The sequence below is a fragment of the Cynocephalus volans genome, chromosome X, assembly GCF_027409185.1.
Source record: "Cynocephalus volans isolate mCynVol1 chromosome X, mCynVol1.pri, whole genome shotgun sequence".
In the NCBI taxonomy this organism is placed as follows: Eukaryota; Metazoa; Chordata; class Mammalia; order Dermoptera; family Cynocephalidae; genus Cynocephalus; species Cynocephalus volans.
Genome location: NC_084478.1, coordinates 33,540,014 through 33,612,102, shown reverse-complemented (window position 1 = coordinate 33,612,102; position 72,089 = coordinate 33,540,014). Strand labels below are relative to the sequence as shown.

Sequence of the window (72,089 nt, the reverse complement as noted above, 5' to 3'; positions counted from 1 at the left end):
ACTTCAGGAAATGTTTTGACAGTTTCTTATAAAGTCAAAGATACACTTACCACATTATCCAGCAATCTCACCTCTAGGAACTTACCCTACATAAATGAAAACTTGGGTCCACAGAAAACTGTACATGAATGTTTACAGCAGCTCAAATCATAATTGCAAAAAACTGCATACAATCCAAATGGCTTTCAATGGGTGAATGAATAACCAATTGTGGTATAGCCTTATAATGGAATACCACTAAGCAATAAGAAGGAACAAACTCATGATACACACAGCAGCATGGATGAATCTCAAAGTCACTGTGCTGAGTGAAAAAAGCCACTCTCAAAGACTACATATGGTATGATTCCATTTACATGACATTCTGGAAAAGGGAAAACTACAGTGATAGAAAACAGATAACTGGTTGCCCGGGATTGGGGGTAGGATGAGGGTGTGAGTACAAAGAGGCAGTCTAAGGGAGATCTGGGGGATGAGAGAATTTTTCTGTATCCAGTTTGTGGTGAAGGTTAAACAAATACATAAATTTGTTAAAACTCATAGAACTTTACACCAAAAACAAACAAAAAAAGAGTCAATTTTACTATATGTTAATTTCTAAAATACTCATAGACCTCTACACCAAAAAGGTCAATTTTACTGTATATTATTTAAAAGTGAAATAAAACAAAAAGAGAAAAAAACACAATAAGATATCACTACATACCCACTAGAATGACCAAAATTTAAAGAAGACTGGTGAGGATATAGACCAACTACAACTCTTGGCACTGCTAGTGGAATTGTAAAATGGTACAACTATGTTGGGAAAAGAACCTGGCTGTGTCTAAAAATGTCAAACACAGACCTACCATACAAACCAGTCATTCCACCTACCCGAAAGAATTGAAAACATATGTCCACACAAACATAAATGTTCACGGTAGCTTTATTTGTAATAGCCTAAAACTGTGAATAATCCAAATGTCCATCAACAGGTGAACAGTTAGATTGCATATATCCATACAGTGGAATAATACTCAGCAATTAAAACGAATGAACTATTGGTATATGCAGAAGTATGGATGAATCTCAAAATAATCATGCTGAGTGAAAGAAATAAGACCAAGAAGGGGGGAAAAAAAAGTAGTAGGGTTAAGAGCAGATTATATGCAGTCAGTGATGAAATTACTGAACTACTAGGTAGATCAAAAGAAACTATCCAGAATGAAGCATAGAGAGACCTAAAGGATGGAAAATACAGTACATCTAGAAAGGGTAAGAGACACAGAGGATACAATATGAAGAGGCCTAACACATATTTCACTGGACACCCAAAAGGAAAGGAAAGAGAGGATGGAGAAAAAGCAATATTTGAAGAGATAACTAAAGACATTAGTCTCTGGATTCAAGAAACCCAACTAATCCCAAGAAGGATAAATAAAAAGAAATTCACACTCAGACACATCAAAGTGAAACTGTGGGGGTGAGGGGAAGCCCATCAAGGGGAAAAAAATTGATTATCTTCCAAGGAGCAATAGTTAAATGAATAGCTGACTTCGCATTAGCAACAATGGAATCCAGAAAAAAATATAATGAAAATAACTGCCAACCTAGAATGCTATACCTAGAAAAAACATCATTCAAGAATAAAGATGACACAAAAAGATTTTCAGACAAACAACAACCGAGCAAATTTGCCACCAGTAGACCTGCAGTAAAGGAACTCTAAAGTGTATTCTTGTAGCAGAACAAAAATGATAACAGAGGAAAGACCAGAGATGCAGGAAAGAAGAGCAAAAAAATCAGTACAAATGTGGATAAAAACAAACAGTGACATATAATAAAAATAATAATGTCTCAGAGGGCTTAAAACACACAGAGATCCCTGTACTGGCCAGCCACCAACAAAACAAAACAAACAAACAAGCAAACAAAAAACTCATAAAACTCGCTAAGAATTAAAACATATGACAACAGTAGCGTTAAAGTCAGGAGGATTAGGGTGGTTAAGGTGCTTTATGGTTCTTGCATTTTCTCGGAGAAGTATAAAAGCACCGATTAACATTTGATTTTGATAAGTTAAGGAACCATGTTATAAGGTCCTTGGTTACCATTATTGAATTAGTAGAAGAAACTTCATTTACTTGCAGACTAACACAATGGAAAAAATGGAGTAATAAAAAACAATAAATCCAAAATAAAGCAAGTAAGTAGATAAAAGGTAAATATACATCTAAATTTATCAACAATCTTAGTATAACTCAAAGTGGGAAAACCCGATCTTATGTGCCTAATGATGTGATACAACATGAAGCACACAGCATAACTTATGAAATCTTCTTACCAAAAGAATTGAACTTGATTCTAATCAAGGCTTCAGATCTAACTACCCATTTACAGTAAATATGAGCAAAGAAGAACAAGTGAAATGACAGCATGAGAAAGCAACCAGCCAAATACAGTCCGTGAGACATTCCACATGACAAATACCTGTTTTCTCTGAAAAATCAATGGCATAAAACAAAGGCAGGGTGGGTGGATGAAGAACTCTAGAATAGAAGAGTCAATTGGGGAAATTTGAATATGGAATGGATAATATATGATATTAAGTAATTATTGTAAACATTTCTAGATCTGATGGTGGTATGATAGTTATATATTTAATGTCATCTGCTTGAGAAGCATACTTAAGTATTTATTGGTGAAACAACATAATATCTAGGACTTGCATTAAAACACTACAGCATTGAAAAAACGAGGTGGGAGAGAAACAGATGAAAGAATATAGGCAAAATGTTGATAATTACTGAATCAGGATAATGGGTAAACATGGGTCTATTATCTTATTCTGTCTGCTTTTGTTTGTGCCTGAAATACTTTGATGATAAAATGTGAAAAAATATACAGAGAGCAGGTTGCATAAATACCAAATATATCAAGGATAACATTAAAACAATTACAGTTAAAAGACTAAGATTGTTGTATTGATTTTTTAAAATTTGCCTATATATTGTTTTCAAGACATTAATCTAAAGCATGAGAATACCAAAAGGTTAAAAGCTGAAAGATGTTTTAAAAAGGAAAATGTTAAGAATGATATATTTATAAGCACATAAGTCCCCAAAATATATAGCATATGGAAATTGCAAAGGACCAAGAAATCCAAGACACCCTTGAAGAAGAACAACCAAATGGTGGACTTGCCCTAAGAAATACAAGAATTGTTTTTAAACTATAGTAATTCACAGGACTGGTACCCAGAATATATAATCCTTTCAACTCAATAATAAAAAGACAGATAACCCAAATTAAAAATAGGCAAAGGATTTTACAGGCATCTCTCCAAAGAAGATGTACAAATGGCCAACGAGCACATGAAAATATGCTCAATATCCTTAGTAATTAGGGAAATACAAATCAAAACCACAATGAGATGCCCCTTCACACACACTAGGATGGCCATAATCAAAATGACAAACGATAACAAGTGTTGGTGAGAATATGGAGAAGTTGGCGACTTCATCCTGCTGGTAGGAATGTAAAATTGTGCAGTTGCTTTGGAAAATAGTCTTGCAGTTGCTCAAAATATTAAACTTTAAGTTACCACATAATTCAGCAATTCTATCTGCAGGTATATAGCTAAGAAAAGTGAAAATATATGAGCACACGAAAACTTGTACATGAATGCTTATGGCAACATTATTCATAATAGCCAAAAGGTGGAATAACTCAAATGTCCATCAACTGATGGATGGATGAATGGATAAACAAAATGTGGTATATCCATACAATGGAATATTATCCAATCATAAAAAGGAACAAAGTACTAATACATACTACAACATGGATGACCCTTGAAAACGTTATGCTAAATGAAAAATTCCAGTCCAAAAGAGCACATATTGTATGATTCCATTTATTTGAAATAGCTCGAATAGCAAATCTATGGAGATTGAAAGTAGACTAGTGGTTGCTAGGGGCTGGGATGACGGGGGAAGTGGGAAGTGGCTGCTAAGGAGTATGAGATTTCTTTTGGGGGTGAAAAATATTCTAAACATAGATCATGTTGATAGTTGTACAACTCTGAATATACTAAAATTTGAATTGAACACTTTAAATGGGTGGATTTTATGGTATGTGAATTGTATCTCAATAAAAGATGTTTAAAATATATATAGTAATTCAAACAGTGTGGTACAGTTGCAGAGAAAGATAATGATGAGTGGAATAAGTCAGAAATCTTAGAAATACATCCATGTATGTAGGAATATTTTACATATCACAGAGCTGATTCTGCAAATCAGTGGGGGAAAGTATTGATTTTTCAATAAAAATTTAAACTGTGTCAAGTTAAAGTTGAAAAAACTTAAATTGGATGCCTTACACACTATATCCTAAAACAGATTCTATGGAGATTAAAGACTTAAGTGTGAAAAGTCAAACTAGAAGGTTTGACATCAGAGAATATCTTCATTACTGTAGGGAAAGGAAGGATTTCTTAAGACACAGAAAGCAGTAATCATAATGAATATATTTCAATGTTACTATGTTAAAATGACAAACTTCTCTGTTTATCAAAAGATACAATAGGTGGGTGGTGTAAAGACAATAGGAAGAGTAAAATGGCAAGCCATAGAGCAAGAGAAGATATTTGCAGGGATTTTTAAATTACATATAACTGACAAAGGATTAGTATCAAGAATATGAGGGTACTTCAAAAGTTCGTGGAAAAATAGAATTAAAAGATAATATGGATCTTTACAAGAACTTTTTGAAGTACCCTCATATATAAAGGATGTTTATGGATCAAGAAAAAGGCAAGCGATCCAATAGAAAACAGGCAAAAAAAAAATCTGTATAGGCATGATACAAAAAAGGTAACATGAATAATCAATAAATATATGAAAAGATATTCAGTATTATTTGTAATTTGGGATATGTTGATCAAATCCTCAATGTACTATTCTTTTACATGCACAAAATTGGCAAAACTTAAAGGTGTGAAAATATCATGCTTTGGTGGGAATGTGTAGCAATAGGAATTCTCATACATTGCTGCACATCCTCACCAAAATGTGATATTTTCCAATTTTGCTGGTGACAGTGTAAATTGGTCCTATTGCATGTTAAATTTGAATAAGATGAGAAAAGACATTTGGGGACAATAGCGATTTCTGCTACAATAATGCTTTCATTCTTGCTAGGTTAACGAGATTTATAAAATACAGGGAAAGGACTAGATGGGAAACTCTTATCCAGCATTATGTACTAAACATTAAGTTAAGACTTTTGCATGCTTTTTTATTTAAAGTTGAAGCAAAAGGGGTACCCAGAATGCTGTTATTCTATAAAAGGAAACAACTTTTTCTTTTTCATTTCATGTAATTTTAATTTCTGTAACTTGGAAGAAACACAGTAAAATTTATTTTTGTTTTCAGAATTTTGAAATTTGCTCTTCTGCCAGTTTTGTATAGATAGAAGGGTTTTTTGTTGGTTTTAATCGAATCATAATTGATTATACATATTTTGGGGGTTCGACCTTGACATATGTTGACCAAATCAGTATTATTAACATATATATTATTACAAATCATAATTATTCTTTATGCCCCTTGTCCAATTTCCCCCTTTCCCCTCTAATAATCCTAGATTTCTTCTCTCCTTCTGGAAGAATAATGGTTACTCTGTTGATTTGTTGCCTAGATGATCTGTCCAATGCTGAGAGGTGTGTTCGAGTCCCCCAATATTATCATAGAGCAGCTGCTTCTTCCGTCACTCTGGAATGGGCTTTGTGAAGAGAGACATCCTCTTCTATGAAAGGAAACTTGTTTCTTCTCTACTAGGGAGCAATAGCTCAGGAGTACTGTTGCTCCAGCAGGACAAGCTACTCATTTACAAACATTACAGCTCTCTTGCTTCTTTCTTCAAGAGGCATCAGTTTCAAACATTTAAATTTTTTCATACAGTAATGATCACATACTGGGGTGTGGAATTAAAGGGATTCTTTCTTCTTGGTGCTATTTTATGATGACAAGATAAATCCAGGAGATCTTATATGTGAATAATAGGAATGCCCAAAGAGGCTTCTGGCCAAGATGGCAGAATAGATGGTCCCCAGCATCACTCTCTCCCACAAATCAACCAATTTACAAATATTAAAAAGCAACAACAGCCAAGCTGGGGTCGCTAGTGCTCAGGGGAAGAGGAGAAGAGACCTATGGAGTTCATGTAGGCAGGAGAAGCCACGATGAGAGAAAGGACTGCTCCCACTATTTCAGGCCATGGCCACTTCAAGGCTGGAGCTGCAGAGCACACAGAGCAGGAGCTGGCAAAAGCCGCAGCTATGCCCTTCGGATGAAGTTGCTTGGAGGTGACAGGGAGAAGAGGGCCTTGGTGGCCCCCAGGCCAGCAAGACCACTAATAGGGTTCCCCTGGACCCACACAGGAGCGAGGAGCCAGAACAACTGAAAAAAGGAGCCACTCAGAGGCCAGTGAGTCATTGAAAGGGACTGGCACCTGGCCCATCCCATGGGAAGTGTTTGGAGTACAGGCAGTGGGGGAGATAGGCCACTGGAGGAACATTGGGGCACAGCATGGACAGCTGATCTGCCCCCAGTCAGCACAGGCCCTCTCAGTGGAGACTGGTCAGGAATACAGATCTGCAGGGGGTGCACTTTGCTGAAGAGACTCAAGCATAGACCAGAGTTTCCACACAACCCAGGTGTACCAGACCTCACAAGACCTTGAAGTACATATGAAGTCAACGATTAAACCCTGAGCTGCACAAAAAGGCTTCCCCGGGGAATCAGCAGCAAAGCAGCAATTTAGCTCAACCACAGAGCTCAAGTACTGGTTCCCACAGGAAGTTCCCCCATTTTAGAAGCAAGCAAAGGACAACAATTTAGTTCCAGTACAGAGTTTAAGTGGTGGGAACAGTGAATAATCCAACACAGAACTGAAAGTAAAAACAAAGTACACACAGATCAGAAACAAAGTTTTATATTAATTAGTAAAGGTCTAACACCACCAAAGAACACCTATAAAACCTAGAATGACTGGAAGACCCCTGGGCTTGCAAGCCTGGGCACTGGGGTCTGAGGGCCTCAGCCATGCCTCCCCAACATCCACAGCCAGCCCAGCAATGACCACCAAGCTGCTGCAGGAAATGCCCCAACCCCCAAGCCAGGGCAGTGGGGGACCGAGGTCCTCAGCCATGCCCCCCCAACATCCACAACCAGTCCAGTGACAACTACTAAGCCACTGCAGGAAGCACCCGGGGCTCCTGAGCCAGGGTGGTTGGGGGGGGTAGAGGGCTTCAGCCACCCTCCCCGGACATCTGCATCCAGCCCAGCAATGACTTAGCTGCCACTGGAAGCCCTCTGGTTTCCCGTGCTGGAATGAGGGGGGTGTCATGGGCCTCAATCACGCCCCCTCTTCCTCCTCTTCCCGCCCTATTCCCCTCCCCTTCCCCTCTCCCACTTCTCCCCAACTGCTCCGCAACAACATTTTAGAATGAGGCATGGGGCTGGGGAAGCCAAACCCAGCCACACCCAGGTAAAGAGCAGACCAAAACACCGTTTCCACACAGGTAGCCCACCATAGCCACCACAATTGCCATGGCTGCCACAAAAGCAGCTAGTCTCTATAGCAGCAGTCACAGCCACCATGCAGATGGCACACCAGACTGAACTGCATTGACACAAGGAGAGGCACCAGCAGAGACCAAAAAAAGAAGAGGTCCTCTCTTTCCACAAACCACACTCCAGAGTAACAGAAGAAGCATCTGATTTATGATAATAGGGGAGGACTTGATCACACCTGTCTCAGTACTGGACAGATCATCTAGGCTACAAAGCAACAGAGGAGCAGTTAATCTATCAGATGAAGGGAACAAATCTATGGTTACTAGAGGGGGCAGGGAGAGGGGCAATTGGATAAATGGCAGAAATAATAAGTATGATTTGTAACAAAGAATATGCTAATAAAAAATAAATTTAAAAAACAGGAATGCCCAAGGAAGCAAAATGCCAGTTGGAGAAGTAATAATTACACACCTAATGTAAGAAAATTCCCTTCAGCTGAAGAGAGACTCATCAGAAAGAAAGGAATCAACAAATAAATCCCAGTCGTGATTAAAAGCACACACACACACACACACACACACACACCCCTCTAGACAGATCCTAGTGAACTTTCTGAATTCCAAAGATAAAGAAAAAAATTACTTAAACTTCAGGAAACAAAGGAAGAGATAACATAACAAAAGAGAACCAGACTAGCATCAGACTTCTCATAACACTAAAGTTGGAAAACAATGAAACGACATCTATAAACTGTGAAAGAAAAGAGACTGTGACCAAAAGTTCATACATTTGTCAAGGCAACAGTAGATGTTTTGGGGTAGTCAAGGCCTCAGAAAGAATATACGCCCACGTGCCAGATATGAAGGAACAGGCATAAGGTGTACATTAATCAAATGACAATTTATTCAGAACAGAGATGTCAAATGGGGAAAGAAGAAATAGATGACAGACAGCAATAGCAATAAATCCTGCAGTGTACCAGATTATAATAACACTACCGAGAATTTGTAACATAAGTGATAAGAAAGGACTGTTGAAATAGAAAACACGTATCAGTCAAAGCAGAATTCAAGACCAAATATGTGAACGAGAACAAAAATAGATGTTCTGTAAAAGGTACAATCATGAAGAAAATCTGTCAAACGACTATGTAACAAAAATCTACAAGAGTCAAAAACATAAAGCAAAATTTGAAGTACAAGGAAACTGCATAAAACGCCCTTATGGTGGGAGATTTTAATATTTTTTGAAAAATTAAAAAATCAAGTGGTCAAAAAATAGCAAGGATATAGAGGATATGAAAAATATAATCAACTAGCTCAATTTTATCTATAAGTTTATACCTATAAATGGAAAAATATACATTATATTAATATGTCTGTGTTGTATTTCCAAAAAATGATTAATCATGCCTTGCCCAAAAAGAGAACTTCAAAAATTACAAGAAAATGTACAGGTTATACAGGCCATATTTCGAACCCAAACCAATAAAACTAGAGATCAACACTAAGGAGACTAATGAAAATTTTTACTACTTGAAAGTTAAACACCACTGTAAAGAAGAAATCAAAACTGGTATGTAAAACTACCTAGAGAGTTATGAAAAGAACAATCATATGCAATGGGACATAGCTAAAGTTGTATACCAGAGGAAATTATAGCTTTCAAGGATTTCCTTTAAAAAGAAATGAAAATAAATGAAGTATAAACATAAGACATTTTAATTGGATAACAAAATAAACCAGAAAAAATCAGAAAAGTAAAGACCTACTATTTACAAAGAGGCATCAGACCCAAAGGCTTTCACAACTGAGTTCTACATAATCTTTAAAAATCAGATAGTGCCTCTGGTTTTTAAATCATAAAAAAAAGTTGCCATGTTCATCTTCTAGAGCTAGTGTTATATTAATATTCAAACCTGATAACAACAGTACAAAATGAGAAAGCATCAGAATTATGAACATAGATACAAAAATGGTAAATGAATTGCTAGCCAATTTAAGCAACTGTATATTTAAAGAACAATAAAAATTGCCTAAGCAGGGCACTTTTATCCTAGAAATGTGACTGGGTTTAACTTTAGAAAATACATCAACATAATTCAATGTACTTTATTACATCAACAAACAAAAAGAGAAATCCAAGTAATTTTATCAATAGGTTGCTAAAAGACATTTTATCATTTAAGTCATTCCTAATAAAATCTCTAAGTAAAATAATAATGGAAGGAAACTATGTAATCTTGGTAAATGCTATTTTCCAAAACCAACATTATGTTAAATAGTTAAATACTGAAGTATTGTCATTAAAATCAGGAGTAAACAGAAATGCCTGCTATAATATACATTATTCGGCATTGTTTTAGAAGGCCCAGCTAATATGACACAAAAAGGAAATAATTGACACCTTTTTGTGACATGACTGCACGTATAGAAATCCAAAAGACTCCTAAAGCACAATTATAATTGGGAAGATAATGTGGTAGATTACAGGATACATGAAAAATATATAAAAATCAATAGCTTATCTCTATATTCTAGCAGTATATAGGTAGTTACAAAAAATATAATGCACTTACAAAAAGCATAGGACCTATATGAAGAAAGCAATAATATTTTGAGTGTAAAGCAAAACCAGAATAAATGGAGGAACATGGATGTGAAGACAATATGATGACAATATCAGTCTCAATTTAATGTTAAAAATCCATGCAATTTGAATCAAAAATCTTGACGAGTGTTTTAAGGGAAACTGGATAAAATGATTTTAATATTTCTATGAAAGAATAAAATGTCATGAAAATTATGAAAAAGAATAGATCTATAGAGGGTCTTGCCTTCTAGATGTTAAAGTTCACCATAAAGTACTGTAAGAAAAACAATATGGCAGCAGCACAAGAATAACAAATAGATCAATAAAACAGAACAGACTCAGAAATAAATCCAAGGCTATATATGAGCTTACCACATAAAATGTCATTTCAATGTCCATACTACCCAAAGTGATATACAAATTCAACGCAATCCCCATCAAAATTCCAAAGACATTTTTCTTAGAAATGGAAAGAACTATCAAGACATTTATATGGAACAATAAAAGACCACGAATAGCCAAAGCAATGCTCAGCAAAAAAAATAAAGCTGGAGGCATAACACTACCTGACTTTAAGCTATACTACAAAGCTATAATAACCAAAACAGTATGGTACTGGCATAAAAACAGACACACTGACCAATGGAATAGAATAGAGAATCCAGAAATCAACCCACACACTTACTGCCATCTGATCTTTGACAAAGGCACCAAGCCTATTCACTGGGGAAGGGACTGCCTCTTCAGCAAATGGTGCTGGGATAACTGGATATCCATATGCAGGAGAATGAAACTAGATCCATACCTCTCACCGTATACTAAAATCAACTCAAAATGGATTAAGGATTTAAATATACACCCTGAGACAATAAAACTTCTTAAAGAAAACATAGGAGAAACACTTCAGGAAATAGGACTGGGCACAGACTTCATGAATACGACCCCAAAAGCACGGGCAACCAAAGGAAAAATAAACAAATGGGATTATATCAAACTAAAAAGCTTCTTCACAGCAAAAGAAACAATTAAAAGAGTTAAAAGACAACCAACAGAGTGGGAGAAAATATTTGCAAAATATACATCTGACAAAGGATTAATATCCAGAATATATAAGGAACTCAAACAACTTTACAAGAAGAAAACAAGCAACCCAATTAAAAAATGGGCAAAAGAGCTAAGTAGGCATTTCTCTAAGGAAGATATACAAATGGCCAACAGACTTATGAAAAAATGCTCAACATCACTCAGCATCCGGGAAATGCAAATCAAAACCACATTGAGATACCATCTAACCCCAGTTAGGATGGCTAAAATCCAAAAGACTCTGAACGATAAATGCTGGCGAGGTTGCAGAGAAAAAGGAACTCTCATACATTGTTGGTGGGACTGCAAAATGGTGCAGCCTCTATGGAAAATGGTATGGAGGTTCCTCAAACAATTGCAAATAGATCTACCATACGACCCAGCCATCCCACTGTTGGGAATATACCCAGAGGAATGGAAATCATCAAGTCGAAGGTATAACTGTTCCCCAATGTTCATCGCAGCACTCTTTACAATAGCCAAGAGTTGGAACCAGCCCAAATGCCCATCATCAGATGAGTGGATACGGAAAATGTGGTACATCTACACAATGGAATACTACTCAGCTATAAAAACGAATGAAATACTGCCATTTGCAACAACATGGATGGACCTTGAGAGAATTATATTAAGTGAAACAAGTCAGGCACAGAAAGAGAAATACCACATGTTCTCACTTATTGGTGGGAGCTAAAAATTAATATATAAATTCACACACACACACACACACACACACACACACACACACACACACCGGGGGGGGGGAAGAAGATATAACAACTACAATTATTTGAAGTTGATACGACAAGCAAACAGAAAGGACATTGTTGGGGGGGGGGAGGGAGAAGGGAGGGAGGTTTTGGTGATGGGGAGCAATAATCAGCTACAATGTATATCGACAAAATAAAATTTAAAAAAAAAAAAAAGGAACTTTAGTATCTTTTAGCTGCTACGGTAACTATTATGAGTCTCCCTATTAAAATCCCTTTTTAAAGTTGAAAAAAAAAAATGTCATTTCAGTTCATGGGGGTAAAGGATGATTTACTTCATGAACAGTACTGCAATAATTAGCTCTCTAATTATTGTAAGAGAAAAGAGAAACTAGATCCTCTACCAAACAACATATACCAAAATAATTTTAATTGTATAAAAATCCAAACAAAATCAAAACTAAAAATATTGGAAGAAAACCTAGGCGTATATTTGTAGAACCTTGGAGGTGGAAAAGACCTTTAAAGCAGGATGAGAAACCTCAGGAATCATAAAGTAAAAAAAATAAACATTTGATCACACAAATATCAAAGATTTTTATATACCAAAAGATTCTATCAACAATAACAAGATAAATCATAGACTATAAAATGTGCAGCAAATGTATTAGAAAGTTAATAGACCTAATGAACAAAAGACTCGAAACAGAAAATGGGGCACAGGATTTGAACAAGCAGTTTATCAGAGAGAAAACTCAAAGGTCTACTAGATATATAAAAGTATTAAATTCCATCATTCAAAGAAAATTGAAACAATGGTGACATGTTCTTTTTTTTTTTTTTTTAATTATGAGATTGGCTATAACACCCATTGTTTATAAGGCCAAGGGGAACAGACCCTCCCATATATTATTGTGGAAGTGTGAATTGCTGCAACCTCTCAAAGCTCAACAGCTAACAAGTATCTCTTCAGCACCTCCTATGTGCCACTCCAGGTGAACAGCAATGAAAAAAACAGACACAAATCCCTGCACTCCTGAAATTTACATCCTACCAGGAGATAGTTTGGTAATATCTAGTAACAGTTTTAAAATGGCGCATAACTTTTCACTTGGCAATCACACCTTGGGAGAATACACTCTACAGAAATCAAAGCACAATTACGTTAAGGATTACATGCAAAAGGATAGTTATTCCAGCATTCTTATAGTGGCAGAAAACTGGAAACAACCTAAATGTCCATTAGAAGGGGAATGGTTGACTAAATTATGGTAGGTCAAATCTCTGGAAAGTTATTCAGCTATTAAAGAGAATGAGATAGAGCTTGGTCTACTGTCCCAGAGGGATGGACATGACACATTAAGTAACTTGTAGAAATGCATAATCTCACTTTGATCAGAAAATTTGAAATACCCCCAAGCCTCCTCTCTTTTTCTTTACCTATCTTTGTGCAGGTTTGTATGAGCATGAATGGAAGGTGTATAGTCTAACTATGATTACTTCAAGGAAATCAGCTTGGAGGAAGTATGGAGATGAGATCATTGTCTTTATACAATGGTACTTCAAAAAGTTTGTGGAAAAATAGAATTGAAAGATAATATGAATCTTTCCATGAACTTCCTGAAGTACCCTCATACTTGTATTGTACAACATTTGTTACAATAACATGTACTTTGCAATTGAAAAACTCTAAAGGAACTAAAACTCAGTCAAAGACATTTGTTTAAAGGATAGTAATATTCCAGGTAATGGGATTGAGGGTGGAAGGAAATTGTTTTTTCTTTTTTCTTTGTTTGGTGGGGGTGGAAGGCATTTTACCTACTTTTTTGTACATCTCTGAATTTTCCATATTCTTCCAAAAAACCCAAGGCGCCCATGTGGGAACAGGTAGGAGCTGCTGCTGGACTCCCAGCCCAGTCCAATCCCCACTGGCCAGAGAGGCCTGAACCTTCCACCCACAAGCACTGAGGTGGCCATGCCAAATTGGCAATCCCAGCAGGATCCTAGCCAGACAATAGTGTTGAATGAGTGGACCATGAAATCCCCTGCCACAATGACTAAACACCAAAGGAAAGACACCAGAAATATGAAAAATCAACAAAGTATGACACCACCAAAGGAAAAATAATAACTCTCAAGCTCTAGATCCTATAGAACAAGAAGCCCGTGAAATGACTGACAAGGAATTTCAAGCGATAATTCTAAGGAAACTAAATGAGATACAAGAAAACTCAGCTAGACAACATGATGAAACAAGGAAAAGTATACAAGACCTGAAAGAAGAAATCTACAAGGAAATGGATGCCCTGAAAAAGAATGTAGCAGACCTTGCGGAGCTGAAGCATTCAACAAAGTAAAAAACACAACACAGAGTGGAACCAGCAGGCTTATAGAAGCAGAAGAAAGAACTTCTGACCTTGAAGATGGGCTGTTTGAAATAACACAGGTGGACAAAAAGAAAAGGAAAAACAAAAACACTGAAGAAAATCTAAAAGAGATATCAGACAACCTTAAGTGCTCAAATATCCAAGTCAAGGGTATTCCAGAAGGGGGGGAAAAGGGAGATTGCATTGAAAACATGTTCAACAAAATAGTGGCAGAAAACTTCCCAGGTATAGGAAAAGACACAGATCTTCAGATTCAGGAAGCTCAAAGATCCCCAAACATATTCAACCCAAAAAGATCTTCTCCAAGACATGTTATAGTCAAATTGGCAAAACTCAAAGACAAGGAGAGAATCTTAAAAGCTTCAAGAGAGAAGCACCAAATCACATATAAGGGAGCCCCAATCAGACTAACATCAGACTTTTCATCACAAACCCTAAAAGCCAGAAAGGAATGGGAGGATATACTCAAAATACTAAAAGACAGAGATTGTCAGCCAAGAATACTCTACCCTGCAAGGCTATCCTTCCGAAATGAAGGGAAAATAGTATATTTCTCAGAGAAACAGAAACTGCAGGAGTTCACTACCACACAACCATCCTTATAAGAAATTCTCAAGGGAGTACTGGGTTTGGTACCTGAAAAATAACTACCACTGCCATAAAAACTCAAGAATAATCAAAACACACTGGTAAAAGAAAAATGCTAACAATGAAGAGAGAGAAAAAAGAAAGTTTACCACCCAAGAAACCAACAAATACAGAAGACAAACAGTAAATCAGAAAGAAAGGAACAAAAGACACTTAAGACATACACACAAAAACAAATAAAATGCTGGGAGTAAATCAACGCTTTTTGATAACAACTTGTAATGTAAAAGGATTAAATTCCCCACTCAAAAGACACAGACTGACTGACTGGATTAAACAGGTGCACCCAAGTATATGCTGCCTTCAAGAGACCCACCTCACCTAAAAAGACACACAGAAACTAAGAGTGAAAGGATGGAAAAAGATATAGCATGCAAATAGAAATGAAAAATGAGCCAGCGTAGCTATTCTCATATCTGATAAAATAGACTTTAAACTAAAAACCATAAAAAGAGATAAAGAGGGCCACTACATAATGATAAAAGGATTTATCCATCAAGAAGACATAACAATCATAAATATATATGCACCCAATGTCAGAGCAGACAGATTTATAAAGCAAACTCTATTAGACCTAAAGAAGGAAATAGACACTAATACCATAATAGCAGGGGACCTGAACACCACACAATCAATATTGGACAGATCATCTAGGCAAAGAATCAGCAGAGAAACACAAGATCTAAACAACACTCAAGACCAATTGGACTTGGCACATATCTACAGAACATTCCATCCAACAACCTCAGAATATTAATACTTCTCATCAGCACATGAATCATTCTCCAGGATAGATCACATGCTAGGTCACAAATCAAGTCTCAACAAATTCAAAAAAATTAGAATTATCCCATGTATCTTTTCAGATCACATTGAATTAAAATTAGAAATCAATAACAAATGAAATTCTGGAAACTATACAAACACATAGAAATTAAACAACATTCTAGTTAATGACATATGGGTTCAAGAAGAAATCAAGCACGAAATCAAAAAATTTATTGAAACTAATGAAAACAATGATACATCATACCACAACCTGTGGGATACTGCAAAAGCAGTACTAAGGGGGAAATTTATCACATTAAATGCTTACTTCAGAAGAATAGAAAGATGGCAAGTGAACAACCTAACACTTTACCCTAAAGAACTAGAAAAACAAGAACAATCCAAACCCAAAGTTAGCAACAGAAAGAAATCATTAAGATCTAGAGCAGAACTTAATGAAATTGAAACCCCCAAAATGATACAAAAGATCAATGAATCTATAAGTTGGTTTTTTGAAAAGATAAATAAAATTGACAAATCATTGGCATATCTAACTAAAAAAAGAAGAGAGAAGACCCAAATAACAAAAACTAGAAATGAAAATGGTGATATTCAACTGATACCTTAGAAATACAAGAAATCATTAGTGACTACTATAAACAACTATATGCCAACAAATTTGAAAATCTGGAGGAAACTGATAAATTTCTGGACACACACAAACTACCAAAACTGAGCCAAGAAGATATAGAAAATCTGCACAGACCAATAACAATAAAAGAGATTGAAGTTGTTATCAGAAAGCTCTCAACAAAGAAAAGCCCAGGACCAGATGGGTTCACTGCCGAATTCTCCCAAACCTTCAAAGAGGAATTGACACCGGTTCTCTACAAATTTTTCCAAAGGATTGAAACAGAGGCAATTCTCCCAAACTCATTCTATGAAGCAAACATTACCCTGATTCCAAAACCAGATAAAGATAGAATAAAAAATGAAAACTACAGGCCAATATCCTTCATAAAATATAGATGCAAAAATCCTCAATAAAGTACTAGCTAACAGAATACAGCAACACATACGCAAAATTATACACCATGATCAAGTGGGATTCATCCCAGGGATACAAGGTTGGTTCAACATACACAAATCAATAAATGTGATACACCATATCAATAAAATCAAAGACAAGGGCCATATGATCATGTCTTTAGATGCCGAAAAAGCATTTGACAAAATTCAACACTCATTCATGATAAAGATTCTCTCCAAGTTAGGTATAGACAGAAAGTATCTCAATATGATTAAAGCCATATATGATAAACCCACTACCAATATCATCCTGAATGGGGAAAAGCTGAAAGCTTTTCCTTTAAGAACAGGAACTCGACAAGGATGCCCACTCTCACCACTCCTATTCAACACAGTGTTGGAAGTACTAGCCAGAGCAATCAGAGAAGAGAAGAAGATAAAGGGCATCCAGATTGGAAAAGATGAAGTCAAACTGTTCCTGTTTGCAGATGACATGATCCTATATTGAACAGCCTAAAGCCTCTACAAAAATACTCTTGGAGTTGATAAATGATTTCAGCAAAGTTTCAGGATACAGAATCAACACACAAAAATCAGTAGCATTTCTATTCTACAATAGTGAACATGCAGAAAAAGAAATCAAGAAAGCTAGCCCATTTACAATAGCCACAAAAAAAATTAAATACTTAGGAAAAGAGTTAACCAATGATGTGAAAAATCTCTGTAATCAGAACTACAAACCACTGCTGAGAGAAATTAAAGAGGATACAAGAAGATGGAAAAATATCCCATGCTCTTGGACTGGAAGAATCAACATTGTGAAAATGTCCATACTGCCCAAAGCGATATACGAATTCAATGCAATCCCCATCAAAATTCCAATGACATTTTTCTCAGAAATGGAAAGAACTATCCAGACATTTATATGGAATAACAAAAGACCACACATAGCCAAAGCAATTCTGAGCAAAAAAAAATAAAGCTGGAGGCATAACTCTACCTGACTTTAAACTATACTACAAAGCTATAATTACCAAAACAGCATGGTACTGGCATAAAAACAGACGCACAGATCACTGGAATAGAACAGAGAATCCAGCTCTCTTCTTTCTCTGCTTCTGCCATCTTGCGGTGTGAGACCCCTGGGTCACTGTCACCACCACCAGATGTGTTCCTTAGACTTGGGACTTCCCAGCCTCAGAAACTGGAGCAACTGGAACAGGGCTATGCTGAATGTAGGAACTGCAAATATAGAACCTAGTGCCAGATAATAAAGATGGCTCCATCATTATTGAAACATGATGTTCCTGAATGCAGGTGAACCCGAGCAGAGAACATAGCAAGGTGATCCTGTGAAGCAATTCTTGCAGTCTCTGGATCCTGGCTTTGTCCTGGTAAGGATCTTAGGTGGTGAGAAACATCCTCGCTAAGCTGATTATGAATATAACCAGTGAATTCAGTGTTGGCACTTGAGACATACTTCTCCAAAGAACTAAGATATTGTCCTTTAACAAGGAGGCACAAATACAAATAAACTGTGGGACACATAGCGGGCAGACTTGAGGGAAAAGGCACCGCTGCTCACCTGGACCGTCCCTTCAGGAGCCGCAGCCGCTTGCAGTCAGTGACCGCATGACTCTGCATCTGCCCACGGAAGCGGCAGTGGCAGCAGCAGAGGAACCGGCGGCAGCAGAGCTAGCAGCAGCGGCAGCAGCAGAGGAACCAGCAGCAGCGGAGCCGATGGCAGCGGCAGCAACGGAGGAACCAGCAGCAGTGGCAGCAGTGGAGGAGCTGGCAGCAGCAGCGGCGGCGGCAGTGGCGCCCTCGACAGCAGCGGCAGAGGCAGAAGTGGCACCAGCGGTAGCGGCGGAGGAGGCAGCAGCAGAGGAGCCGACAGCGGCAGCCATGGGGGAAGCGGCACCAGCGGTAGTGGCAGCAGCGGCGGGAGCAGGGGAAGCGGCGGCAGCAGAGCCGGCGGCAATGGAGCCTGCGGCAGTGGTGCCGGGGGCAGCGGCGTGAGCAGTAGCACTGGCGTGAGCAGTGGCAGCGGCAGCAGTGGGGGAAGCGGCAGCGGCAGGAGCGACAGCATGCGGTACAGCCCCGTCACCCAGCGGCCTGGCAGAGTCCAAGCTGACCAGAGAGGTGGCTCCCCAGAAAGGCCCACACACACAAGGCACTAGTGGCCAACTGAGTAGTCACTGAGGTAGCCATACCAAATTGGCAACCACAGCAACATATTAGTCAGTCAATAGTGTCAAACCTGTGGACTCTGAAACCCCCTGCCACAATGAATAAACATCAAAGAAAAGATACCAGAAATACGAAAAATCAAGAAAGTACACCACCCAAAGATAATAAATCTCAAGCTCTAGATCCTATAGAACAAGAAGCCCTTGAAATGACTGACAAGGAATTTCGAGTGATAATTATAAGGAAACTGAATGAGATACAAGAAAACTCAGCTAGACATCATGATGAAACAAGGAAAAGTATACAAGACCTGAAAGAGGAAATGTACAAGGAAATCAATGCCCTGAAAAAAAAAATGTAGCAGAACTTGCTGAACTGAAGAAGTTATTCAGCAAAATAAAAAACACAACGGAGAGTTTAACCAGCAGGCTTGTGGAAGTTGAAGAGAGAACCTCTGAACTTGAAGATGGGCTGTTTGAAATAACACAAGAAGACAAAAAAAAAAAAAGAAAAAAGAATCAAAGGCATTGAAGAAAATCTGAGAGAGATATCAGACAACCTTAAGCACTCAAATATCCTTGTCATGGGTATTCCAGAAGGGGAGTAAAAAGGAGATTGCTTTGAAAACATATTCAACAAAATAGTGGCAGAAAACTTCCCAGGTATAGGAAAAATCACAGATCTTCTGATCCAGGAAGCTCAACAATCTCCAAACGTATTCAACCCAAAAAGGACTTCTCTAAGACATGTCATAGTCAAATTGGCAAAACTCAAAGACAAAGAGAGAATCTTAAAAGCTGCAAGAGAGAAGCGTCAAATCACCTATAAGGGAGCCCAATCAGGTTAACATCAGACTTTTCATCACAAACCCTAAAAGCCAGAAAGGAATGGGAGGATATATTCAAAATACTAAAAGACAGAGATTGTCAGCCAAGAATACTCTACCCTGCAAGGCTATCCTTCCGAAATGAAGGGCAAATAGTATATTTCTCAGACAAACAGAAACTGCGGGAGTTCACCACCACACGACCACCCTTACAAGAAATCCTCAAGGGAGTACTGGGTTTGGTTCCTGAAAAATAACTACCACTGCCATAAAAACCCAAGAAAAATCTAAACACACTAGTATAATAAAAATGGCATTCATGAAGAGAAAACAAACAAAAAGGCTATCTACAACCTAAGGAACCAACAAACACAGAAAACAAACAGTAAATCAGAAAGCAAGGAACAAAAGACACGTAAGACAACCAAACAACCAATAAAATGCTAGGAATAAATCAACACTTTTCAATAACAACTCTTAATGTAAAAGGCTTAAATTCCCCACTCAAAAGACACAGACTGGCTGACTGGATTAAAAAGGAGGAACCAACTATATGCTACCTTCAAGAGACCCACCTCACCCATAAAGACTCACACAGACTAAGAGTGAAAGGATGGAAAAAGATTTACCATGCAAACAGAAAAGAAAAACGAGCTGGAGTAGCTATTCTTATATCTGACAAAGTAGACTTTAAACTAAAAACCATAAAAAGAGACAATGAGGGACACTACATAATGATAAAAGGACTGATCCATCAAGAAGACATAACAATCATAAATATGTACGCACCCAATGTTGGAGCAGCCAGATTTATAAAACAAACTCTATTAGACCTAAAGAAGGAAATAGACACTAATACCATAATAGCAGGGGACCTGAACACCCCACTGTCAATATTAGACAGATCATCTAGGCAAAGAATCAGTAGAGAAACACAAGATCTAAACAATACTCTAGACCAGTTGGACATGGCAGATATCTACAGAACATTCCACCCAACAACCTCAGAATATTCATTCTTCTCAGCAGCACATGGATCATTCTCCAGGATAGATCACATGCTAGGTCATAAATCAAGTCTCAACAAATTCAAAAAAATTAGAATTATCCCATGTATTTTCTCAGACCATAATGGATTAAAACTAGAAATCAATAACACATGAAATTCTGGAAACTATACAAACACATGGAAATTAAACAGCATTCTACTTAAAGACATATGGGTCCAAGAAGAAATCAAGCAGGAAATCAAAAAATTTATTGAAACTAATGAAAACAATGATACATCATACCAAAACCTGTGGGATACTGCAAAAGCAGTATTAAGGGGGAAATTTATTGCATTAAATGCTCACCTCAGAAGAATGGAAAGATGGCAAGTGAACAACCTAACACTTCACCTTAAAGAACTAGAAAAACAAGAACAATCCAAACCTAATGTTAGCAGACAGAAAGAAATCATTAAGATCAGAGCAGAACTTAATGAAATTGAAACCCAAAAAACAATTCAAAAGATCAATGAATCAAAAAGTTGGTTTTTTGAAAAGATAAAGAAAATTGACAAACCATTAGCATGGCTAACTAAAAAAAGAAGAGAGAAGATTCAAATAACAAAAATTAGAAATGAAGAAGGTGATATTACAACTGATTCATCTGAAATACAAGGAATCATTCAAGACTACTATAAACAAGTATACACCAACAAATTTGAAAATCTGGAGGAAATGGATAAATTTCTGGACACACACAAGCTCCCAAAACTGAGCCTTGAAGATGTAGAAAATCTGAACAGACCAATAACAATAAAGGAGATTGAAGCTGATATCAGAAAGCTCCCAACAAAGAAAAGCCCAGGACCAGATGGATTCACAGCAGAATTTTACCAAACATTTAAAGAGGAATTGACACCGATTCTTTCCAAACTATTCCAAAAGATTGAAACAGACGCAAATCTCCCAAACTCATTCTATGAAGCAAACATCATCCTGATACCAAAACCTGGTAAAGATATAACCAAAAAAGAAAACTACAGGCCGATATCCTTGATGAATATAGATGCAAAAATCCTCACTAAAATACTAGCAAACAGAATACAGCAACACATACGTAAAATTATTCACCACGATCAAGTGGGATTCATCCCAGGGATGCAAGGTTGGTTCAACATACGCAAATCAATAAATGTGATACACCATATTAATAAAATCAAACACAAGGACCATATGATCATCTTTATAGATGCTGAAAAAGCATTTGACAAAATTCAACACTCATTCATGACAAAGACCCTCTATAAGTTAGGTATAGAGGGAAAGTATATGAACATAATCAAAGCCATATATGATAAATCCACTGCCAATAACAACCTGAATGGGGAAAAGCTGAAAGCTTTTCCTTTAAGAACAGGAACTAGACAAGGATGCCCACTCTCACCACTCCTATTCAACATAGTGTTGGAAGTACTAGCCAGAGCAATCAGAGAAGAGAAGGAAATAATGGGCATCCAGATTGGAAAAGAAGTAGTCAAACTGTCCCTGTTTGCAGATGACATGATCCTATATATCGAACAGCCTAAAGCCTCTACAAAAAACTCTTGGAGGTGATAAATGATTTCAGCACAGTAGCAGGATACAAAATCAACACACAAAAATCAGTAGCATTTCTTTTCTCCAATAGTGAACATGTAGAAAGCGAAATCAAGAAAGCCTGCCCATTTACAATAGCCACCAAGAAAATAAAATACTTAGGAATTGAGTTAACCAAGGAGGTGAAAAATCTCTATAATGAGAACTACAAACCACTGCTGAGAGAAATTAGAGAGGATACAAGAAGATGGAAAGATATCCCATGCTCTTGGATTGGAAGTATCAACAAAGTGAAAATGTCCATACTACCCAAAGTGATATACAAATTCAATGCAATCCCCATCAAAATTCCAATGACATTTTTCTCAGAAATGGGAAGAACTATCCAGACATTTATATGGAATAACAAAAGACCACTCATAGCCAAAGCAACGCTGAGCAAAAAAAAATAAAGCTGGAAGCATAACACTACCTGACTTTAAACTATACCAGAAAGCTATAATAACCAAAACAATATGGTACTGGCATAAAAACAGACACACTGATCAATGGAATAGAATAGAGAATCCAGAAATCAACCACCACACCTACAGCCATCTGATCTTTGACAAAGGCACCAAGCCTATTCACTGGGGAAGAGACTGCCTCTTTAGCAAATGGTGCTGGGAGACCTGGATATCCATATGCAGGAGAATGAAACTAGACCCATACCTTTCACCATACACTAAACTCAACTCAAAATGGATTAAAGAATTAAATATACATCCTGAAACAATAAAACTTCTTAAAGAAAACATAGGAGAAACACTTCAGGAAATAGGACTGGACACAGACTTCATGAATACGACCCCAAACGCACAGGCAACCAGAGGAAAAATAAACAAATGAGATTATATCGAACTAAAGAGCTTCTGCACAGCAAAAGAAACAATTAACAGAGTTAAAAGACAACCAACAGAGTGGGAGAAAATATTTGCAAAATATACATCTGACAAAGGATTAATATACAGAATAAAGGAACTCAAACAACTTTACAACAAAAAACAAGTAACCCAATTAAAAAATGGGCAAAGGAACTAAATAGGCATTTCTCAAAGGAAGATATATGAATGGTCAACAGACACATGAAAAAATGCTCAACATCACTCAGCATCCGGGAAATGCAAATCAAAACCACATTGAGATACCATCTCACCCCAGTTACGATGGCTGATATCCAAAAGACTGTGAATGATAAGTGCTGGCGAGGTTGCAGAGAAAAAGGAGCCCTCATACGCTGTTGGTGGGACTGCAAAATGGTGCCACCTCTATGGAAAATGGTATGGAGGTTTCTCAAATAATTGCAGATAGATCTACCACGTGACCCAGCTATCCCACTGCTGGGAATATACCCAGAGGAATGAAAATCATCAAGTCGAAGGTATACCTGTTCTCCAATGTTCATTACAGCACTATTTACGATAGCTAAATGTTGGAACCAGCCCAAATGTCCATCATCAGATGAGTGGATATGGAAACCGTGGTATACTACTAGTACACAATGGAATACTACTATGCTATAAAAAAGAAAGAAATACTGCCATTTGCAACAACATGGATGGATCTAGAGAAAATTATATTAAGTGAAACAAGTCAGGCACAGCAAGAGAAATACCACGTTCTCACTTATTTGTGGGAGCTAAAAATAAATAAATAAATACACAAATAAACTGGTGGGGGGGAAGAAGACACAACAATCACAATTTCTTGAAGTTTTTACAACAAGCAAACAGATATGAGGTTGTTGTGAGGGAGGGGGAAGAGGGGTTTCAATAATGGGCCACAATATTCAACCACATTGTATATTGATAAAATAGAAAAATTTTTTTAAATGTGCATAAAGAAATGTTTAAAGTCAACCGATAGATATAGAAATACACTTGATGTTTGAAAAGAAAATCACTGAATCCAGAATAGAATCAATGCCGTGGGTACACAACGATAAAAGATTTATGTGTATGGATTAAGATTGGAAGCGAACAAAGATAACACCTTTGATAAAGAAGGTGGCAATGTGGGTGAACATTTTCCAATTTTTGTTACAAAAGCATGGAATAAAAACAAGTTGCAAGATTTCCATGTTTGTGAAGAAAGTAAATTTTTCCTTTAAAAATTATGTTGTGGAAGGACAATTAAAGCATGCTGACTTGAGAAAAACAAGAACTAAACCTTTAAAAGTCTATCACAATCACCACTTCAAGAGGGAGCAGTAAAAAGCAATAGGGGGGAAATAGACACAAATATGCAAGGCTAAAGGGGAAAACCTCACCTCACATTTGACTGGTGTGCTAATGCCAGAGGGCAACTTAGAATTGGAATAACCTTTATTTTATTAGGATGATATAAGGGAACTCCCTCCCCATTCCCTGTGTCCCAGCCTGGCAGGGCTGGAGAGGATGCTCCATTTCTCCAGTGGACCAACTAGTCTCTCTGTGGCTTGTGGAGGAGTGGACAATGGGCCCCAGGACTTCCGAGTGACTGGCTGCACCAGCCAAGGCTTAGATAGGGAAAAAATAGATTGAAAGTAGATCCATCTCAGCCTCTGGGTCTCCCAATCCATCTTTACTCAACTGGTGGTTTCTTGTGTCTATTTTCAGTGTGATTAGAACCCAGAGTGGAGGACAGGTATGATTAGAACCTCCAACGCCCCAACAGATGGCTCTGCAATACCTCCCCTTATTTCGAAGAACCTCAGGCAAAGGAAATGGGTTCTGTATTTAAAGCTAAACACAAGCATAAAAGACAAACACAAACTGGCCTATCTTGGAAAGCAGAATGATATAGGTCTAGTTAACTATTCTATAATTCCAGTCAACATGTTTAGATATTTCTGTGGTAGTTCATTAGCTAAATGCCATCTAGAATTCCTAAGCAGGTTTTCAGCACCAAAGTATTCTAGTGGCTTTGCAATAACAGGTAGCTGTTAGCAGGTCACTACAATGCCAAATCTTTTGTGTTCACCAATACTAGCAAATCTAAGTAACACAGGAGACCAATTGAATAGGAAAAACCAAGTAGAGAAAAATAATTCTTGATTTTGACCTCAAACTTGAGGGACTAAGTATTTTCATCTCGGAAGTCAGAAAATGATTTAAAACACAAGTAGGTACATGTGCTATACCTATATACAACAGTGATGTGTTCCTTGGTGCTAGAAGTGCTGAACTACCAAAGGGGTCACACTACTTCCACCTTGTAGCAAGTTAGGAGTTTATTAACTGTGTGATTTAAGTCTCCTGATTTCCATGTGTGTGTGAGAGTGTGCATGTGCGTGTGCGTGTATGCCTTGTCTGTAGCCAATACTCCACTAGGGTAACTTAAAATAAAATAGGAATTTATTTACAATAGCAAAGATGTCAGAAATAACAGGAATACATAACAAATCCAAGAATTATTTTATGAAAAAGGCAAACAATGTATACATGAAACAAAAGATATAACAAATCCATAGGGCAAACTTAATTTTGACCTTTTCTAAACAGTTGCAGAATGTGGCAAAATGTTTTTTTGGATACTAATTCCTTAAGTAAGCCTGGGCCAATCAAACACACACACACACACACACACACACACACACACACACACACACACAGGGCCAATCACACACACACACACACACACAGGGCCAAACACACACACACACACACACACACACACACACACACACAAACACACACACCCACCCACCCACCCACCCACCCACCCACCCTCTTTTACTTGCTGAATCTTCCTTTGATTCTAGTATTTACCTTTGAGGAATGTAACTATGGGAGGCATTAAAAGATATACTTATTGACTAGCAGGCTCGCACTTTAAAAAGCGTAAACCGAAGGTTTACACTGAGTCCTATTTTACCTCCACTGCTTAGTTCTGGCTTTTTGTGATTTTCTCATCTATCACACAAAATGTTGCACCAGTAATCTTTTAAGTTCCTTAAGTGCTCTAAAAGTGTTTCTCAAACTTGAGCATGCACCAGAGTTACGTGGAGAACATGTTCAAACAGAATGCTGTATCCCACACCCAGTTTCCCCATTCAGTGGACTGGGGTGGGGCTGAGAATTCGTATCTTTAAGAAAGTCCCAGGTAATTATGATGCTGCCAGGCCACATTTTGAAAACCACTGCTCTGAAATATCATCCCTTTAAGATATTGATTGGTCGTGCTTTTCCTTACACGAATCCTACAGTTTGTGGGAAATAAAGGAAATTGTTAATACTGAGATACCCAGAGAAGTGTAAGTAGCACGTTATCTGACTGGTTGGGATCACAGACTGGTTAGATGTCATTTGTCAGGCATCCTGTTACAATTAAATTTTGCACCATGCTATGGCTCTGTTTCTAGATGGGTCCAGACAGTGACATTCACCATGTTCTCTTATCTTTATCTCAAGTTCTGATTATTTACTGTTTCAACTATTAGGCAAACCCTTGCTCCTCCAGCTGAAGAACTGCAGTCTCATCTTCAAAATCAAAGATGGTGTGATTCTCTCTCTTTTGACTCCTGGTAACTTTCACCTAACTTCTGATTTTTACTATGACAATGATCATTTTCTACTATGTTAGCATCTACTAGAGCCCTCCAAACTGGGCACAAAGGGGTAACTTGAGGGTAGGGCTTCTGCAGTGGAGGTGGTGACAGTCCCCACTGATTAAATGTGCTGTGAATTGATACTGAAATGAACTTTAAGTGCTCTCAAAAACCACTTTATGCATGGGTAATTTATCTCAAGGGAACTGAAGATGCTAATAAAACAAATCCTTTATGAAGATAAAAGAAAAAACTGAATTTCAAGGACATGCTCATCAAAGGACTCACCAATCACCTCTTAACTTCTCTGAAATATTACTTGCAAATTCACAGGACTGAAATATTATCAGTATTTGCATCCAAGTCACAAAATTCAAAGCAATCAAGCATTTTGCATTCCACTGCTGCATAAAAGGAATTAAGAAATGGGGGAATGAAAATAATCCACTGCTTTTGATGTTTATTAGGTTACAAAAACTGTACATTTTTTTTTTCTTAAGAAAAAGCATTAACTTAGTACTGGTATCAAATAGACTAAACATTAACAGGAAAATATTCTGATTTTTATTTTTGCACGTTATTCTCAAGTACACAATTACAATAATGTCACACATCCCTATATGATTTTCTTTTTATGTATTTTACTTTTTTTTACAAAGTGTACAGAGGGAGGGACATACAATATTTAATAGGATATTTCTACAGAACAATAATTTATATTATGTCCTTGTAAAAATCTGTACCTCTTTAAAACATTTAACTGAAACATCCATTTTATTTTAGCTTTGCTAATCAAAATTGTTTTAAGAATTAAAACTAGGTTGTAACTAATGTCAGTACATAACAGTGACTACAGTTTCATTTTCTTTATACAGACAAATACATTTTATCATATTGACTTGACCAAACCCTTAAATACCTTTTAAAGGTTTCAATATTGTGCTTTAAAAAGAAAAGAACTGTGTATGATTCCAGATTATGTAAGAGAAATATAAAGTATGTAAAGTGTTCTGTTCTTTATCTTTCAGTTTATTTAAAAAAATATAATTAAATGATCCAATCACTTATATTTTCTGTATTAATTTTACAGGACTTTTAAAATCAATAAATTTCCACTTTCACTTAAGTGTTTTATATCATTTCTAAGAAAAATAAAAATTAAGGGAGATTTTAAAGGTTCTCACAAAAAAACAGGCAGAGCTTTCAAGAATAGCAGGGCAAAGAATCACACAGTTGTATATCAATGTTTTTTTAAAAGCACGTTATGGGTGCTAAAAGGGTACAAGAATTCCAAGGGACTGGCTAGGAAAACCCATGCCTTGGCTTTAACTGGCATTCAGGTTGGAGTTCATACCAGCCTAAAGCACTTGATTTAGAACTAAACTAAATCAATCTAGCACTTCAGAGGCTTGCCTAACACCAAATATTTAGATTTCTAACCCTATAAATATAACTCTTGAATACAAACATCAATGGAAAAGAGAAAGATGAAAGGTAAAAACCTAACGGCACGAAGGGAATGGAGCACCATAATGAGGTGGCAAGGCAGCTATCGAGTGGGAAGAAAATTTCTAAATCTCCCATGACATGCCAGATACATATATGCCAATAGGCAATTTAAGGGACCCTCAAAACTGTTTTCTGTTCACCAAGATCCATCTTAACACAACCAAATTCTAATTAACCGAGTTCAGTTGACAAATTCATGACTGACTCAGACCTATTTGTTACAAAACGCCAACTCTCAAAGAAAAAAAAAACGTGAAAGATTTGGCATGTTCCAAATAAGGCCTCAGACTTTCCTTACGCACTTAAAACACACTTTTATCTTCTAATCAAAGCCAACTTGATGTTAACGTTTGCTATTACCTGTCTAAGAAATAACAGAGCAGGCTGAACTTGCCAAGCGTAAGTCAGAATTAGCACCCATTCTGGTCCACAGAGCCATTGCTTCCTCTCTGTCCCCTCACTGTGAGACACAGTTCTCTCTCTGGCTTCTCAGAGAGAACTGAAGGAGTCGCGTCAGGATACTCATTAGCTTTTCAGAAAAATATAAAGGCATGGAGCTGAAAGTGTATGAAAACATTCTATCTAGAAACATCTTAGCTTCTATTTTTCAGTTACTAAAGATATTTAAAAGAAAATACCTTTACTCTTTAAAAATACTAGTGTCCTTATTTTCCTTCTAATTCTTCACCTGAGTAGTCTCTCTGATGAGCATGACTTACAAAATGCTCTCATGCATCCCTGGATCTTCCATGTTACTGTAAATTTAATACTTTTCATTATAGATTTTAAACAACTACTACTTGGGGTTGTGTGTATAAATATGTAAAATAAGCAATACACACAGATACATGTTTATATATATGTGTATATATAATTCAGGGTACATTTACATATATAAAGTTGCAAAAGATCCTATGAGCCACAAGTTACCTCTAGGAGATTCCAAAATGCAGTCCTCAGTAAGTCTCATTTGCAGCACATAACCATTCCAAGACAAAGCAGCACAGACAGAATAATTAAAATACAACAGGATCAAGCAAAAATTTTCAGTAAGGTTTTCTAAAATTTGCTATGCTGACAAAAGTTGTAAATAGTCCAAAGAAAGCCAAAAGAAGTGCATTTTGTCTGAACAAAATGAAAAGACGAACCCAGCCACTGTTCTTTACTCAGTGATGCCAGGGACGCAAAAGCTCAAATGGAAACTTTCACTGTCGTGTGAAAATACTATAAATTTATTATAAATTTCCAGGTCTGAAAATATTAAGCAAGACAAGTAAATGACTTCCGTGTTATGATAATTAGACCTGACCATAAAATCTCCCATTCATAATAGTAGATGTCTCTGACAATTTCAATGTGAGAAATTCAAAGGGAAAAAAAAAAATGAGCCAACATGAATATTTTCAGTTACCAATCTAAAGTTACCTTAAGTTAAATGGTCTTAGAAGAGTACCATCAACGTAAGCAAGGTAAATGTTTAAATAAATATAAAACTTCTAAGATAGAAAAATTCAGTATAGAATCAGGGATTACTTCATTAAAAGCAACTAGCTTGTTGCGGCTTTTCCCCATTTATTAAACAAACTGAATAGAATTCAGAACACACTATTGAGCAAAATGTAAAAAAAAAAAAATCAACTAGAAGCAATAATTCTATTTGTACACAGCATAAATCAATATACAGTATTGTATGTGAACAAGACTTGATTGGCTTTAAAATGAATTTTCTGTTTCAAGGCCAAAATCTCTACAAATGTCTGTAGAAGTATTGTTAGGGCAGGCCAACTTCTTTATGATGTCGCATTATGTGCTGGTTCTTTTCTGAAGGTCTTCGGAACCCTTTCTTGCAGTACTCACACCGGTGGGGATAGTCTTTCGTATGAATGGAAATAACGTGCCGTTTAAAGCCTGAGGCATCTGTAGTGCTATACTCACAGTACTCACACTGATACACTTTCCTGCCACTGTGTGTCTTCATATGCTTTTTAAGCTCATTCTGTTGCCTAAATCCCTTTCTACATCTCTTACACCTAAATGGAAGATCCTTCGTGTGAACCGAGAGAATATGGCGACTTAGAACAAACGGATCTGCAATCTTAAAGTCACAATGTCTACACTGGTGCATTTTTTTACCCTTGTGGGCAGCCACGTGTTTCTTGAGTTCTGAAGGCCTGTGAAAGCCTTTATCACACATGTCACACTTATGGGGGTAGTCCTTCGTGTGAACTGAAATTATGTGTCGTTTCAAATCGCTTGAGTTCGAACTCTTGTGGTCGCAATGCAAACACTGGTGTGTTTTGCTTTCTTGGTGGATAAGAGCATGTTGCTGCACCTCTTTGGTATCCGAGAAAGTCAGAAGACAAATGTCACACTTGAATGGCATCTCTTTACTATGCTTAGTTTTCACATGCGTTTTCAAGTTAGAAGAGTCTGCAGACCTATATTCGCAGTACTGGCACTGGTACGGCTTCTCCCCAGTATGGATTCGCATGTGCTTTTTGAGTTCTGATGGGTGACGGAAACCTTTACCGCACTCCACACAAATATGAGGAAAGTTTTTGCTGTGGACCGCCAAAAGGTGGCGATTCAATAACCCTTGTTCAGCTGTCTCATATTCACAGAATTTACACTTGTGCATTTTGTTGGCTCCTTTTTCCTTATGCACCATTTTGTGAGTAAACAAAGCCCCAGCATGAGAGAAATGTTTCCCACACTCATCGCATTCAATGGCCTTTTCTGCTTTGCTGGTCAGCTTGTGGCTCTCCAGGTGGTTGTGTAAACTTATCTTCTTGTTGGTAGTGTAATCACAGTCAGTACAGCGGTACTTTTTCTTGGTAAGGTGTTCAGGATGGTTTTTCATGTGCCTTTTCAAAAAACCTCTTGACTTAAACTTCTTCCCACAAATCATGCAAGGATAGACAGTCAAGGGATGTCCATCAGGGCCAATAATTATTGCTAAGAAAGGAAAAGAAGGAAGCATGATCAAACCAAGTTCTGTTTTGGTTTAAGAATTTAAAGTTTCTGTTCTGAACAGTATTGGTCAAGGACTCCTAACTTAGGCTATTCACTGCTTAACATTCCTTTTACCATCGTGCAACATAAGAGACATAGCAACCTAGTCATAAAGAGAACCTGGTCTGGAAACTTCAGTAGGACTGTATCAACCTCACTCCCTCCAGTTTAAAAAAATTAATGAATAAATATGTAACTTCTATCAACTAGCAATTAAAGCCATATCAATTTAGAATTTGGTGGGAAATTATTCATAAAAATAAAGTTTCGTAATCAAAATTTCTTCTTTGGTTATTCCAAAAAACATAATTTATGTTAATTTACAGTAAAGCTTAATTATAGCCATAAAACTTTAATATGCACATTGGTATACAAGAATAGACAGGAATATGTCATATGAGCTGAAGTACTTATCCTGCTGCTCTGCAAATTATGCCAGCTTTATGCTGACATAATTAGATTCTTTAAATATATTTATTTTTTTAAAAGTTAATGCTTGTTAACATACTTGAGGGATTTCATTTCCACATAAAAATCATCTGAGTTTTGAATTTTTCCCATCTATATTTGAACCATTTCCTGTTTCTTTTTATCCAAGGAAATCATTCATGAATATCACTGAATTCTGAAAATTATATTTTCAAATTCAATACACAAAAGCTACATGTGGTCTAGGAGCTCAAATGCCATCATGACACCCCTGTGGATACATACTAGAGCTTATCTGAGAGCTCGCAGAGCACTCTGTGCCATGGAACTCGTGTGCCCTCACCTGTTTGGTACTGCCTGGAATCAGGTCTTCTCCTTTTCTTTGGTTTTTGTTTAGCCAGTCTGCCGAGGCCAGCAGACTCATCTATGTGCAAGAGGGCACTTGCAGTGCCATTCCGGTTTTCAATTCCATCAGAATTATTACCTAACAATGTGCATTAAAAAACAAAATTATACAGTATTATAAATTATAAGGAATTAGGAATTCTTTATTAACTACAACAATGACAAGTAAGCCATGATACTCATGAATGACAGAAACTCCCCATTCTAGGTAATAGATTTTACGAGCACATTTATTATAATGAGACCATAGAAAATGCCTAGCTTCCAAAGCTAAAACACATGTTCAGCATTTTGCCCCATGGACTCCCTTGTTGTCTCCCAAATTGTAAAGTCATGGGCCAGATATAATCAAGATGAAAAGTTTCAGCTTGAAAGCCTGTGTACTTCTTGTAGTATTTCTTTCTACGTAATATACACATGAAGGAAATTCCTGTTAAAAATAAAGACAAAAAGTAGACTTTATAATCTTCCTCTACTCTTGCTTAAGTCAAATAATCCTTATAGGGTACTGGTATTTCAGATTTCTGAAATCTAAAACCACAGAAACCATGTCTCAATCGTGAATTCATGTTCAAATATCAACTCAATCAATCCTAAGAGCTGCTATGTGACTTACCGTAAGCTGCCGCCCACGCGATCGGCATGAAGGTTTTGATTTCATTTTCGTCCATTTGTTGCTCATGCACGGCAGCGGCGGCTGCTGCTGCTGCAGCATCCTCCTCCCCTACGATCACTTCCATATAAACTTCATCAGCAATTTCAGCAACATCTGAGTAAAAAGTTATACAAACTTTTGTGGCCAGGTTTACAGTAATCACAGGAAAGAAACTTTTATTTGAATTCAGTTAATAGAGAAATAGAAAAGATGGTCCAAATATTACATGCTTAGAATAGAGCTTTCACACAGTAAGTAAGCACTCAATAAATATTTGTTGAATGAATCATTCATTTCTTGGCTTTCACCACAATCTGTTTCTTTTTTTTGGTTTGTTTTTTTGGCAGCTGGCCGGAATGGAGATCTATAATTTGGTTTTAAAGAAACATTCTAAGCATCCATAAAGAATCATTGATGTTTCCCTTGGAATATGACAGCATAATAATCTCTAAAATAATGTTACTTGTTTTCTTCATACACTGGCCATTAGAAAAAAAAGCTCCAGAAACTTAAAGTTTTCTCCCACAAAAAGGCCACCTACTTACTTAAATCTTCATCTTCTTGCTGAGAGTCATTGACAGTCATATAAACCATCTTTTCCCTGGGAACACGAATACTGCTGTTCTGATCAAGTAGTTCAACTCCATGATCATTTTCGGGCTCACTCTCCACAATGTCTACAGTCCCACCTATCAGGGAAGAGGACAGCTCCAAGAATTTATTTAAAAACTTCATTTCCACCTGTTTCTTCTCACATACCTTTTTACATATTTTTCTATTTTTACAATGAAATTCTTGATTAAAAGTTATCTTCAGAAAAGATTTCAAATGTTCTCAATCTAAATAACCTAAAAGTAATCGGTTGAAGAGTGTGGATCAGGATGTATAATGTGCTGAAGGCTCCCTCTTACCCAAGTCATCCTCTCCAGGGTCAGCTTTAAAAATGTACACTTTGATGACCTCAGGGCAAGTGCCATCCACTTTACAAGGATCAATTTCAGACTCTGCATCCATGGTAATTCCAGAGGAACCATCATGTTCTATTTTGCCAGCATCATCCACTAAAAAAGGCAGGAAATACATCACAAATAATAGCAGATCCTTAAACAAAATGTTACTGTTTTCAAAAGTCCTTTATAAAATTATAATCTCTAATTTGATTCACATAAAATTGGATGATTTACCCAGACAAGTAGAAGTTAAGACAGTAAATACATTTCTAAATACTTCTATAAATGGGATCAGATAGTAAAGCAAAAAATACTATACATAAAGAAAACTCCTGGTAGCCTAGAAAACTATAATTAACAAAAGAATATACTTAGCTTTTGCTAAGCCATAAGGTAAAAAAAAAAAACAAGCATTCCTACATTAAAGATTTTCTTTTAATACTTAAAGACCTCAAAAGAATGTCCTAGTAAAATCAAGAAATACATTCTTCATATAAATAAGCACTACTTCATGATCACTATTCTTGAATATCATTTGTTCTGATCTATTTCTATTAGAATAATACATTTAAAAACAATCAAAACATGATCGCCAGAAAGGTACACTGCAATGAAATGGCCAATGGAAATTCTAATTGAATCTGCTTAAACTTAAAACTACACACACATATAATATACATATACATATAATAAACACACACAACTTTAGTTCTTGACAGTGGCGAGTCTAGGTCCTTGCTGGCAAATACAGCAATACGTAAATTCAAACACATTCTCATATACCCATTGCCCTCCTTAATGAAGGTAGCCTGTGTTATGTTGAAAACAAAACACAATATAACAGGTACATGATTTCCAGCAGTAGAAACTCAGGGGACATATAGCAAACATTACATTTTTTAAAACTTTATAAAAATAGCCAAGGAAATAAGTGTGGTATTATGCGTAGGACTTGGAAGATAAAACACAAGAAAAATGATGTCTGGATTCGAATAAATAACAAAAATATAATCCCCATATAATGTAACCTTAGATTACACAGCACTTAGAGGCCTCGAATGCTATCTCTAGCACAACAGACATGTGGCAAAGGTTAATGAAAACTTAGCACCCAGTACAATTTAATCACAAAAGTCGGGTTTATCAATGCTGAGCCTATTAGAGAAACAATGAAAGAATGTTCTCTTACGTCTAGGCCCAGATGGCCTATCTGGCACAGCCTAAGACCAAGCAGAGGGGAGCAGGACTGAGGCCCGGAAAAGAAGGCTCATTTAGCTTGAGAGACTCAGGCAGGCACAGTCAGTCTTCAATACCCTCAACAAACCTTTCCATTTCCCCTTTTTATTTTCCCTTTTGGTTCCCCTTCTGGTGTTCCACTGCTGAATACATTTGTCTTCCTTTTGGTGGGATTTATGTTTCATTCGATTTAGCAAACAGTGAATCACAACTGTATATTAGACTCTAGGCTAGATATAAGAGATACAAATATTAAAAAGTCATGGACTCCAGAAGTTCACAAATAAACAGATGCCAATTTTCAAATGTAATAATAATAATAGAACTACCATTTATCAAGTGATTGTGGTAAGCACCATTTAATACTTACAACAACACTGTGAGGAAGGTGGAACAGTACAGTCTGTATTTTACAACAAAGCAAACTAGAGTTTACAGAGATTGAATAACTTACTTGGAGTTGCACCGGGTCCTGAGGCAGGAGTTGGGGGAAGCTGAACTCAGCCGCAACCAGGTAAAGAGCATACCAAAAACACCATTTCCACGTGGGTAGCCCACCATAGCCACCACAATTGCCATGGCTGCCGCAAAAGCCGCTAGTCACTTACAGCAGTAGTCACAGCCACCACGCAGATGGTGCGCCAGACTCTCAACTGCACCAATACAAGGAGAGTCACCAGCGGAGACCAAAAAAAATAATAATAATAATGAGAGAGATCCTCTCTCTCCACAAAGCACACTCCAGAGTAACAGAAGAAGTATCTACTATATAATAACAGTGGGGGACCTGAACATACCTCTCTCAGTACTGGACAGATCATCTAGACAACAAATCAACAGAGAAACAGTTAATCTATTAAAAGGAGAGAATAAATCTATGGTTATTAGAGGGGAAGGGGTATTGGATAAGGGGCACAAAGAATAAGTATGATTTATAATAATGAATATGCTAATAAAAAATATTAAAAAATAGAATTGTGATTTTTGAAAAGTCAGTAAATAGTATAACTAAAGATGCTTTCTTTTAGTGGAAATCAGATGAATGTGCTCATGACTCAGGCAGGCACAGTCAGTATTGTAACCAAGGCTAGATGGTGGTGGTTCTGACCACTGTAACATTTTAAATTCGTAGCTCTCTTGTGTAATTTACACCCATTATACCAAGACCAAACTCAGATTTTGACATCTTTGATATGATACCTCTGTAAAGTTCTGTCATACTCTCCATCAGATCCAAAAATTATATGTATCTAATCAAGATGAATCTAGTATTTCAAAATCCAACATTCAAAAGCAGAAATATAGTGATAATTTATCAACTTGGCTTCTGACTTATTGAGAATCAAGACCATCTACATCCCAAATAAATTACTTGCAGAAAACTGCTTGCAAACAGCATATGCAGACCTTTCTTATTTGTCTTTTACAAACATAAAAATTATAAAATTTAATTAGCTGACTTCAAATGCAAGGTGCAAGAATCACAAACTCTGAGCCACTGAAAGTAGTTGTTGTGGCCTATTTCTGACACTGTAACATCGTTAAACAGCAAACTACATTTTAATATAGATTCGGTTTCAAAACTAAACATGTCACTTAAAAATACACTTGTTGATAAATTATACTTTTCCTTAATTGAAAGTAAATTAAAATAAAGGTCACATGGGAAAAAAGCAAAACCTTGTTTATATACATTATAAGATATTAAAGCTGAACTCGCTAATGCAATCTTTAATGATAAATTGACACGCAATATGAAAGAGGATTAGAGAGTCAGAAATAAATGGCAAACATCGCACTGTGCACTGATAGCTACCACAGAAACACTGATAGCTACCATGGAAACAAAGGAAGGGATACCTCTCTCAGGCCAAGAGAAAGAGAAGGGTACTTATTTTAGGTAAAGGATACAGCAGGGACAAACATAGGGAGACATGAAATGGCACGATGGTAAGGGAGCGCATCCTTCAATATTGCTGGAATGTGAGGGTAAAGTGTGGCACAGGGAATGGTGGGAAATGTGTAAATACTTAGCTAAAGCCAGGTCACGAAGGGTCTCGTGCACCAGGCAGTGGGGCTCAGTCAGACTTGATCCTAGTAGGTTGGAGTTTTCTCAATCTGGTCAGGCGTCGAAATCTCTCACGGAACTTAAAAACACGGGCTCTGACCCAGCAGCTCTACAGAATCAGAATCTGCGGGGGTGGGGCCAGGGCCCGATAAATATAGACAGATTTAGAGGTACCCCACCCCTAGGATTCTGACCAGTGGTTTGAGAACATCTGCTGAAAGTGATAAGAGATTTTTAAGCAGAGCAGTGACAAGGTCAGATGCCCATTTTTGCTATACTATCCTGCTGGCCTTGGAAAGGTAGATCCAAAGGGATCAACAAATGAAGCAGGGAAACCATTTGTGAGTCTACTGCAATACTGCAGGTGATATACGATGAGGCCTTGAATCAGGACACAGGCAGTACGGATGAGGAAGAGGGCTAGACTTGAGGCTTATCTTGGGACTAAAATGAGTAGGGCTTGGAGCCCAACTGAAAACTGAACATGACAGAGGAGCCAAGGTTAACTCTTAAGGTTTTTGATTTAGGTGACTGAGTGACTGAAGTAAGAAATGTAAGAGAAATGAAGAAAAGGATCTCTCTCTTCCTGCATGCTTAATTAAGTTCTCAAAGATAACATCCACAAAAGCCCTAAGAACCAGTGCTTGTCCCTACCACTCTGTGTTCACAGCACCCTTTGCTTGCTTCTCTCAGAGTACACGATTCACCGTGGTGTCACTATGTGGTTTTTCCCTCCACTATTCCCACTGATAAAGCAAAATCTATATTTTCATTACTCAGTCTTTTATGACAGAGTCTGATGATAGTAGACACTTAGAATACTGACGAATCAATGACTCAATGAATGACAGATGTGAAGCCAGCTACTGAACATTCAAGTCTGAAAACTGAAGGCTGACACAGATTTGCGAACCATCAATGCTGTGTTAACTAAGTCTTGCAATCACACAGTGAGAATATGCAGTATGAAGAAAGAGTGGGCTGAAGCTACAGTCCTGAGGAATGCTATAGTTTAAGGGAGGGACAGGAAGAGTTCTCAAAGGAACCCAAGGGAAAGCTGGAGAGGTTAGTGGAAGGGCACGAAGGAAGGTAGAGAGTTAAACATTGCAGGAATCCTACCAAGGGTCATGGCAATAATGCAGCACACGCACAAGTCAAAGAGGAATGTCTGCACTGACTGTAGTAACCCAAGGCCATTGGTTCTTAGAAAAGGTGGGGGAGCAAAGGCTGTATGAAGTCATACTGGAGTGGGTTGAGGATTCAAGGAAGGTGTGAATTTCTTCAAGTCTAGTTTTAAAAAGGAGAACAAAGGGCCAATAACTAGAATGGGTTGCAGGGTCAAGGACTTTCCTATTAAATTGATAAAAATACTCAAGCATGCTCAGTCAGTGGGAGAAAACAACAGAAAGTGAGAGGCCCAAGCCAGAGGGCATGGTAAAATTTTGGATCCAGACCATAGCAAAAAAGGGATAAACGAAACTAGGAGCAAAAATTAAGGAATTTTCCTTAAATAGGAGGAGAAACACGCTAACCTTCTGAGACTTGAGGAGGTAAACATGGACGAGAATGTAGCTACGTTGTGTTTAGGGAAGGGGGGAAGGTTGTGATGCAGAAAGTCAGAAGAGTTCATGGTTGGTGGCTTCAATCACAGATACAAAACAGGAGGCAGATGGAAAAAACTATTCAGACATTTATATGGAACAATAAAAGACCACGAATAGCCAAAGCAATGCTCAGCAAAAAAAATAAAGCTGGAGGCATAACACTACCTGACTTTAAGCTATACTACAAAGCTATAATAACCAAAACAGTATGGTACTGGCATAAAAACAGACACACTGACCAATGGAATAGAATAGAGAATCCAGAAATCAACCCACACACTTACTGCCATCTGATCTTTGACAAAGGCACCAAGCCTATTCAGTGGGGAAGGGACTGCCTCTTCAGCAAGTGGTGCTGGGATAACTGGATATCGATATGCAGGAGAATGAAACTAGATCCATACCTCTCACCATATACTAAAATCAACTCAAAATGGATTAAGGATTTAAATATACACCCTGAGACAATAAAACTTCTTAAAGAAAACATAGGAGAAACACTTCAGGAAATAGGACTGGGCACAGACTTCATGAATACGACCCCAAAAGCACGGGCAACCAAAGGAAAAATAAACAAATGGGATTATATCAAACTAAAAAGCTTCTTCACAGCAAAAGAAACAATTAAAAGAGTTAAAAGACAACCAACAGAGTGGGAGAAAATATTTGCAAAATATACATCTGACAAAGGATTAATATCCAGAATATATAAGGAACTCAAACAACTTTACAAGAAGAAAACAAGCAACCCAATTAAAAAATGGGCAAAAGAGCTAAGTAGGCATTTCTCTGAGGAAGATATACAAATGGCCAACAGACATATGAAAAAATGCTCAACATCACTCAGCATCCGGGAAATGCAAATCAAAACCACATTGAGATACCATCTAACCCCAGTTAGGATGGCTAAAATCCAAAAGACTATGAACGATAAATGCTGGCGAGGCTGCGGAGAAAAAGGAACTCTCATACATTGTTGGTGGGACTGCAAAATGGTGCAGCCTCTATGGAAAATGGTATGGAGGTTCCTTAAACAATTGCAAATAGATCTACCATACGACCCAGCCATCCCACTGTTGGGAATATACCCAGAGGAATGGAAATCATCAAGTCGAAGGTATACCTCTTCCCCAATGTTCATCGCAGCACTCTTTACAATAGCCAAGAGTTGGAACCAGCCCAAATGCCCATCATCAGATGAGTGGATACGGAAAATGTGGTACATCTACACAATGGAATACTACTCAGCTATAAAAACGAATGAAATACTGCCATTTGCAACAACATGGATGGACCTTGAGAGAATTATATTAAGTGAAACAAGTCAGGCACAGAAAGAGAAATACCACATGTTCTCACTTATTGGAGGGAGCTAAAAATTAATATATAAATTCACACACACACATACACACACACACAAACCGGGGGGGGGGGGGGAGAAGATATAACAACCACAATTATTTGAATTTGATACAACAAGCAAACAGAAAGGACATTGTTGGGGGGGAGGGGGGGAGGGAGAAGGGAGGGAGGTTTTGGTGATGGGGAGCAATAATCAGCTACAATGTATATCGACAAAATAAAATTTAAAAAAAAATAAATAAAAAAAAAAAAAAAAAAAAACAGGAGGCAGACTGTGTTAAGAGCTTGAGAAGCTAGAAAAAATAAGCAAAGACAAACTTAATGATATGAAGGTTCAAAAAGACCAGCTGGTCAAACTCTTTGTATTTTAACAACACATATAAAGGTTCTCTGAACTATGAATATTAACTACCTAAATTAAAGTATCTTGATACTGCTAAAAAAAAAAAAAAATGGTCTGTAGGGGTAAAGAGTCAGCATTATGTCCTTATATCTGGCCTAATGTGTACTTATCCTTTTTCAAAGCTAAATATTTTTATGACATACCTAGCTAACTGAGCCAAGGTTATTTTCCTAAAGGTGGTTTGGAATTTCAAACTGAGAAGGATAAAGATCTCACCAAAGTAGGCAGAAGAGTCCACAATAAATCTGTAACATCTTCAGAGCACTCATCTCTGAACGGTTTGATATTGTTGATGAAGCTGGCCTCTTGGCAAGATCTGTCAAAACAGATTCTAACAGGTACTGGAAAATCAAATGTCCTTGTGTTTATAAAGAACAGGGCCAGGCTTGCTGTTTTTGCGTGTTTGTCAGTACCCTTAAGATAAAACCTTTGATAACTAGAAAATCTAATCATTTTGGAGCTTGCAAAATGTCATGCATTTATCTGTAACTTGGAGTTAAAAACCTTTCTGTTTGCTTTCATAAATGTGAGGGAAAACACATTTCAAATATACAGGCTTACCTGATAGCAAAGCTATTCTATTATTAGACAAAAATAGAATTCACCTTCAGATTTTCACCTTGATAATTTGCCCCACCAACTCAACCTATGAAATTATTCTGAATATGAAATATTACAGAAATGATTTTTTAAAAAAACACTTTGATGGTTCTGTTAAGTACTTGAAATTTCACTGTGATTTTAAAGCTACCATTAAACATGAATTTCTAAAAACAGACAAAGAAGAGAAATTTTCGATAAAATTGAGTCATCGTGCATATGATTTTCTGCATAAGTGCCTTCTTCTAATGTAGTAATGAAGAACTAAAGTTTTAGAACAAGATCTCTCCAAAACAGAAGAGCATAATTTCTGGAAATTAAGACTACTTCTAATAATAACTATCATTTGCATGGCATTTTGCAATTTCCTTATCATTTCTATGTATTTTTTATTTCATTTGATTCTCATCTTTTCCAGATAAAGAAATAAAGGCTCTAAGATAGCATGTGATTTGCCCAGTCAGTAAGCTACTGAGTAAGGGGGGTGGGAGAGAGAGTAAGGAGGTTGCCCATCTTTAGAACTCAGACTTGTATTTTAATCTTCCGATTTTTTAAGAAATGTATGCTCACTGTGTAAAATTTAGTATTAAAAAAAATAAATTACTAATAGTCTCGCCAACCAGAAATTCCATCATGTTAGTAAATTTCGTTCCCATCTTTTTCTATTTTTTTTAAAAGTAAAATTGGCATCACAGTTTCCTCAAGTCTTATAAAATAATCATCTTTACATCTCATCCAGCATTTTAAACCTCGAACTGAAATGAAAATTTGACATCAATGATCTCATTAGCAACAGTAATAGCAAAATATGGGTATGTATTATACTGCTTCAAGGAAGCTTCAGTAAAACCCCCTTAAGACTAAAAATTAGGGGATGATTATTTGCAATGCTAATAGATACTGTGATATCTAAAAATATAATTCATAAAGATTTCAGAAAATCCAGTAGTTTCTGGCAAAGAAAACTTATGGGGGGAGGGGGGTCATACCACTTTAAGTAAACCGTTAAAGGAATATTGCTCTAATAAAAAAAAAATTAGCAGAACTGAGCTGTTTGTTATATGGAGAACATCATTTCATGGCAAACCCATAGAATCAGGAATAATGGTGGTCATGATGAATAATGATAACAACAAAAATTTACTGACCACATATCACATGCCAAGCACAATGCTAAGCCCTAAAAGTGTATCACTTACCAACAACCTTATGAAATAGGAATGTTTTGTTATTCTCACATCCCTAAGTTTCTAAACAAATTTCATAATTTTGCCAAGATAAAAAAAAAAATATATATATATATATAGTATTGGATTTGCAGTGGAATTGCATTTTGTCTAAATTAACATGATAAAAAGGGACATCTTTACCATTCTCAGTCTTCCCAAGCTACTCAAAATTGTCTAATCTCAAGATCAGGTTGTAGTTAATTTGTCTTCCTCATGGAACAAAATTAACTGCCTTTTAGTTGATCTCCCTCTCCCCAGGTTTCCCACCAAAAACCCTTACACACTGCCCTCAGTCAGCCTTCCTAAAGTAAAGATTCAGTTACCTTACTCTCTAGCACAGAAGGGTGCCCATTTCCTATCAAGTAAAACATAAATTACCTAGTCTAGCAACCGACCTCAGGCCACACTGCCTTCTACCTTCAGTCCTGTCTCCCAGAAGCTCACATGCTACCCCGTGTTCCCTAAACTTAAACAGTACATTTTAATTTCCATTCTTGTATGCTTCTTCAACTAGGCTTAAAAAAAAGACCACAATATTCTCAAAATCCCACCACCCGGAACTATCAATAGAACTTACAGCTTATTGGACATTTCTCTACATGTATTTACAAATAAAAGAATGGAAGAAAGAACAAACAGAGGGGGGTTTTTTTTGTTTTTTGTTTTTTTTTAATGAAAATTGGATATAACATGCCATTTTTAAACAAAAGTCATTACATAGAACTTACTTGAACTCAACAACACAACAACTGTAATTCTGAGGTCAATCCCATTCCCTTGCATATGCTTGATTTCCTTGCCCTGACCACAATTTGGAGACACAGATGTGTGCACGCACACACACACACGCGCACACACACACACACCCCCGACGGACACACGCACACACACACACCCCCGACGGACACACACACACACCCCGATGGTTTCACTTCTAATACACACATGCGCGCGCGCACGCGCGCACACACACACACACACACACCCCCGACAGCTTCACTTTTAATACACACACACGCACCGACGGTTTCACTTTTAACACACACACACACACACACACACACACACACACACACACACACACACACACACACACACACACACACACACACACACACACACACCCACACACCCAATGGTTTCACTTTTAATTTTTATTTAGTGCCTGATCGGTTTAGGGATCCAAACCCTGATAGTTCCACTTTAAATTCATGATCCTGAGCCTGAAGTAGACCTTTTCTGCTACTTTTCCCCCCTCTACTCTTTCCCACATTTTCCTCTCCCCTCAAATCTCTAATACCACCTTCCCACCCTTGTTCTGTTGCTGACCTTATCTTATTGAGAACAAGTGACAATCAGAAGAGAAGATTCACTAACTACCACATCTACCTACCTACCAGCAGCTAAACCCACGAACACTGTCTCCCCATCTGTTACTACTACCACCTGTGCCTACCCCCCTTTATAAAGCCCCCCCACACACACACTTTACAGTTCCAGCACTTCTTTCTCTCTCATTTCTCTCCCTGCATTCTCTACTGTATCCTTCTCATCAACATACAAACAAGCTATTCCTTCTCCCTCCTTAAAACAAGCAAAACTTTCTTGATCCCATTTCTCTACCACCTCCATTTCTCCAATTCATTTCATTCCATATCCTCTAAGCACACTTCAATCAGGCCTTTTTTTGCCCATAACTTCACCAAAACTGTTCAAGTTCACCCATGACCAATTCTCAGCCCTCATGTGACTTGCCCTAGTAGCAGCACTTGACAGACGCTTACTCTCCTCTGAGATTCATTTTCCTCACTTGGCTTCCATGGCCCAAGCTCTTGGTTTCCTCTCACCTCACTGGCCATGCCTCCTCTTACCTCTTAATGCTGCAAACCCCAGGGCTTAGTGCTTGGTCCTGATTTATCTACAACCACTCTCTTTGGTGATCTCATTCTGTCTTAAGGCTTAAATTTCATCTATATGCCAACAACTCCCAAATGTACATCTCCACTCTAGACCTGTCTCCTGAACTCAGATTTGTACATGTATCTCCTCTGATTTCTATCAGACATTTCAAAACTAAGTCTTTGCTCAATTGTCATCTTCCCAGCAAACCCCCACCACACTTGTAATCCCAAATCCTCCTTACACTGCTATTTTTTATCCCTAAGACATATCATCTTATAATACCCTATATCTCTTATTTATATCTGTGTACCTCTGCTAGAATATAATCTCCATGAGAGAAAGAACTTTCATCTGTTTTGTTCACTGATGTATCCCAAGTGCCTACAGCACTGCCTGGCATATAGTAAGCATGCAACATACATTTGTTAAATATATGAATGCTGATTTTCAAATAAATGTTTAGTCACTAAGATATTAGTTCTTAACACTCTAAAAAGAAAAAAAAATATTATAAAAGCATAAAGTGCCATATTTTGCTTACAATATAAGCATCAATTTTAAATTCAGTATTTATTGTTACCCTGCTCTGAAAGATGTGGAAATTAACACATTTACACATAGTCCCTTCTCAAATATTTTACATTTAATTTTATATTAAGTGAATTCAATACTCACTACTAATCCTTTTATCATGGTTTCTCCCTTCTAGGGTTTTTTCTGTTGACTGATCCTTTGGTTTGCTAGAATGCCAAATAGTTCCCGCATCCCTCCCAAGAAAGGCTAATGGGTGCTACAGTTGATGAGTTCCTGAATACTTGAAAATATTGGCCCATGGCCTTTAAGAATGAATTGGCTGGGTATAAAAATATTAGGTTACAGTTTCCTCAGAACTTTGTAGACACTGTTCCACTAACTTCTAGCATTGAGTATTTCTGGTCGGATGGCCACATAATTCTTGAGCCTTAAAGTTCACTAAACATCACTACGATTATGATTTGGTTGTTTTACCATTCTGTCAATTTCCTGGAACAAGAAAGACTTGTTTGCTTCTTTTGCTTCTTCTGTCCCGTCACTGTTCAAAATTACAATTTATACAAACCTCTCCACCTAACTCCACTAACTTCTCAAACTGTTACAGCTCGGTCTCTTCTACCTCCTCTCCACTCCTCTACACTTTACTGAAACTATTATAACAGACATCAGTGACCTCTTAATTGCCCAAACAAAAAGACTGCTTTCTCCTCAGTGGCTGATACTTATAGAAATTTTCTTTATCCTCAACAATGTTGAAAACACTCTCTGAAGGTTTTTCTCCTCCTCCTCTTCCCAAAACTCCTGATTTTCATTGGCTCTTCTCCTATGCCTACTTCACAAACACCCAAAGGATCCATACTTGACACTCTTATTCTATAAGCACTCTGGGGACTACCATTCATTTTCATATAGGATACTTCCTATATTCTGTTGTCACAAATTTCTTCCCCTAGCCACAAACTCTCCCAAAAACACCAAATTCATATTTTCAAACTGCCTAGAAAAAACACCCACCAGATTGCCCCCAGCAAGCAACTCAAACTTTTAACAGGTCCTAAACCTTTTTTTTCCCCACCAAACCTACTCTTCCTCTCAGGTAATGGCATGACCAGGCACCCAATCTCCCAAGGGAGAAACCCTGACCCTCAACCACTCTTGAATTATCTTTCTCAACAAATCTCATCCATTTTGCTTCCTAATCTTTCTTGAATCCAGCTCCCAAGGTACTTGGGATCTTCCTTCTCTCATACATGAACCATTATAATATATGAATCATTTCAACTACTCTCTGCAACTAATTTCTTCCTCACCTACTTCTTATTCTATATTGCTACCAGGATTATCTTCCTGTAATAAATTCAAAATTGGAACAAGATATCATATTTTTCCCTATCAGACTGGCAAAAACTAAAAAGGAAAGTAACACCTTGTGTTGGTTAGGAAATGGAAAAGTTTCATAGGGAAATGGAGAGTCTCATAAACTGGGTGAGGGGGATTATATTAGGCAAAATGCCAAGGTAATATAACCAAACTTGTAAGTGTGTATACCCTTTGATCCAGCAATAAATATTTCTAGAAATTTACTCTAAGGAATTAAACAGAAAGTGTACGAAGATATACAAGTACATCCTGAAGTTCCCACCATTTCTAGCAAAGGCCAGGACTTTTTTTTTCTTTGTAGGATTTATCATCTGCCTGGAATGTCTTCTTCCCACCCATGCCGTTCTTCATCTTATAAAAGTAGAACTCATCCTTGAGTTCAAAGGTCAGCTACTCCATCCTGTCTCCACAGTAATTCAATTATACCTCTGTATCATACTGCAACCTTTCTCTCCCACAGTAAACTGTAAGCTCCCCAGGTACCACAGTTTTTTGTATTTATTTAGCACATATCCATACCTGCACTACCTACAACAATGTCTGGCACACAGTAGGGGTCCAATTAACATGTGCTGAATAAAGGAATTTTCTTCTTTACACAAAGAATTATTTGATTTTCAAAATCTCAACAACTTTTAAAAGACACTTCCTAAAATGCTGGTGGAATCCAATATATGTTATATTAAATTCCTGTATGAAAACATGTATTCAAGCAAGCAAATACTCTTGTGAATTTATATAAGCAAACAGTCTGTAAGTCTGTATTTATCTGAAGTTTAGTTTCTTTAAGGCATAAGAATTTCCATACTGTGTCAGAACTGTGGTCTACCCAACCTAGAATTTATCTCTGAAAGTGGTACCAAGAAATACCCTGTAAGAAGACACAGCTGTCCTCCTAGACACTAAGCTAAACATTTAGAGGCATGTTCCAAAACACCTTACTTTTCTTCAATGGCCTAATATGAATCCATCATACCTGCAATTATGTTTTAGAATTATGTCTCAATATTATACCAGAGCTGTTCTCCATGCCATCTGTTATATAAATAGTATTTTACATATTATATTAGTAGAGTAAATATGTAACTATTACATAGGTTGTACTGTGCATCCATATATAAGAATATAAGTAGTTTGGTTATACATTTCTTTACAAGTTAAACTTATAAGTTTCAAGAGGGTTCCTCATTCTAATAAAGGCTGATAACAGCCTCATCACATCCTTCATGATTTCACAAAGTTCAGGTCCATTCCTTTCAGCCGTTGTCTTTCTAGACTGAAGAAATCTCATCTTCCTATTGCATCCTTATATAAAAACAACTCTTTACTCTGCACCATTTCACTTTTCTTAATTTTGAGTTATCTTACAGGCTCCAAACTGAAACAGCAAGGCATGTAGGTCTACAGGACTTAATTTTACAGAATTTTGAGTCAAGATGTAAGTTAGGAAAAGCAGCCTTCAAAAATACCTTTGACAATCACTGTACCCCAAGACTTACAGGAAATCATAAGGTAGTCTTCACAGTTGCCTTTGTCATCATCTTGCTGGTCCACAGGGATCCCATTGGCATCTATGACTGCTTCAGAAGCACAGTCTGCTACCAATACTTCTTCTGAAACTACATCGGTGGTCAGAGGATCGGTGACAATTTCTGCTTCTACTACACTATCATGAACCACATGCTCAACATGTCCAACATCAGACACATGTATAGATTCACTCGTCAAGACGTGCTCTGGCATAGACATTGAGGCTGAAGTAATGTCAGAAGCTAAAACATCATCTGGGACTGTGCAATGTGCTAAAGAAACTTCTTCGGTTACATCTGAGTCCAGCACTTGCTCAGGAATAATGACTGTTTCAGACACATCTGCTTCTTCTATGATATCTGGGCACTGAACATCTTCTATAACAACGTCCTCAATAACATCTTGGATTACAACTGAGTCTGGGTCATCAGGAACAAAGTTATGCACTGTTATGTCTGAATCCACAACATCTGAAACAAAAACAGTTTCTTGTACTTCCACAACAATTTGATCACCATCCATGTGTGTGGCATCAGCTCCTTAAAAAAAATAAATAAATAAATGACAAATTTCAGGTAGGCATGCATGACTATCTCAATTAACGTAAATGTTATTTAATTCTACCACAAAAACAGATCAGCTCCTCAGTTTTCTCAAACATTAAAGAGATAAGAGGGAATCTATTTTTGAATCATATTAGAAAGACATTTTTAGCACAAGAACTTTTGTATTCATCCCAAATCAATTAATAGGTAATAGTAGTAGAGCAAAGCAATTGAGGCAGTCACAAAAGAAATATATACATGAAAGTAAAACTCTAGGCATACTAAAATTAAACCCATATACATAGGTACTTAAGGGATGATTATAAAAATTAAGTAATGCAACTTCAGGTGGCAAATACATCATTTTCCTTCACTATATGTTTTTAATTTCCTTTCCTTCTTTCTCCATCTTCCTATCCTTAACTCATTATTTTTTTTTTCTTCTTTCCATCTCTCCCATGTATTTCTTTTACTTCCCTTCCATTTTTTCCTTTCCCCCTTTACCTTCTTCCCACCTTGTTCTGGTGCAATATACCACCAATATCCTCTATCTATGACTGTGGAAAATTTAGAAATCATCCTCTGAATCTAGAACATAAAAGGTTCGGGGCATATATGGAAAGAGGGAGAAAAGGCCACAGGTTAAGGAGGAAAGACAATTGGTTGAGGAGGCTCTGTGGATAGGTGAGATGAATAAAAGTGCAGCTGTGCCGGGGCAGTGGAGGGTGAAAGTAGTTGGAGTGGGGCCTGCCCCAACTTTGCCAGGTTACTCTGCCTCCATCTAGCTTCCTCCCGTCTCCCCAGACCACAATCCCCAAGGTAGTTCCTCAGAATACAGGAAATCCTACTCTAGTCCATTCTGCAGTTAGGGAACAAAAGTAGAGGATTGAATCAATTGAAGCCCAGTGAGATTAAATGACTTAACCAAGATCACACAATTTGCACAGCATATGGTGTTCAGTAAACATTATTCTGAATGAATACTGCAAATGGGAATAGAAATTATATATCCTTACCAAAAATTTAAAATAAAAACAAATCCAGTATCTTGGCTCCTGATCCAGAGAAAAGCAAAGAAAGTTTTCTAAAAGCCTTATCTAAAAAGCTATTCAGTAGATTAGTGCTTTTGGTTGTGACTCAGACTTGGCTGAGCCCAAACAGATGCCTAACTCAATGACAGAGTGTCACTGGTCAGGCCCTCAGAGAAACACATGGCTTTATTAACAAACAAAAATGATCAACGACCAAAGAATATTAAAAATTGTAGAAAGTCTTTAAAGCCAGTTAATATCCATTTTAATTACATCTATAAATTAAAGAATATGTTCACTTTAATTTCTATAGGACTTCTACAAAATGCTTTACATTTGTTTTAAATATTCTCAGTATTATCATCAAGTGATATATCACTATACTCTCCATTTTACAGACATGAAGAGGAAAGTATTTAGTGGCAAGCACATTGGTTACAAAATCTAAATCAGGGAGCAGGGCAGGACACTTATTAGTTTTGTGACCTTGGGCAAGTCATTTAACCTCTGAGTTTCAGTTTCCTCATCAGTAAAATGAGGGCAGTATTATCTGCCATGCATACCTCACAGGACTGTGATGATGATCAAATGGGAATGTATGGGAAGTGTTCTGAAAAACTGTAATGAGAGGTTTCATTATTATTATGACATATGAAAACAGAGGCCCTGGCAGATTAAGTGACTTGCTCAAAGATAAACAAATACCATAAGTGTTAACAATCAGGACTAAAATTTAACAGTCCTTTAGTCTACCACTAAGCCCATGACCCAGGCTTGCTTGTGGCAAGATTAAGTGAATAAATACTGTGCATTTTTCTCCAAAGACCTTAGTCTCTCAAGCACATTGCTCCAATGAAAAAAAAGAATTATTAACTTTGCATTTATCATTATCAAACTGAAATTACCAAACTTGAGTTAAAAGACTATCCCAAGTTGTTAAGAAAAACACACACACACCCCCTCCACTGAACTTAGGGATTAAATAAAATTTTAAAAATTAAAAATCACTTATATTTAATTTCCTAATAAAGTTAATTGCTATTTCTTTAATATACTGCAGTATGATCACTTAAAGTCCAGTGGAAAACCTGTTAACATTTTATTTATAAGGGTTGCTAGCTAGTGATATAAAACCATTTTACAGGGGCCGGCCCATGGCTCACTTGGGAGAGTGTGGTGCTAACACCAAGGTCATGGGTTCTGATCCCTATATAGGGATGGCCGGTTAGCTCACTTGGGAGAGCGTGGTGCTGACAACACCAAGTCAAGGGTTGAGATCCCCTTACCGGTCACCTTTTAAAAAATAAAATAAAATAAAATAAAATAAACCATTTTACATTATAAAAACAAGTAAAATCACTTTACAATGTTATATAATTAGAACTATGGGTAACTTGAAATTGTGAATCCTTTATTTTTCTATTTTTAGAACATCATGAATATAATTTTCCTTGTACACTTTGGGGAATGATGTAAAACTCCATGTTCCTGAGCTGAAGGCTCCTTTTGTGAGAACTTGTGAGAGAGAGGGTTGTAAAAGTAGGACAGGGTCAGACTGTGAAGGACCTTGGGTTTATACTTTATCTGTTGGGTAATGGAGAACAGAGAAATGACATGATACATATGTTATTTTTACTATGAGTAACTCTGATCAGTGAGCTAGAAAAAAGAAACTAACGGTAAGGAAAATAATACAAAAGTTATTGCAGAGTAAGAATGAGATGATAGAGCCTGGCTATATGGTACAAAGTAGAATGAAGAGTAGATGTAAACAAGGAACATTTTCAAAGGGAGAACCAACAGGACTTAGTGGAATAACTGGGCAAAATGAGAATAACTGAAGATAACACCAAGGTTTTGATACTGTTGCTGTTACTGATAAGAATATGAGAGTTGGTTGCGAGGGAGGCAAATTCTGAGGAAGGGAATAATGTGCTCCACTTTAACATTGGTAGACTTTGATAGGATAACAAGATACCTATATGAGGGTCTAGCAATTTGTCCATGTGATAACCAACTCCAAATTAGGTAGAAGGTAAGTAGAATAACCCAAGCAGTAATACCTGTTGCATCAAAAAATGAGTGTGGCTCTTGTGTTTGTAATTCAAGTCCATCTTCATCCATGGCCTTTAATTCTCATCAGTCACAGCTCCTAAATCGGGGGGGGGGGGGGGGGGCGTAAGCCAAACATTAATATTTTTTGTATCATGTATTAAAAATGTTATCATGATATCTTCATTTCTGAGACATAAATTTTTTTATGTGACAGATGAACCTTTATCAAAAACGTATCTATCTAAAATAAAAAGGGTGCTGGCCAGTTAGCTCAGCTGATTAGAGCACGGTGTTGGTAACAACCAAGGTCAAGGTTTTGGATCCCCATACCAGCCAGCCACCAAGGAAAAAAAAAAAAGAAACTTAATTGATTTTCAATAATATATGGGCCTCCATATGACAAGGCAAGGCAGATAAATCAAATGAGTCAACTTTGCCTAGACTTCTTTTTCAATTGATGTATTGCTTACATAAGTGCACATATCTTGATGAATTTTGACACATACATAAACCTTTGTAATTACTATCCAGATAAGATATAGAACACTTCCAGGACTCCAGCACTCTTGTCTCCTCTAAGTCTGTACATCCCATGCTACTGCAACTGTAATCGGTTTTGTTATGGTTCAACTTAAACACATTCTGTAGGTTATTAGGGGAAATTTCTGCACAATTTTCATATTACTTCTCTTAATGTAACGTAGTCTGCTATCTTTCAATCAATAAATTAAACAAGAGTAAAAATTCAAAGGGCATAATTGCAGTAAACACCCTTTGGGATTCTGCCTAACTTACAACGACTTCTCTTAACTAAGCCTGTGATCTAGAAGTGAATTCCCAGTGTATTTACACTCTCCTGGCTATAGTGGATTGGCAGTAGCTATAAAATGGTAAAACTAAGAACCTCTTTAAGCACAATAAAATCTAAGTCCTATCCCTGAGAATCTGAAACCATGAGCAAAAATCAATCTCTCTCTCTCTCTTTCTTTCTGAGGACCAGCTACATTACTGCCTTGGGTTTTTGCAAGACATCCCAATGACCTTAATTCTCCCTTTTCTACTTAAGTCAAAAACAACAAAAAGAATCTTAACCAATAAAATAACAAACTACTTAATACTATTTCATTACCATTTCAAAAGAGTACACATAAGGGATTGCGGCTTATACTTGTTGTTAGTATAGATGCTACTCAACATATGATGGGGTCACATCCCAATAAACCCATCATAATTTAAAAATATCGTTAAGTCCAAAATGCATTTAATACACCTAATCTACTGAACATCATAGTTTAGCCTAACCTACCTTAAACGTGCTCAGAACACTTCCACTAGCCTATGGCTGGGCAAAATCATCTAACATAAAGCCTATTTTATAATAAAGTGTTTAATATTTCATGCAATGAAAATGAAAAACAGAATGGTTGCATGGGTATTTGAAGTACGGTTTCTGCTGAATGTGGATCACTTTTGCACCATTGTAAAGTCGAATCATCACAAAGTTAGGGACCGTCTGTATTGCATAAACCTCATTGGTTTCCCGCTCTTTACTTTCTCAATTTCTAATCCAACCTTAACAGTGCTGTTAGACACATCCATGCTTCACCTTTATCATTTTTTTGCTGATGATATAAGTACTGCATGCTTATTAAAATTTCAAATAACAGAAATACAAGTCATTTCTCTAAAGTATCAGCTAAGGTGACATCATTCCTCTGTTCAAAAATGTTTAATGGCTCCATACCGCCTCCTAAAAAAGTTCAAACTCCAGTCATATTCTAAGTTCCAGCCCTAAATTACCTTTCCATCATTATCTCCCCTAACTTTCCTCCAAGCACCTCCCCCCACCACTGCACACATGCACGTGCACACACATTTCCACCAAACAAAAATGTCTAGCGTCCCCATAAGACCCCAACTCTGTATTTGGCTCCAGGTTCCTTTTACCTGGAATACCTTTCCCCTATCACCCCTACTTTGATCTTGCCCCTAAATCCCCTTCCCCACACAAAAAGAAAAGGCTGGAAATAATTTCTTCTGCATCTGAATTTCCACACTTTAACATTCTACTCTTACTGTACTTGTTTGCGATATATCAGGGTTATTTATATGTCTTATTTTCAGATATAGGTTGAATAGCCCTTATCAGAAATGCTTGGAACCCCATACCAGCCAGCTACCAAAAAAAATAAAATAAAATAATGAAAGAAATGCTTGGGACCAAAATGTTTCAGATTTCAGATTTTTTTCAGATTTTGGAATATGTGCAGAATACATACCAGTTGAGCATTCCCAAATCCAAAAATCCAAAATCTAAAATGCTCCAATGAGCATTTCCATTGTCATGTCAGCATGCAAAAAGTCGCAGATTTTGGAGCATTTCAGATTTGGGATTTTCAGCTTTGGGATGTTCAATCTGTATTACATAATGTATATAAAGTCCTTAAATACCTGTGAGAAACTCAATTAAAATTTATATAATAAATGGATTTTCAACATGTCATCTCTGAGACATGTTCTATTCATTTTCATGAAATAGCATGCTTCATGTTACTTATTCAAATTGCTTCAAATTAAAGCAAATGATGGCCAGATTAATAAACAAGAAAATTTTCAACCATGAATTGAAGGTACACATGCTCTAAATAAGTTGTCACTACCTCTCCCCGCCAATATAAATTTCCTATATAATTTTCCCTTTAGAAATGTAATTTTTTAAAAAAATGTAATTATAATATTATAAATGTAAATTAATCTTCTAAGCACAATGAAATACTACTACAGGAAATTAAGCCAATTAAGAAGGCAATAAAAGGGAATCATTAAGGTATTTAAGCCCCCCATCCCTCAAATTTCCCTACATAAACCCAATCACATAAGCTCTAAGAATCCCCAACCTGCAGAAAAACTTCCTTTTCTTGGCACTCATCCATCCTCCTTGGCTTTTCTGTTAGCATTTGACATAATTTGCTACCCTCAGTTTTGAAGTTCTTGCCTTCTTCTGTTTCCTTAAGTGACATTCTAGTTCCCACCTTCTTAACCACTGGCTACTCTGCTTCCCCTCATCCTTTACTGTAGCCTTGCCCAGAGATGGGAACTCCGCTCTTCTCTTCTCCCTTCTCTTCATTCCCATGGTTTCAACCACCATTTGCACAAAGATGATTCCTAAAATCCACATACTCAGGGTAGGACCTAACACTTCCACCAGACTGTCTGCTGAGTATTTTCATCTGGATAAAACCCAGTTTTCTCCTGACACGACCATTACGGCCTTTTCCTTCTTCCCTGCTTACATTCAGTCAGGTTGCCAGATCCTGTCAATTATTTCTCCTCAACTTCTCAGGCATCTGGTCCCTTCCTTATTATTCCCAGTCACCATTCCCTCTCAGCTTCATATTTCCTGATCCCTGGGGGATGAAAATAACCTCTTGACTGCCCTTCCTTCTTTCTGCCGCTCTCATAACAAATGACTAAAAACTCTATACAAGGGTTGGTGCCAGTTACTGAGGCATTCCTGCAATCTGTGGGCAGATTAGTCCTCCTGAAGCACTGCTTTGATCAAGGCACTCCCCTGCTCAGAACACTTCAGCAGTTCCCCAATATTCAGAGGGCTCTACAATATTAACCCAAGCTACCATACAGACTTGTTTGCTGTTATTCCCATCCTTTTACATCATATGCATTTCCTACCAGATATTCTAGCCTACATGGAGAGTGCCCACTCACCATATCTTGACTTAGATAAGCAGTAACTTCAACAAACAATTGTTTTGACTTGTTATTTTCCCTTTTGTTTTGTCATTATGAAAATTCAAAAAGGGAAAAAACCTCTTCTACTTCCAAGCAGAGATGACTATACCTCAACTCTGTAACCCCTCTGGGGTTGGAACTGCTAATTCACTGTGACAATCAGAATGAAACCATGTTCTTAGAATGGCACCTACTCAAAGTAAGAGAGTTTTCAGGATTGTGACAAAGTAAGGGTAGAAGAACATGTGCTGACAATGTAACTGAAAGTGGCCATGCCTACGCAGCAGGAACCAAGCCCAGAGACCAGTTGAACCTAAAGACAACAACAGAATGGTTCAGAGAACCAAGAATCTAAGAATTTGGGTGAACAAGTACTAACATTTAGTCTGATTATCAAAAGCCCTCAAAATATTTCTGAGACTCCACTATCACCTCAAACTCAGTAAAATATTCCCTTCCAGGATTCAAGAGTTATGATCCTGTAAATGCTTCTGAAGGAATACCCAGTGGGAAAACAGTTTTAAGAGAACCAAGAGGTTGAGAGAAACCCAGGAAATTCACAAAAATTTCCTTCCATTCTTTAAAGCAATAAAAATACCAAACCAAATTAGGTATAGCAATGGCATCTTATCTTAAATTAGGGATCATGAATATAGTTTATTTGTTTTGATATCTCTTGAAGCCTAGATACTTGAGTGATCTCCTGCTTGGACAAACTAACAGGACTGTTATATGAGGGTACTTCAAAAAGTTCAAGGATAAAATAGAATTAAAAGATAATATGAGGGCCGGCCCGTGGCTCACTCGGGAGAGTGCGGTGTTGATAACACCAAGGCCACGGGTTCAGATCCTATATAGGGATGGCCGGTTAGCTCATTGGCTGAGTGTGGTGCTGACAACACCAAGCCAAGGGTTAAGATCCCCTTACTGGTCATCTTTAAAAAAAAAAGATAATACGAATCTTTCCATGAACTTTTTGAAGTTTATTCACTTTGCTTTCAGTAGCTAATATGCATACAAAAATCACTTTTCTGCTTCTGGTCTCCCAAAAATTCAATGCCTTTTAATTCTATGACTCAACTCTAATTCTTCTCCCTAAGTCACACTCAGAGAACCAAATTTTATTATACATGGTAGATGGAATCGCTCAAGCTGCAGGCAAGGCAAACAAAAGCAAATCTGTCCATAACAGAATTTTTCTCAGAGGAAAATTTACGTTTAAAGCCTAATTAACATTTTCCCTCTTGAGACACATTTCTTTCCCAATTGTTTTTTCCATGCTGTTCAATGTTAGCCATCATTTCTCCAGGTATCTAATTTTCAAATATGGAGTCATATTTCACTTCTTACCACCTCAGCCCTTAATTAAATTAATCTCAAAGCCTGTCACTCTTAAATTCATCACTTCCTCTTTATCCTCACATGAAGACCCGATGGACGCTTTCAATCAAAAAACTTCAGCCCTTCATGAACTCAGGAAAATCTCTTCTGTTGTTTCTATACTTTCTTCTATTTTCTCTATTCAATTTTATTAGAACTTCTATTATAGGATGTAAGGACTCCTAAATCTAGCCTCTATGTCACTTTAACTTTTCTCTCATATTTTCTATCTTTATCTTTCTACTACATTCCCAAAGAATCCCTGAACTCTTTCTTCTAAGCTAGCTAATTTAATCTTAACCCCTCCTACTGAATTTTTATTTAAAAGATATTTTAATCCAAAATAAACTTAGTTTCTTTTTCACAGCAATCTTTTCTTTTGTTAATGAACACGTTATCTTCCCAAGTACCTCTGAGGGTTTAAAGTTTATTCTGTACTCTATATTAAAGTATATCCTCTGGTGTTTCATTATAGTTGGTTGAATTTGGTGCCTCTCTTCCAAACTGCTGGTTTTCCTCAAAAACATGGTTCTTCTCGGTTGTCTGTTCGTATTTGTAGATGAAGGTCTAGACTAGAATTACATTCTGACAGCTGGGGTGAATCTCCTCAGCCCACGTGAGAATCTGTTTGTCTAGCAGTGAACTTAAATCCTGATCACAGGAGTCCTGCCTAGAATGAGTCCACAGGAGAGAAAGAAACCACGTAACCAGCCAGGCTTTCCTTTAATGGTGGCTCAGTATCCCTTCTTCCAGATACTGGAGGTTCAATATCCTGCAGGATAGCTGCAAGCTACCTAAAGCACGGCCCGTTTTTCACCACAGCATACACCTCAGATTTTCCCTATGTACAAACAAGCTATTCAGAGAGCTGAATACTGGGCATTATCCCAGCAGGAAAACAACTAGAGACACCTACAGTGATAGGTAAATGGCTTAGCTTTCCATAGCTTTAATTATCTGACTTGTGCCCATGGCTTATTCTCTCCTGCTTTTGACACTGGGGATACTGCATGATGCCAATTCTTAGATGGCCCCTTCCTACTTTCTCAATAGAGCCACAGGTTCACTAGGCTCTCTTAGGTTTTGCCATTAATTGATTCCCAACTGCTTTATTTAACCAGAAATTCATCATACTCTGATGATGAACATATAACCTACCTCTCAGGTTTTCTTGTTTCTCTGGATTTATTTTTGTATATGTTCCACAACGTGCTTTCGGGAGGAAGGAAAAGTAAATGTGCATGTTCTCTAGTCTATGTTGAATATGAAGTCATTGTGAATTTTCATGTACCAAATAAAACAGCATAGAAATATGTAAAAACAAGAAAAAACCTATGAGACAGAAATTGAAAATAAAAATCAATAGTAGTGGAAGGTTACAACTCTATCAACACTTGACAGATCAAATACTCAAAAAGCAAGGGAAGAGAAGATGTGTATAATTACTAATATTAATCTAATAGCTGTAATTAAAATTTCATTCCCTGATAACAGAATATTTTATTTTCAAACAACCATGCCCAGTCCTGTATCAAGAACAAGAGAAAATGTCTGCTGTTGTAAATATCAAAGCCCTGTCCTTCCTTGCTCTGTCCCACTTGGAATTTTTGTATGCTTTGCTCAAAAAGTCAATGCCAAGTTTTTGTTAGATTAGTTTTTCCATAAGACCGTTTTGAGCCAATCAGTAATTTCAAGATTTTGTTTGTTTAAAGTTTAAGAGTCCAAACTTTCACAATCTATTAAAATTTGGCCCTAAAATGACAAACCTTCTTAAAGCCTCATTTTTCCAAAGCCCCTATTCCTGCTCAGATTAAGAGTTGCCAAACTACCCTCTGAATTTGGCTGCACTGGCAAACTATGAACACTACACTGTTTTAAATGCTTTTGTCTTTAAGACTAGCTTGATACTAGGAAATGCATACACTTTCTAACTAGTTTTCAGATATGTGAAGTAGTACAGCCTCCTTAATAAAATATTGCCATTTAATAAATTCAGTAATTTATCAATCCATGTTCATTACATTCTACTGTATATCATAATGGAATGAGTATAACAACTCAACTCTTTGGATCACTCTTTTTGATTTCATAGTAATGTTTTTAAAAACAGTTTATTAGCTTTTGCTGAAATTTTGAACAGAAATCCTATTTACACTCCGGTACAGTGTACCAGAGTGGAGTATGTGAAACATTTGATGTGATCAAAGGATGAAGACAGTATTTTGACATAACATGAAGTGGAGATTAATTTAGACTGTATTGCACATACAATAAAATAAAACTGTCACAAGTAAAATTTTTAAAAGGTTAATTTCTGTCAAACGCAGTACATGATGAAGAAAGGTCGGTATTGTCAGAAACTGTTTCTTATGCTTTTCCTTTTTCTTGCACCTGCCATCTTTCCCAAAACTGGGCATTTAATTCATCTCTGAACCAGTCATCCCCATAGTTGTTAACTTAGCAAGTGCTTTTCTTATCGAGCCCCTTCTCAATGAGCAATGTCTCCCTATATTAGAAAATCTCTCAGATAATGCATCAAATTTTGGTTTTTGTTTTTCTGGTTTTTTTAGATCAGTACATTCTTCCTTTCATATTACTTTACTCTAGCTAGTAAGTGCTTTCCCTAGTTTTCTGGTAACTAGGGAAATCATGTATTATACGAAATCATGTATTATATATAGTTTTATAGTTTTTAAAACATTTTGAATATTCTGAAATATAAACCTTCATCAGTCTTGCCAGATCACCAACGCTGTAAAACTTGACTAATACCCTACTCTACCTCATCTACATGAACACATGCTTCCTATTATTGCTTTTCCTAAATACATTACTTTAAGTCTATGAGGTTCTGCAGACTCAGTGCTAATACTAACAATGGTCTCTGCACATCTTAAACACTGGTAAGAATATAAAATCGGGCATTTCAACACTAGAACAAATTTAAATTGACAGTTACAGAATTGTGGAGTGTTTTTACAATAACCATTTGCTAATTAAATTAGCAGTATGTTTTGCACATATAACTTAACAAATTCCTTATCATTTAAGAAAAAAAAAGAACAGGCTGGGCAACCAGGGACGTTTGCAACATACCTGCTTCTCACAAGACCAACAATGGGCATGCTCCAGGTTGAGTATCAGCAAGCACTGATTTCACGATCATTCTCTGGAGCGAAGCTAGGGAGTCAGCTAATTTTTACAAAAAACAAAAATCCAAACCTGGCTTTTATCAGGGCGCTGAGGAGACAATAAAATACTACAAGATAATAATTGAAAATAGGGGTGAAGACTGGGGAAAGCACAAACATACATAATATGAAAAAAGAAAGAAAAAAAACAGAAAAAATGAAAAAACTTTTAAGAAAATAGTCTATAATTCTATGCTAGCAAATTGGGAGAAAATGTAAATTACAAACAGTAACTCAGTAAGAGAGAATAAACCCAATCACCATGAAATTTTTAAAAAAGGGTTGGGGGGAGTTGCTTAATGTCACCCTTCCAAAAAGTTCTAGGCTTTTCCCAAAGCTATCTGAACTATGCCAGAGCACAGAGGAAGAAAACTTTCTGAGTTCCTTTTACAAAACTAATTTACCATTTAAAACAAAACCTAACGAAAAATGTGACCAAATTACAAACTTAGTTAATTATGAATACCAAGTCAAGTACTTGCAGATGTGATCCATCATGTAAATAAAATAATACACATCCATGTACACACACACAGAGACCTTGACACAATATGGTTATTCTAGAATTCAAGGATGGAGACAAATAATGGCCCAAATTAATAGATCAAAAACAGAAAACCCTGACATACTCAACAGATGCTGAAAAGTTGAAATTCAACATCTATTTTTGATTTAAAACAAACTATTCAGCCAAAATGAAATAGATACAGTGAAAAAATATAATAAATAGGAATGAAGTACTGATATGTTACAACATGGATGACCCTTGAAAACATTATGCTAAGTGAAAGAAGGCAGACACAAAAGACCATATATTATAGAATTCCATTTACATGAAATCTCAAGAGTAAGTGAATCCACACAGACAGAAAGTAGACTAGCAGTTGCTAGGGGCTAAAAGGAGGAGGGAGAGGAGAGTGATTGCTAATGGGTACAGGGTTTCTTTTTGGGGTGATAAAAATGCCCTAAAATCAGTGGTGATAACTGCACAACTCTGAATCTACTAGAAACGACTGAACTGTATATTTTTAAGGAGTGGATTTAATAACAGCTTCATTTCGATAAGGCTGTTTAAAAAATACACAAGTATATGCAATCTTAAACCAGTTCATGTCAGAACATGTGTTTTGGAATATGAGAATGAGGTCAGTATTACTTTATAACAAAAAGACATGTATCAAACCTAAGGTAAAACACTAGAAGTATTCCTCTAAAGTCAAAATTAAGAATGCCCATTAACACCATTAATATTTAAGACTGTATGTCAACTGCTAGCCCATGCAATTAGGTAAGATAATAAAATGCAAGATATAACTATTACTTGATGGTGTTGGTAACACCATGGTCATGGGTTCTGATCCCCATGCCAGCCAGCAGCCAACAAAAACAATAATAATTATGACTTGAAAGAAATTAAACCTATTTACATATATCTAGGAAAGACAAGAGAATCAACTGAAAAAACTAGTTATCAGTATGAACTCATAAAATATGCTGGTACAAGATTAATATACTTGAAGACAAAAGATTTCTTGTGTAAAACTTAAGAATGGAAAGTTCCACCGATAGGCGTAACTGAAAACTACTATGTGGGATTTAAAAAAAAAAAAAAAAAATAGAAACTGATCTTGCTCTTAAATATGTTGGATCATTAATATCAATTCTCCCTTAATTAACCTCTACATTCAATCAAAATCCCAATATACCTTTGCTGTAAATCAATTGATCTTATATATGCAGGCCTGCTTTCAGACTCTATTCAGTTCCACTGGTCACTCTGGCTTTGCACCCACTGTTTTAATAGCTTTACAATAAGCTTTGATATATATATGTGTGTGTGGTGTAAGTCTTCCAATTTTTTTTCATGATCATGGTATCCCCTGCCAGGTAAGTATGCCAATTTTTTTTCATAATTGCCTTTGCCATTCTTGGCCCTGTATATTTCCATACAAATTTGAGAGCTAGTTAGCTAGTTGATCCAAAAAAAAAAAAAAAAAGAGAGAGAGAGAAAGTTTTGTCAGGATTTTGACTGTGATTGCACTGAATATCTATATATATCAACTTAGGAAGAACTGACATCTTTACAATATTGACCCTTCCAATCCATGAAAATCCTATCTCTCTCCATTAATTTATGTCTTGTTTCACTTCTTAGTTTTTACTAAAGGTCTTAGTATGATTGTTGGATATATTTCAAGGTACTGGATGTTCTTTGACCTTATTATACATTATACTAGTTTAAAATTTTGATTTTCAAATTGCTTGTTGTTAGTAGAGAGAAATACAATTGATGTTCCCCAACTATAATGCAATAAAATTAGAAATAAATGGCAGAGAGATAACGGCAAAAAATATTCCATAAATTTTAAAACACAGTTCTACATAATTTAATGGACAATACAAGAATTATGAAAATCACAATATATTTAAAGCTAAATAACAAAAATCAATTCATGTCAAAATCACAGCATCCAGTTATAGTTTAGAGGAAAATTTGTAATTTAAAATATATATACATAGGGCCAGCCCGTGGCTCGCTTGGGAATGTGCGGTGTTGATAACACCAAGGCCAAGGGTTCGGATCCCTATATAAGGATGGCTGGTTAGCTCACTTGGGACAGCGTGGTGCTAACACCACCAAGTCAAGGGTTAAGATCCCCTTACCAGTCATCTTTTAAGGGAAAAAAATAGATGATGATAGATAGATTAGATAGATAGATATTATAAAAATAGAGATTAAATACTAATGAGCTAAGCCTCCAATTAAATGTTTAAAATGTCAGAATAAATGCAAATAAAGCAGAGGGAAAGAAACATTACCCATAGGAGCAGAAACAGAAAGGATCAATAAAAAGAACTATTTGAAAGTCTAATAATATAGGCAAGTTACCGGCAATACTGATCAGAAAAAAGGTACAAATTAATGACATCAGATTTTTTTAAACGTCATCAGGGAAACTAATATATTTGAAAATTCGTATTTTTTTAGAAAATTATTTTGTATAAATGACAAAAAAAACTCAAGAAAAAACAAAAAGATTTATCACCACGATAAAGAAACTATTAATAAATCAAAACCCAAAAATCTGCTCACAAAAAAGACACCAAGTACAGAGCTTCACGGAAGAATTCTAACTTTCAAGAAACAAATCGTCTCTATTAAATAGAACGTCTTCCAAAAAAGGAGGAGGACTATTCCAATTCATCTTATGAGGTTAACATAACCTTGTTATCAAAACAAGGCAAAGACTACATGAAAAAGGAAAAGTACATGGCAATAACAAGGGATGCAAATATCCAGGGAATCCAAAGAAAATTTAAAAAAGAAAGCCTATTAACACACTTCATCACACCAACAGATGCAGCAAAAGCACTAGGAAAATTGACTCCTGTACATGGTAAAAACCCTAAAATGATACATAGAAGAGAACTTAAACTAAAAATATATCTACATCCCCACCAAAAAAACCCCACTACAATATAGTCAATGATAAAACACTAAAAGCACCCCATTAAAGTACCTAGACAAGGATGCCCATTATCAATGCTTCTATTCAACACTTCACTAGAGGTACTAGTCAATACAATAAGACCAGAACAAGAAATAGGAGGCAAAAGGAAATGGAAAAGAATAAACAGCATTATTCACAAACATTACTACTACTTAGAAAACACAAAAGATATAAACTAATATTACCCCCACATCTCACTGAACCCCAAAATGCCACCAATTGTAAGATGCGCTCTTATTTTACACACAACTAAGAAAAAAACACTGTCAATCAAACTGATACCATATTTTCTTATTACCTAGGATCTTGGTTTTTTTTTCTTTCAGCAGTTGGCCAATACAGGGATCCGAACCTGTGACCTTGGTGTTATAAGGCTGCACACTAACCAACGGAGCTAACTGGCCAGCCTAGGATTTTCATTTTAGACTCATCAAGACAATTCTTTCAGACTTACTTAGATTTTTTATCATATCTTCTGCATATATAAAGAAAAATAGAAGCAAAAGAAATTGGTAAGATATTCCTAAAAGTTCACATTCAGGGTCCTACTACTCAAAGCTATTCAGGATCACTTTTCTACTCAAAGCTATTCAATTGTTCCTAACAATATTGTCCCCTGCCAACAAGAGCGTTGGTGATGCAGCATTTCTCTTAAAAAGTTCCATTATTATCTACAGGATTTTCTTTCAAGGCAGACACCCACTTCACAATTTTTTCTGCCTTCAGTTATATTGTTTGGCATGAAATAACAATACAATAATGTACATACTCATTTAAAGTAATGACAAAATAAAGAACCCTGACCAAGTTTGTTCGTGTGCAGCAATAATAACTACATCATGACTATTACCTGGAAAACAGGGATTATATAGGACACCATCAAATGGAGATCTACTTTTATTACACAGATCTCAAAATGTAGGGGGAAAAGTGTACCTCAGAATCTATGAAATATAGTAATATGAGAGTTCAGCAAGGTTATATGATCGATACATGTAAGTCAATAGTGTTCCCCATACATCAGCAATAACCAAATAGAAATTATAACTAAAAGAAAATCCTATTCACAGTGACGACAAAAATTATATGGTATGTAGCAAAAAATCTAACAAAAGTTGTACAACAGCTTTATAAAAAGCAGTAGCACATACCCACATTCAAATCCCAACTCTACCACTTAGCATGTATCTATATAAATCTATATATTTATTCTATAAATTTGCTGCAAATACAAAAAAAATACAATTTTTCATAGAAATTGACAGACTGACCCTAAATTAAGCAAAGGGAGGAAACCAGCTAGAAGAATCCTGAAGAAAACGAACATATATTAAGAAATAATTATAAAGCTATTATTAAATAAGGGCGGTATAGATATAGAAATAGGCAAACACACCAATGAAACCAGAAGAGAAACTAAAAACAGATGTACATATGTGGAAATATGATGTACCTCAGGAGCTACATTACAAATCAGTGGGGAGAAGGGCTGCACTATTTGATAAATCCATATGAAAATGATAAAATTAGATCCCTAAATCACACAATAGAGAAAAAACTCCAGATGAATTAATGACCTAAATATGAAAAAGCACAGTATCATTATGACCCTGGGAAAGGGAAGAATTTCTCGACGACACGAGAAAACACAAGTCATAAATAGGAAAAAAAAAAAAAAAAAACCCTGAGAAAACTGGCTACCGTCACATTAAAAAGTCCTACACAAAAAACATTCCATAAACAAAGCTAAAAGATAAGCCACAGACTAGGAAAAGATATTTTCAGTGTATATAATTGCAAATCATTAATATTCAGAATATAAAAATATCAATAAGCCAGTAAGAAGGCAATAATCCAGTAGAAAAACAGACTATGGATACATACAAGCAATTCATAGAAAACTCAAATGGCCAATAAATATGTGGGGGGGAAAAGTTAACCTCACTAGTAATCTAAAAAATGCAAAATGAAAACAGTGGGATGTAATTTATACCCAAAAGATTAGAAAAAAATTGCAAAATTTAATCTTTTGGCAGTGATCTGGAGAAACAAGCTCATACACAGCTGGTAGGAGTGTCAAATGGAACATAATTTGGCATTTTAGAAATTTCCAGAAAAGTTGACAATGCACAGAGTTCTTCAATGTAGCAATTCTACTTCTACTATGATCCCAAGAGAGAAGAACCCTGTATAAGGACGTTCACAGCAGTATTATTTGAATTTGCAGAAAACTGTGAACGGCCTAATGGTCCTTCCATAAGAAAAGCTAGCTAAACAGCAGGATATTTATATATTGAAATACAAGTAAAATGAATGAACTAGATCAGTAGTTTTCAAACTTCTTCGTCTCAGGATCCCTTTAATGCTCTTAAAAGATTAAGGACCACAAAGAGTGGTCCTTATATTTATCATATTAGAAATTAAAACTGAGACATTTTAAAACACTTATTAATTCAGGGGCTGACTGGTTAGCTCAGTTGGTTAGAGCGCAGTGTTATAAAAACATTTACTAATTCATAAAAAATAATAACCTCACTATATGTAAACATCAATAACATTTATTTAAAAATAGCTATTTTCTAAAACAAAAAAAAATTGAAAAGAGTGGCACTGTTTTACCTTTTTGCAAATCTCTTTAATATCTGGCTTAATAGAGGACAGCTGGGTTCCCATACTGTTTCTGCATTCAATCTATTATGACATCATGTGTCATAGAGCCTCTGTACAGTACTCGCACCGTACAGTGTACAGGAAAAAAATGGGTGAAAAGGACAAACAGTATTATGAAATACGACCCCCTAAAACAATCTTAGAGATACATAGGAATCCATGGAACACACTTTGAGAACCACTGAACTAGATCCACATACAAGTATAACAACTTTGAGAACGGCTTAAGTAAATCCATATATAACATGGATAAATCTCAAAAACGTTTTTAAGTGAAAATAATACATAAGATGACACACAGTATGATACCATTTATGCAAAGTTAAAGTACATAAAGCAATAATTGATATTGCTTTGGTACATACGTGTTAGAACAGTGGTTACTTCTAGTGAAGAAAAGACAGGAATGGGTTGGGGCAGAGGGACCCTTTAACCGGATCCGTGAGATTTTATACCTTTAAACAAAAAAAAGATATGAAGCAAATAGGTAACAAAATATTAAGATATGTTAAATGTGGGTGATATTTTTCAGCAACTTTGAAATATTCATAATTTAAAACTTTGTTAATATATATTTTTTAAAGCCTGATGCTTGTATACTTCAAGTCTACACGGTTTCCTTAAAATATACTTCCCTTTGAGTAAGATACAGTTATAAGATACCTGGATTTTATAAAATGTTACCTGGAAAAATAATTTGACAGGAATAAGAATAGGCTAGCCATGTTACAATCAGATAAGGGATGGAGGTTGGGGTTACTCAGCTCTTCACCTGGACCTGGCAACCTAACAACATAGGCACAACTTAATATATACACCCCTTAGTCAAAAAATACACTGACTGGACCTGATTTTAAATAGCTGAAAATTATTCAACTACATAAAATTATCTGCACCCAATAATTGAGATAATTGTTTTTGAAGATAATGAGCATGTGTCAGATACTGCTCGGGGACAAAGATAAATGAGAACCTGTCTCTGTATTCAGTTTAGAAAAGAAGACAAAAATATAAACGCACATAAAATATAACATTAAATGCTAAATTAAAGCTGTCCACATTGCTCTATGGAACAGAGAAGAATGAGCCTAGAAAAATGACGCTATTAAGAGAAAGAAAGCAAGAAGCACAAGTTGTTTTAGGGGTTCTGGCTTAAAAAAAAAAAAAAAAAAAAGATTTTCAATAAATAATATTGGGCATCGACGATATGCCAGATAAATTTGGTTTCAGCCATGTCAAGACAGTTAAGTCACCCGGGTGGAGATGGTCAGCAAGCAACTGGAAATTCCAGATGAGAACTAGAAGAGAGGGTGGGCACAGTAAGGGACACCGAAGCTACGGTTGAAGAGTTCAGAGAAAAAGGACAGAGGATTGACCTTGAGGGAAATCTCATCACAGAAAACAGAGAAGGTACAGAGAGTTTCTGAAACACAAAATACTTTTACAAGGGATACCCCCATTAACACGCTGTGTAGGGCTGGCCAGTTAGCTTGGTTGGTTACAGTGCAGCGTTGTAACACAAAGGTCAAGGGTTCAGATCCCTGTACTGGCCAGCTGCCAAAACAAACAAACAAACAAAACAAAAAAAACCAAGGTGTACAAGTTTCCCAATGTGGAAAATACTGGATTTAGGAAAAAAGTAGAGTGAAAAGAAATAAAAGTACTGCTGAAAGGAAAGAGAAGACAGATGAGATGAGCAAACCTAGGAATATTTATAAGGAGAGGGAAAGGCACCAGCAGAGTGAGAGGGTGATGATGCAAGAGACAGCATCATTGACAGAGCTCCCTTCCCAAGAAGGCAGGCCAGGGTGAAGGGCACAGGCAGAGCAGCTGGGCTTGAGGGGTCCGCCTGCAGCAAAAGGAAAAGGAAGAAAGCCCAGGCAGAGAGAGGAAAAGTATGAAGTGGAAGGGAAGGAAGCTCAACTCTTTCTATGAGATGGCCACCTATCCTTCTCAGTTAAGTAAAAGATTAGATCATCTCTGCTGAGGGTGAGGGATTTCAAGGACCAGTTGAGAAATTAAAGAGTAAAAAAGAAAGTTGGGAATTGCCAGTGTGCATAAGCACAAATAATACAAAGATTATCAGTGACAATACAAGTCTAAATGGGGCTAGAGAGTAAGCATTTACAAAAAAGCAATGGGGAAAAAAATTTTTTTTAAATCACTTGTGAACATGTTTTTTGAAAAAGGAAATTTGCATCTATCTGAAAAATACACATAAATTAAAAACTAACACCTCGTTTATCCAAGATGGTTGGTAATAAGGTGTTCTACCAGTTTCCCAATTTATCAAGGTCTACCCTTTCAGGCGAAAAGAATTTTATATTTAACCATTTCTGATGGAAACTAAACTATATACTTACCTATCTTCTTAATTATACAACTTGAGTCTAATTTAATCTTAATCTTGAACATCCACTGTTGCTGTACCGTGCAGCAATACAATTCTGTCTTCTTTATAGCTCTTCTATGTTTTTCTCAGCTGTCAAGATATAAAAGCAACTGGTTCTTCCAAGTTTATGTTTATCCTTAAGACCTTAACAACCACAGCCCGCCTTAGCAACTGGCTCCTTGTCAGCCTCATGCAATGTGCACTGTTTCTCAAACTTTTCTAAACCATGGCCCTTTGTGATGAACTTGAGACTCTCTCAAGCCCTCAGGTCCTCTCCTGAACAATGCTCTGAACCTACTGCAGTCTAGAAAAATGGAAAAACTGAAAGTGAATATCTATGCTACCTATAGGTTTATATCATAAAATTCTCGGAAACACGTTCTCCATATGCACATGTTATTAATCAAAACGTGAGCAGGAAGGCTTGGTTTAGCAAACAGCCTCAGTTACTCTCTCAAACAAAACGGTGGTTACTTTCAACAGGCGGAAGAACACGGATTGCAAAAGGCCATCTGAAGGCCACACTGCCTTTTTAATAATCACTCTTCCAACCTACTATCCAAAACTGACTTCTTAAAAAATTAAAACGGGAATTATTAAAGGTTCATTTCTCATTTTCGTCGTTACCCACAGCATTAGTCATGTAATATTCAACAATGGTAAATGAAATGTTAGAAACCCCTCCCTATTTGTTTACTATAGACATTATAATAACGCTTAGCAAAAGGTTACTTGGAGTAAAAATTAGGACGGAAAAAAAGAGTTGCTGCCTAGTAGAGAAGAAATCATTCAAAAAGAAGCAAAATTTGTTTAACTTCTGAACATTCTTGTAAGCGTTCTGATAGTGAAAACACTGATCAATTTACTACTCTCATTATTTTTCAACTTTGAAACTTTTCCTAGTCCGGTGAAAAAGTTTCTAAGTGACCATAAAGCACAGCTCAGGTGTGTCATCACCCTGCTAGTGAGGGCCCTCCTGCTGCCTCTCGCATTGAGTAGAAGCCCCTCCACAAGGCAAGCAAGCTCTTCCTCAATCTATCTTTTCTAGACTCAACTCCCACCACTCCCCTACCTATACGAGCCATTTCAGCCAAAGTGCAAATACTTGCTGTTTTCCGAAGATGCTTCACCCTTGAAATGCCCTTTCCCCACCTCTACCTAACGAAGTCCTACCCACCCTTCAGTAACCTCCTCAAATGCCACCTACTCCATGAACCCTTTCCTGATGCTCCGAATGGAAACCTTGCCTTCCTCTGAAACCCTAATAATTGGTTTTATCTTTCCCGCAGCACTTAGTGTATTTCACCCTGTCTCATCCACCTCTGAACAACGAACTTCTTGCAGCTACCGTCTACAACACAAGAACCTCTTTCATCTTCCTTAGCACCTACACAGTGCATCGCCACACTGGGCTCCGAGCTTACCAGGAAAGTTGGACAGTGTGCAATCCAAAGTACTTCAGGGCATGGAACCCCACCGTAAAACTCCACGAACAAAAATAATCTAAATATCATGACACGTAAATGCACAATAAACACTGCATCACATTATGTCGGCCTTCAATAAAAAAACAAAACAAAAAGCTTTCTACCCTTTCTTATTCCTCAGAAAAAGTAAATACTGCAAACAGATCACTAATAACTTAAATGCAGTTTGACAACAAAGTTGTTCCCACATAAATGACTCTTTCGAAACTGTACTCCTCCTCCTTACGTACTGTGCAATTCGCACGTTTTTCCCTATTGGACGAAAAGAGTGGTGAGAACTTTCCCATCAATGTTTATTTTTGTTTCTTTATTCACATACATGAAGAGGCAACGGTTGGTGGAAAATAACCGCATGGAGGGCACGCTAATAACCACGTATGACTTTACTTCAACAAAAATTAAATTTCCTGGGGTTGCGTTTGCCTTGATGAGTCCAGATGCCAGGGCTGCACCCGACGTCCCTGGGGCGGCTACGTGCGCGGGGAAATGGCGCGGGGCCTCAGGCGCTGAGGGGCGAGGTGGCCCCGACGCCCGCGCGGCGGCGGTGGCCGCCTGCGGCAGCTCAGCTGAAATGCAGCGGAAACAGCAGCCAGTCACGGGGCTGCGGTAGGTAGCGCAGGAAGGTGGCGCTGCCGCCGAGCGCCTGGGGCCCGAGCGCTCATCATGGCGGCGAGGGCAATGGCCGCCGTGGGGAGCGAGCACGCCCCTCCGCGCGCACACGCCGCCGCGCCGGGCCTCCGGGGCCAGTCACCGGCGCAGCGGCCGTCGCCGCCGCCGCTACCGCCCGCTCTCCCACCCCCCCTCACGGGCTGTAGCGGAATTTTCTCCGCAGACACCGCCTTCAAGATGGCGGCTCTCCCTCCCGACAACCCCCTCACTCGTCTCTTGCAGCAGGCGCCGAGCCGCCGCCATCTTGTCCCCCGTCCCTCCCCCCCTCGCCGATATTTACATAGCGAAAATCGGCCCGGCCGGCCTGCGGCCTTCACCTCACGCCTGCAGCCTTCGCCTCCTCACCAGGCCTCGTCCCGGCGCGGTGCCCCGGGTCGGCCGCGGCGCCGACTCGGGTCCCCTCAGCCGCCTCCCGGACAGCCGGGCGACCCTCCCCCAACCCCCGCCCGCTTACGGAGCGCGCCTCCGCCGCCGCTCGGGGCAGCCGGGCTCCTCCCCGGGCCTAACTGCGGCCTCCTCGGGGCCTGCTCGGCGCCGCGCGCCACGCCGCCCGGCCTAGTGCGGGAGGGCGCCGCGCGGGCCGCCGACCAGGCCGGAACCAGGCCGCCGCGCGCGCACTAGGCCCCGCGGCCGCGACGGCAGCCGGGACTCACCGGACGGGCGTGCAGGCGGTCGGCGACGGTGGCGGGTGCTGCAGGCCGGCCTTTCTCTGGAGCACTGGGCCGGGCTCCGGCTGGTGGGGCGGGCGGAGGGAGGGAGGAGGGGCCGAGCTCGGAGCTGACAAAAAGCGGCCCAGCTCCCCGGCACGGGCCCGCCGTCAGCACGTCACGTCACCGCCCGGGAGAGAGACCCAGGAAAATGCGGAAGGGTAGATGGGCCCCCTCCTTCGCCCCGTTGGTCCTCTTGGCGCCCCGGTAGGCACCGCTCACTCCCGGCTACCGGGGAATCCAGTGGCCTCGCTGTGGCGGGGTTTCGCGGCCAGAGTCTCCGTGACAGCGCCCCCCTTCTTTCCACCTCCTCCGCGCTCCCGCCCGCCGCCACCGCCACACACGCGCCGCTGCCGCCGCCTCGGCCCTAAAGCCCGCGCGAGGCCGCGGTCCGTCGACCCCGTGGAGAGGCAGGAGGCCCGGCCGCCCCCCACCATGTCCCGTGGGCCGCGGCCACCCCCCGGGGGCCTGCCCGGAGACCTACCGCCTCTCTGCGCCGGTCCTGACCGAGGCGCCAGCTCGAGTTGTTTGCAGGCCCTCAGACCCCCGCCCGCAGTAAATGTGTTTTCTTGTGTGGCTGGGGAAGAAGATAAATTTAGCAACCCCCGCCGTCCCCTGCTTTCGCTTAAAAAAAAAAAAAAAAAAAAAAAAAAAACTTTGAAATAAAATGAAAATGGTCTTGCCAGTCTAGATGGGTGTGCGGGCATGAGGAGGGGGGAAGAAGGTTTATCCTACAGCACCTACCAAGCCCTTAATTTTTTAAAAAATAAGCGTTCAGTCAGAGAGCCAAACTGATTTTATTAGTTGCGGGGGGTGGGGTAGGGGGAGGAAACGAGGAAAACGGTTACATTTTGAAACTGTTTTCGCACATTGCAATGAACAGGAATTTTAATGGATGTGTTCTCTGTACCTGTGTTTCAGAATTTGGGAGCCTATAAAATG

The 72,089-nt window shown here is 37.6% G+C and overlaps 1 protein-coding gene across 6 annotated transcripts; it reads right to left on the bottom strand.

Annotated features, from left to right (window-relative positions):
* Positions 1-29,306: 29,306 nt before the first annotated feature.
* Positions 29,307-71,697, bottom strand: ZFX (zinc finger protein X-linked). Of its 6 annotated transcripts, XM_063084179.1 has the most exons (10): positions 71,094-71,437; positions 68,256-68,374; positions 66,258-66,347; positions 51,398-51,486; positions 47,728-48,297; positions 33,872-34,021; positions 33,506-33,649; positions 32,922-33,074; positions 32,244-32,384; positions 29,307-31,414 (listed from the first exon to the last, which is right to left on the bottom strand). In XM_063084179.1, the coding sequence occupies exons 4-10, from the start codon at positions 51,456-51,458 to the stop codon at positions 30,231-30,233; spliced, it is 2,403 nt and encodes an 800-aa protein (XP_062940249.1). In that variant the 5' UTR covers positions 51,459-51,486; positions 66,258-66,347; positions 68,256-68,374; positions 71,094-71,437; the 3' UTR covers positions 29,307-30,230. The 6 variants fall into 6 exon arrangements, with proteins under 6 accessions (XP_062940249.1, XP_062940251.1, XP_062940252.1 ...); XM_063084181.1 differs by lacking the exon at positions 66,258-66,347; XM_063084182.1 differs by lacking the exons at positions 66,258-66,347; positions 68,256-68,374; positions 71,094-71,437 and adding an exon at positions 71,632-71,697.
* Positions 71,698-72,089: the final 392 nt, after the last annotated feature.

Coding starts and splice junctions, on each gene's coding strand:
- ZFX (XM_063084182.1), bottom strand. CDS start 51,458: ATGGATGAAGATGGACTTGAATTACAAACACAAGAGCCACACTCATTT. Junction 34,022..47,727: donor AGACTACCTTATGATTTCCT/GTAAGTCTTGGG, acceptor TGCCTTTTTTAG/TGGATGATGCTGGCAAAATA. Junction 32,385..32,921: donor CGCGTGGGCGGCAGCTTACG/GTAAGTCACATA, acceptor GCACATTGTTAG/GTAATAATTCTGATGGAATT.